The sequence below is a fragment of the Dermacentor variabilis genome, chromosome 11, assembly GCF_050947875.1.
Source record: "Dermacentor variabilis isolate Ectoservices chromosome 11, ASM5094787v1, whole genome shotgun sequence".
NCBI classification, from domain to species: Eukaryota; Metazoa; Arthropoda; class Arachnida; order Ixodida; family Ixodidae; genus Dermacentor; species Dermacentor variabilis.
In genome coordinates this window covers 21236311-21307653 of record NC_134578.1, presented here as the reverse complement: position 1 = coordinate 21307653, position 71343 = coordinate 21236311, and the positions used below count along the sequence as shown (strand labels likewise).

At 45.2% G+C, this 71343-nt stretch overlaps 4 protein-coding genes across 5 annotated transcripts in view; 1 reads left to right on the top strand and 3 right to left on the bottom strand.

The window, feature by feature from the left end:
- The window catches only part of LOC142564381 (short-chain dehydrogenase/reductase family 9C member 7-like), a 20309-nt gene extending 14001 nt beyond the window's left edge, over positions 1–6308 (bottom strand). The window contains exons 1-2 of the mRNA XM_075675369.1: positions 5785–6308; positions 1014–1220 (exon numbers count right to left, since the gene is read on the bottom strand). Of these exons, the coding sequence (XP_075531484.1) occupies positions 1014–1220; positions 5785–5989 (412 nt within the window). The 5' untranslated portion in view covers positions 5990–6308. The remainder of the gene's footprint in view (positions 1–1013; positions 1221–5784) is intronic.
- Positions 6309–16518: 10210 nt separating this feature from the next.
- LOC142564192 (dehydrogenase/reductase SDR family member 9-like) lies at positions 16519–31710 on the top strand. Of its 2 annotated transcripts, XM_075675095.1 has the most exons (5): positions 16519–16888; positions 21412–21618; positions 26171–26353; positions 28917–29049; positions 30339–31710. In XM_075675095.1, the coding sequence occupies exons 1-5, from the start codon at positions 16684–16686 to the stop codon at positions 30667–30669; spliced, it is 1059 nt and encodes a 352-aa protein (XP_075531210.1). In that variant the 5' UTR covers positions 16519–16683; the 3' UTR covers positions 30670–31710. The 2 variants fall into 2 exon arrangements, with proteins under 2 accessions (XP_075531210.1, XP_075531211.1); XM_075675096.1 differs by lacking the exon at positions 21412–21618.
- A 6501-nt stretch (positions 31711–38211) lies between these two features.
- Positions 38212–51165, bottom strand: LOC142564193 (lactosylceramide 4-alpha-galactosyltransferase-like). Its single transcript, XM_075675097.1, has 6 exons — positions 50930–51165; positions 47430–47508; positions 44294–44371; positions 42008–42200; positions 40381–40722; positions 38212–39357 (listed from the first exon to the last, which is right to left on the bottom strand). Exons 1-6 carry the CDS (start codon positions 50930–50932, stop codon positions 38997–38999), a joined length of 1056 nt encoding a protein of 351 aa, XP_075531212.1. The 5' UTR covers positions 50933–51165; the 3' UTR covers positions 38212–38996.
- A 1576-nt stretch (positions 51166–52741) lies between these two features.
- LOC142564485 (uncharacterized) lies at positions 52742–68777 on the bottom strand. The gene is made up of 5 exons (XM_075675502.1): positions 68618–68777; positions 61194–61677; positions 58396–59276; positions 55209–55554; positions 52742–52817 (listed from the first exon to the last, which is right to left on the bottom strand). The coding sequence occupies exons 1-5, from the start codon at positions 68775–68777 to the stop codon at positions 52742–52744; spliced, it is 1947 nt and encodes a 648-aa protein (XP_075531617.1).
- Positions 68778–71343: the final 2566 nt, after the last annotated feature.

Here is a 71343-nt window from a genome sequence, read left to right as displayed (position 1 = left end):
CCGTAACTATGTTTTTGAGCGCGGAAGCAAGAACGGTGGACACAGTGCGGCTGTTTGAGCGGAACTCGTACTGAATTCTTAGGTTGTCATACATTACAGCGTAACCATGTAAAAAAGGAAGAAAAAGAATCGAAGTTTTGTCTTACTTTTCAAAGTGCCCTAACAATGTGTCTAAAGATGTGTGATAATGTCGCACGGACATTTTCAATTGCTACGAAGCTCGCTGATGTCAACGAAAGTGTGTTCCGCATCAGAAATATGACTTTCAATGCTTGCACACAGGGTACGGCGGTTGCGAGAAGAATCGGTGTGCGTTTGGCGTGTATTTAATTCGCTTCAAGTGGGGAAGTGAGAGGTCGTTACCCGGTGTCACAACTTCGACAACGTTTCTGAAATATTAGTGGGTGCTTGTCATTTGAAAATACGGCGGGTGACGGTTTTTTAAAGCATTAGGGCAGGGTATTCATTGAATCATATGGGCACTTTCTCGTTTTACTTCTTTTTCTTTAGGGCTGGTAAGGTACATCTATTTGGAGGTAAATGTCTAAATATTCAGTCTTCTTAGCTCGAGAATCGTTCAAACGAGTGGGTAGGCGAGTGTTAGTTTAAAAGCACAAAGGGGCAACCTGATTTTCAAAACACTCTCTGGATTTGTAGTGTAATAAAAAAACGGCACCTGGCTTTTGTATCCCATAGGTCGCATCGTAGAATAGGAAGAAGCTTAAAGAGAGAACCTTGCTCACTAATGACTGAAGGAAATAGTGCCTCTTCCTTTCCCCAATCGTTCACTCTCTCTAGCTTAAGATGCATTGTTTAATGTTTTCAGTGCCCTTTACGGAAACTGAACGTATAGCGACAAGACCAAGCCAGTGTTCTCAAGATGTGCAATCCTGTACTGGTGGTAATGCAAACGTCTTCATAGGCGAGCCATATTTAGTCGCACGCGGAGCTTCGAAGTACGGCCCAGCATCCGAAAGATCGCGAACACTATGGGATAGCGGTAAAGCACGCACCTCTGGAACCCAGTCCTTGCTGAACTGTTTCGAACGCGGCGTCAACTTGCTCGGCTTTGGTGATGTCCAGCTGAAGCACCGTCACATTTCGCAGTTTGCCGAGGGCCTTGGCACCCTCACTTTTGGAATCGAGGCATCCGGCGAATACCAGGAAGCCGTCTCGGCTCAGTCGAGTAGCGAGGGCGTATCCAAATCCGGTGTCACAACCTGGAAGACAGTTTCGTTTCAAAACAATCGTTTATCTAAACATTAAGTTTCAGCTTACTTTAAATAGGCATTTGAATGCATGTTTAATGCAGAAATTATCTACTGTGGAGACTACTGAACGCCGTTGGAATAAAGTTAATTATAGATACTGTTGGGAGCAGCGACCGCCGCATGCCGATGTGGGCGAAATCCAAGAAATGATCGTAACCAGTTCATGCGTGTATATGTATATATATTCATGAGTCACAGCTTAAATTGAATCAGTTGGAAGTGCCGCCCGTGTTGCCTTTATGTGTCTTCCTTTTGTGTGTGTCCAATTGCGGCAAAAAACATGTCTTTTAGCAAGCACCAACTAGCCCAACAAGCAGTTCTGTTGCAACGATCGTATATTTTGATGCAGGTGCACGTTAATGAACCCCCAAGATGTCAAATTTTATCCGGACTCCTCTGTAACGGCGGGCCACATAACCAAATTTTGGATTTGCGACGTCTGTAAACGCCATCTCAAAGCATATATGCCCGATATGGTAAATGGGGGAGGAGGGTTGAGGTGGTAACTCACCGATGTAAACTCTTTGGTATGCTGTCTGTTATACGACCACAACCCAACCCAAATGTAAATTTTGATACGAGAGCGTTTTACCCCATTTGTCCTGCACACTTCAATGACATCAATGGACATAAAATCTACCGTTCTCAAGCAACATCCCACGGGCGGAATCGCAAGCTAATCTGAAATCGCGCAAAATCGGTTTCCTGCCGTTTTCTGTGTTCTCGTGCTTGACTTCACTGTGCATTTGTCACCAATATGACACCGCCTCAAAAGAGACGTCACGTATCTGATAATTTGTCCAATGCATAGAGCAGCCTGGAATACAATATACTGCTTTTGTTATGTCTTGTCGCCTCGCCGTTGCGGTGGGACGAACGCATGATGAATGAAATTCAATTTATGTGCCTTTATCGCCAATTGACGCGGCCCTATACTTATGTAAGCTAGCACGTGATCTGGCACTGCAGAAGTGGCACTTGCCCAATTTCACTCACCATTGTCTTTTCATTTACTCGACTATTTATGGAACTGTACTTGTCTTCAGGTCATCCCTGATGTGAACCAACAATACATTGTCCATTGCGCATGGGCGCTATGTTATCCAACGCGTACTCATTCTTCATAGGAATGATTGACTGCGTCGGCTGCATTGCCTGTGGTTGCGAAGTAAGACAGTTTAGAACATCTTCCATACTTCTATCCCCTCCCACCCTCCTTTAATCCACCGCTCTTTGAAGATGAAATTAGAGCAGCAGCGTGTTCCCGCATCAATAACTTTTTTGTTGCATTTTCCTCGAATACTCTGAGCTCCTAAAATCCTGCTTCTAAGAATTGTGCGTTTCCTAGTATGGCACCCATAGTGATTGAGCCTCGTGGTGTTTCTAAACATACTGACATTGTTAAACTTTTTGTAAATCCTTAAAGAGTACCGAAGCTCATTCATCAACAGTTTTCTCTACCTAGCCTGGCTTGTACTTTTGGCTAAGCTGAAAAGCTTGCCTCTTCATCGCTCTAAACTAGCTAGACGGAACAGGTTTTTCGCTGATCAATATCTTGGGACTGTTGTTTCACACATACCACAGCTGCAGAAGGCCTCAAAAGCGCTGCTGTGAATGCTGAAGTAAAGCGGGCCGAACGATCATCTGTGTCACACCACTCGCGTTTCGGGTGCGTTGGCGACTGCAGTGCACGCCAACTCAACGTCTCCTTCTCTCCTCCTCTTACCGTCTTTCATAACTTAAGATCTCGATTTTAGCCATTTTGATATGCGTACCTTCCCATCCCTTTAAGTGGTACGAGCGGCATCTTGTATATCCCTGTGCAAACATGTATGACGGAAAAGGACACTGTCCTGAAAACAATTATGGCGTTGCAGACGGCGGAGTCGTTATAATGACGCAGAAAACTGGCCACTGTTTTTACTTCACCGATGCAAATAACTACCTCGTGTAGGTAGACACTCCTCAGATGTGATAGCGGCGCACTAAAAAAAAAAAAGTTCGTCCAGGCAAGCAGGCTGTCAAGCAGGCAGGCGGGGCGGATGCCCTGCTCAGGGTCACCGCGCGTGAAAACACGCGTGCTTTCCGTTTAGCGGCAGCTGAGTGGTACTTTTGCGTTTACTGCGATTGTGCATGCTGTCTAATCACACTACAGACCGACTTTGGCTTGCTGGCGCATTTGCTCGCGTGCGTCCTTAAGCATTCGTCAGTGTGCATACAATACTGCAGTAGTAACTGTAGCATCTTTCCTTCGCTTAATCACAATAATTTCAAGAACCTGCTCGCAGCTTTACCTGGCTTCTACTGCTGCTTTGAAAATTAAAGAAAAGAAGAACAAATAAAATGCCCACAGGAAAGTGTGTCCAGCACTGCATTCAGGGGTCAGGGCCAGAATTAAGAAAAAACATTCTGATGCTAGAAATGTCGCTAGGAATACTTGCCAGCCACTCGTGATATTGGGCGTATTATTCTATAGAAGTTCTCCAGCCAATGGCAAAACAACTTGTACGAACGAAAAGCTTTGTGAATTTGGATCCAAAATAAAATAATGAAATAACGGTTTGAGACGTATTTGACGAATGCCACAGGCAACTCTTGTTTCGCACGAGCACTGTGAAGTTAAAACAGGCACGTTTACGCAAGCATATTGAACAACAGGACATCAAAGCATCGCAGGCCTTGACCAAAAGGAAATAACTTATCTACCGCATAAATCTGTAGGAGCCCCTGAAAGCAAGGTTGCGTTGAGGATAATACAACAGGTACTTCACTTACGGCGTTTGTTAATTTGTTGTTTCGGTCTTTTACTTGGGACAGTGGCCTACTTATTAAAATAAATCTGCACGTGAACTCCTTACGGCTCTTCTTCACGGCGGCGTTAGGCATTTCCACTTTTCGTTCTGGACAGTTGTAATTCCAGACTCTCCACAACTTCATCTTTCTTGTCGTTCCCTTCACAGGCACAATTGCGCCGCTCTCTCTGCCATTTGTTTTATTTTCCAGTTTCATCTGCTAATGACATCAAGGCTGTTAGCTGTCATTATTGAGCAGAAAAGTGTCATCATTGTAAAAAAAGAAATAATTTGATTGATTCGTTCGTTTATTCTTCTTTAAAATGAAAATGAAGGCACTGTCGCATAAGAAAAAGAAGCACACAGTGCTCGGGCTGCGTACGTTTATTTCTTTGTTACCTTGGTTATTTATTTATTTGCGCATACGTTTTTTGAACAGTCATCCTTTATTCTTTGACGCATTGACATTCATCTTACGATGCCTTGGAAAACGGGAGACTCAATTTCAAATAAGTAAATGTATGGACCCTCGCACAGTGGCCTTTTTTTTGGCAAGGCATGAAGGTATGCTACCCGTTAAAATTGTAGAAAAAGGAGGCTTCCCGCGTTAACGAATGCCCGCTTCTAACAAATGGAACCGTTAACAAAAACTCACTATAACGTATGGTACCGGGTGCATGACTGCATCTTCATATACTAAGTTCTTTCAAAATGGCTGGATTTCTGAGTTCCTAGGAAGTTACATTTTGGATGCCTTTCGCATTGCTGTATGGGGGGAGTTTGCAATAGCTATCGCGGCCTGGAGGTGACAGAAGCGCCCGCTGAAAAAAAAAAAAAAAACGACGCAAGCAAATTAGTGCTTCACTTTTGTGCACTTGTCCGATTTTGTTCGGCAGAGCCACTCTTTGGTGTATATTTTCTGTATTTCGATGAAACGAACAGGTCATGTTTAAAAATAAAAGACTATACCACAACCAAAACATCGCTTTGGGGTAGTCTTGTTGTGACACAGCTCAAACGACTTGAAAGATCTCTTGATGTACCAATGACAAAATCTGTGAAAGTTTCGAGTTCCAAATACTTGGCGAGGACTCAGCTCCAGATATTGTGAGTTGTATCGAAGTTGTGTCAGCGCACGTAGTCTATTTCCATTAAATTGTTACCTAAAGAATAGCAAAAGAAGACAGCAAATGTCTTGGATCATGTGTCAGTTTGCGGCGAAACAGCTTAGCCAGTCATTCAGGACAGAGACCGGATTCACGTATAGTTTGTTACCGTACTGTTAACGTATTGTTTGGGGCATAAGGTGATGTTGCGTTCAACTCACAGTCAGTAATCGCGACTAAACGCAAACGAGAAGACATGACATTTAGTACTACTGAATTATCCCGTAGACTTCTGCGAAAGAAAATTGCAGCAGGCAATCTGCCACAACTCATTTTCCTTGTGTAATATTAAGTGATAACATTCAAACAAATTCGTATCGCACCTTTTACTGCAACTAAGGCACACATAACTATCTGTGATCAACAGTGACCTAAAAACTTAAGCCTGCAGCCCGGTGCCAACACTTCCACGGGGCACTTATTGGTACCAGGCTAACTTCAATGCGAGATTGCAACAAATCCCATTGAGGTAATGTACACTCCCGGCCACTTGATACCTCCAAGTCACCATTCTTTCTGTGAAACTGTCTTGATCAATAAACCATCACCACTCACCTGTGATCAGAACAGCTTTACCGTCGCAGGACAGATGCTTGACAAAGAAAGCCTTCCATACGAAGCCGGATAAGCAGTAAGACGCGAACAGGATGATCCCTAGAGATCCTGCAAGGCTCCCAAGTTCGTGAAGCAGCGGCACACGATCCCACAGGTCCCAGAAGAGCAACGTGAACACGGCGAACAGTATCCATGAAGTTCGCATGGCTGCCACGTACCTAACCGCAAGCACCGGGGCACAGGTAGGGAGGGAGGCGGCTTGCACGAGGAAAAAATGTGACTCCGTTTACAAGGGCTTCGTTAAGGAAAGAAGACGCGACCATCGAAGAATAAAAATGAAAGGACAGAAAAAGGTAAACCAAGAATGCTGCCGCCGGAGCCGATCAGAATGCCAACGACTGCTCTGAAAGACCAGCCGTCGATGATTGCGACAAGATCCTATAATTGACTGCGTGAAAATTCTTGCGTAACAGCGGCCGAGTAGATTTTGTACTGCCGTACCCAGCGCACGTTCGGGCCGAATGAGACGAAGTTGAGCAGAAACGCGCCCCGAAGGCACGTGTAAATGCTATTCGCGACATTGAAGAGCTGCCAAGTATTCGCGGATACATTATCGCATTGCGAAGCCCGAACCACCAAAACAATGGCTCCGTTTTCTTTATCCCTGCTTACGCAGATATCGTTTGCTCTCAGTGTGAGATGAAGGGTGAAAACAAACTTGCTGCACTGACGAAAGAAGCCGAACCTTTTACCCGAGCAAGACGCTTTTAGGATCAGGCGCTTAAACTGATTGTGCATGATTAAGGAGTACACGATCATCCTTCAGAAGTTCTTGAATGTGGATCGCGCTGCGCGACATTTGCTGCTTTCTGTCACCTCGCTTTACCCATTTACAGATTCATAATGATGATGATGATGCTGGTCATAATCGTCATCCCTCTCATTAAAAGGCAAATTAGATCGACTGCTGGAGAGGCGTCTTTCTATGTTGTTTATCTTGTTTTGAGCTTCGTTTTCAGCTATGATTTCGGTCGAGCAGTATGATTAGCAACCAAATTTTTTATTTTTCAAAGTTAATGAATTAACACGTAAAGCATCTCGCATACGCTTCTTCAACCTCGACGAAATTCACATTGTTTCTTCAAAATTTGTAACTTAACCAATCCATCGGATTCTCAGCCCTTCATGACCATACATTTTTGCTCCTTTGGTGTTCATTTCGCTCCGGCACATTAGTCCCGCGTTTGTATTTGTGCTCAGGGCAGTCCTAAATATGTAAATGTGACTGTAAAGCAAGCCCAAGAACAAGTCCAAAACACTTAATTACGCTTGTCAAATCATTGAAGTCGGACATCGATAACTGGTGCATTATCTTGAAACGGGAAATATCGAAAGTATTTTCTTGACCTTGCGCATTCGCATACGTGACACGTGACATGCGAATTCAATCGACCTTCTTTTTTTAAGTTTTCGCTGTAGAACTGTTTGTCAGCAATGCTACATCAACCGAAATTTATTTAAGCGATGCCTCCGGATTAGAAAATAGAGACTTTTTTTTCATACTCGCAAAAGAAAGAAAATTTACCTTTATCTGATACAACAAGAACAGGTCCACCAGGGGGGCGGGGGGGCAGGGGGGGGGTCCACGATCCGCGTGTATTAGTTTTCCTTGTTCGCGATATATCCTTGCAGCATGCGAAGAACAACATCAAGTACTGTTAAAATCCAAAGCAAGAAACATGTCCGCGGATAGCAACGTGGAGAACCACGAGATGTTTAGGTAATGAGGAAACTTCAGTTCAGGCCTTTCCTTCTTCATACATATGCGAAGAGCAGGAATGATCCTGCATAAGTTCTATAACTTGCATACGTCGAAATGTTGAAGTTATATTCTGTTGGTCAACCGCTTAAGCTACTGCGTAGACATTTGTGGTAGCTATGAGGGAAAAGCAAATTCCAATTTTCTCCTGCAGTGCTAGACTGATTGAAACCACAACAAACGGAACACAAGGACAACCTACAATTAAAGCCCATTCTTGACTTGATATAAAGGACGCCTGCTGCGAACGCACCCAAGGCGCTCGTTCCGTTTCCTTTGATGCGTTAATGACAGGGGTCATTCAAATCAAGTCAAGCGAGGGCTTCAAGTCAAGATGCATTGATGAATACGGGGACTAGAGTGCTTCCTGCAACTTGTTTCCACCAACTTACTTCCAACAACGATACAGGATGGCCAAGGCAATCATTAAACGTGGATAACGGAAGCAGAAGGCCCACCCGCATATACTATCTAACGCGTCGCATGACGCCCTCACTACGCATGTGTTCTTAGGGGCAACCGGAGCACATGGTCTCCAAGATCACCGACGCAATCTCGGAAGCCCTGCTGCAAAAACAGCCGGGCTAGAAGAGATACGCGCGCGCGCGCCTCCCCTCTACCGAGGCCGAAGCCGCGTACATGACGTCTGAAATGTGCGTGCAACTGCTTCTCGTGTCCTACACGGAGGGCGCTCCATGTCATTGCGTAGCCGTGCATTTATTCGCGCGCACTGAAGTTATTCCTGCACCGTTCTTTTTGCTCGCGTTACCTTAAGTCTACGTCTTTTATGCTTACCGTAATTAAATCTAAGGTTATTGTGCGCACTGTATTACAACACTTTCACCTACATGAAAGAATAATAAAAATATTATTTGGCGACCACAATGCAGGATGAGCATTTTCTTCACGCGACAAGAAAGCAATATAGCGGCTTGATTACGTGCAAATTTTTACCTTAGCTAAATATTATAGTGATCACTACCGTATCTTCAGCAACAACAACAACAGAAAGAAGAAAACACGCAAAGAGGGTAGTGGTGAAAGTGGCTATTACTTCTCTCTTCACTCAATTGTCCCGCGTGCGCTATTCCTTCACAGGCCATTATGTGCCACCTGCTATACCACACTATACATGTCATGGGAAATCACAAGGGAAGCACTGTGAATGCCGATGAAAATTCAAGACGGTGCGCAAAACGAGAACAAGAGAAAAGCAGCAGCCAACGTTTCGACACGCGGACTTGTCTCTTTCAAGGCCTTGGAAAACGCAAGTCCACTTGTCGAAACATTGGCTCCTGCTTTCATCTTGTTCTCGAATAGGTTTTAAACACGACACAAAGCTTTCACTGTTTTTACTATTGATTTTCTAGTATATGGGCTTGGTACAGCAAAGCAATAGACTCAATTTAACTAATTATCTACGCGTAAAGGTTCTGTATTTCTATTTTTCATTCTCCCCTCTAGGCAATAAAAAAATATATTCGACTTTAAATTCAATAATGAGTCCCTGTTTGCCGTTGAAAATTATCGTTTTACATAGAGCAGTTATGTTTGGAATTTTTCCTTCTGGTACGCCCATACCAAACGTGCACTGTGTAAATCATAAGCAAATTCAATGTGATGCATCTTCGAAGCTCACTGTGTTCGCTTGTTGGCTGCGGACGTAATAAGTAGTAGGCAAAGGCATCTACGCTTGCTTACGAGTTCATTTGCTTCTTATCGGTGTCAGTAGAGAAACGAGGATTAATCAGACTCGCTCTGCAAAGATTGAGGGCGATTTGCGAAAGCGCTCTGTCCTACCTTGAAGGTCAAGCACTCCAATAAACTCAGTCAGGGACGGAAGACCTGAACTTCCGCCAGCCTGTTCTATTAACACTGCACCGTAAATGCCAAACGCGTAGCGATAGTCATCGCTACCTTGATTGTTGCGAGGCTCTTTTCAGCCTATATTTGCAGTGGGTGCTTTCTGTAACGGTGGTTGTTCGTTAATCTGCAATTTGCAAAGACCATGTAGAGGCCACTTTCAGCTCTTGATAAAGGATAGGCTACATTTCTACGCGAGACTCGCATAAGTTGAAAGGCCTGCAACAAATTATTTTAGACGTGGTGTGTGTTCAATTCAATTCGCTTCCATAAGAATGGAGGAAAGCCCAAACAAGAAAATGAGAATTTTTACACACGAAAGGGATTTCGCGACCCCTGAACAAGGCACACAGCAATAGAAAATGTTCAGAGTTAAACAGAATATACATTGAAAAAACATTAAATAACATGAATCTGGTATTTGAACATGTATTTTATTTGTACATAGTTTGAAAGCTACCCAACTAAGAAACGCGACAGAATAGGAAAACTTAAAAAACACACGCGTGTATATATATATATATATATATATATATATATATATATATATATATATATATATATATATATATATATATATATATATATATATATATATATATATATATATATATATATATATACATAGCGCAAGCAAACTCACTCAACGCTTTAAATACAAGGAATCGATGCAGATGTCATACTTTACAATGAAACAAACAGAACGCATAAAAATACATTCCGTTATGGTCAAGTTTCCCCTTTAGCAATGTAACATAAAGTCATAGTCGAGCTTTCTACTTCTGCATATGCAAACCAACTACAATATCGTACCTTGTGAGGTTAATAATCTCAATGCCTCCTTGGCGAAATAAATTTAGCAACACTGGAAGCGTGTGTCGAAGGCTCTGCTCAATATATTCGTTTCTGCAAAACGGAACTTCACAGCGCTCAATGTTGCCCATGGCATATACAGGTGTCCCTGTTTTTAATTCTGCCGGAATATGTAACATCTGCTCATTATTCTGTAAGCTTTGTTTGCATTTTATATATGATGTAGCGGTAAAGTACGGTAATTGAAATTAGATTGAACTAAAAATGATAAGTTCCTATGTGTGCACATCATAAAGTACATCACCTAATTGCCGAACGGCCTTTTTTTTAAGTACGGGCTGTTCGTTCAGAATAGATTGTATGATTGTGCCCCAGACTATAGAAAACAGCAGTTTCAGTTGGAGAAAAACAATGCGTTATAAATTTTTATTTTAATATTTGGCTGTAGTAACAAATGCAGCTTTGCCCTGAAACCAACTCATTGCGGAAGCATCTTGATTACATGATCATTATGCATGTCTAAAAACATGCATTTGAGGAAATATGCACGCAATGTTTGTTTACAGAATGTACAACCTCAACAACTGAGTGACCGAGAATGAGATTATGCGTCCTTAACGCACGAGATTATTTTGGGGAGAATAGCACTGCTTTTGCTTTAGCGACATTGATTTGCAATAAATTAGGATTCCTCCATGCACTTAAATTTTCGAGGAATTTATTTAGATCTAGCTAGAGAGTTTCGAGTTACGAATTATAAAACAAAAGAATCATGTCATCTACCTATATGAAGAAAATTTTCTTTCCTGCTAGTATTTAAATTTACAACTTCTTGGGTATGTATCGCCCAGAATAGATAATATTCATAAGGCCTGCACTACAACTATGCAGATCCAACACTTTCTTTCAGTCATTTGTAGCGCAAACTTCCACATAATGGAATCGCCTCCCCGCCTCGACGGTCACCATCGCAGATGGCCAATTATTCAAGAACGTCAAAGCTAACACTGTATAACTAGAAACCTTTTCCTTCACATTGTTCAACCTGTACTCGTGAACACCATAGATAACTTTGTATATCTAGGTGCCATTTGTTATTTGTTTTTGCATTTATATCGTTTTGCTTTATTAATTCTAATTTGTTGAATTTACCCGTTTTGCATGTAACCACTCCCCTCTTTAATGTGGCAATGCCCCTGAGGGTTGCTAAATAAATAAATAAAATAAATAAATATTATTCACGTATAGATAAGCAGCAGTGGCCCATTCTGCTTTCAGGTAGACCTGTGCTTACAGCTTTAAGGGATATGCTATTGCCTACGCGCACAGACCACCCCCTGTCTTCACAGTGCCACTTGGAGAGAGGTGAGTTCTTAAAAGGTCTGTTAATGTTCTTGTGCGTGGGGTGATACGTGAGGGCGTGTTAATGACATTACTGAACCCTTGTGAAGCTAGTAGTTTGAAATGTATGTGATATACAGATAAATTTGAAATGTCAATGTTGCAGTACCTACCAAGAATCAGTGTTAGCTTATTCTGATTTACATGCTGAAGTAATGCATCAAGTTATTCTGTTGATTTTTGGCATATTTCCGTCCGATGGGCAATACACTACGGATAAACATGCTCTTTAGAATTGACAACAAGACTTTCAACGTCGTACGACAGAAGAGATGACCGGTAATTTATTTAGCATTGAATACACTTCCAGATTCATCAATAACCCACTGCGAGGTCGGCCAGATTGATTCATAAAGAATTTTGAATATTTTGAGTTCCTTATAACATCACTGTCAGGTGTGAACCAGGTTTAGGTAAGCAGTGATACATAGGAAGTGAATCGAAAGCTTTGTAAAAGAATACATAACTGGTCTAGTACGTTTCGCTCCAATTGCCTATTCAAATAAAGACATTTTAGTGCTTTTATACTGTCAGAAGCACAAGTGTCATTTACCTCATCGTAGTTTAACGCCATTTTACAATATAGTGCACTTCAATCATCGGGACTCAAAGTTTCATTGATATTTCGCCTGCTTCTGAAAGCCGTGCAAATGAATGATACTTGACGGCTGAACCTTCGACGCGGGTATCTTGCCATGTTTAGTCCACACAAACTTCCACTGTGGAGTACGTTTCTCCTCGATTTTAATTTCTATCAAATGCTTCAGAGCTGATCAGAGTTGCTCGTTATCAAATACAGGTGCGCTGGATGCACAACCCAAATCAGACGTCGAAATGCGAGTCGTCCTAGGCTTAAGCAGAAAGGCGTCACGTTTTACTCGGTTCTTCAATTGAACTACAATGTTTGTGCAGCTCTGATCCATTTCGTTCATTTACTCTGCGCGTAATTTCAATGTCGTCTGGTGTCAGAGGTTCCTTCGCACACGCTTCTATTTGGCACACAACTTGTTTCACACTCACGTACATTTTCATTCTCACCAACTCCCTTTATATCAATATTGGAATTTCGAGAATACTTCTCGATAGCTGCCGTTAACCTAAGCTTCAGTTCCTCAAGCGCGGATTTCATGCTTATGCAGTCGATCATGAAGGTTTCGTTTGACTTGTTGCCAGAATACTTGTGCCCTCCCCTTCATTAATAAACGGCTCTAAAATCAGTTGAACACTCAGCCTTATAGTCAACCTTTAATTCAACCTCAAGCTGTTTGCAGCCCTGATGAAGCTGCAGGACCTCTTAGCCAATAAGAAGGCCGAATGTCTCTCGAGATCCCATAATACGCGCAACGTCATCTTCAAACTGCCATAATAATTTGCGCAAGATCCTAGAACGTGGCATATTGTCGTAAGATCTCATGTACCAAGCAAAAAATAAAGCTGTATTTCTTCCAATAATTAGACAGGTACGCCCGGAACAATATTCCGTAGTGCAAGGATATATTACCTGGGTATGCCTCGCACGTTCGGCACTGCTGCAAGGGACTTTTGAGCTGTCGGAACAGGAGTAGATGCATCAATATCCATGACGCCACGCAGACGTACAGGCGTTCGTGCAATTCAAACAAATAAAGTTTGGCTTTCGGTTCCTCCAACAGCAACCAGTTTTTTATTTCATTCTCTTTCTGTCAAGTGCATGCAAACAGGTTTTCCTAGGTACACTTTACAAGTGATAACTGATTCGGTGCCTCTTCTTGCTGCCTCTTTAATTCACGAGACAGTGGCAGTAGGTGACTATAGAGGACGTTACTGTCGACAAGCGAAGTAATCAATTCTCGGAGCGACTGGCCGACGCACTCTTCCCACTCCGTCAGAGAGGGTCGCGTATACAACAAGGCCGGCGCAAGTACCGCAATTGTGAAACTTAAGGCGCACACGCCCTGCCTCTTAGCTAGGCAGACACTTCGCATAGCGTCTTTCACATGGCCATTTCCGGCACTTAATTCTATTGCCTCTAAGCAAGTTTGCTTTTACACGGGTGCCCTGCTGAAACGTCCTATTGTTTCGCGTTTCTGGGCATGGTCCAAAAACAAGGTGTCGAAAGAACGCCGGCAAGTGGGACGCTGCCTCTTGTGCGTGTGCCTGTGCGTTTATGGGCGTGTTTTTGTTTCTTTGTTTGTTCGGGGGTTTGTGTATGCGTGCGTACTTATGTGTGCTTGCGAGTTGGTACGTATGTGTGTGTGCGTGTTTCTTTTCCATGCCTTTAGAGTAATAGTCCGTTGTTCCACAAGTTAAGAAAGAAGCGAACATTGTTGTGCCGGATCTGTCGCGACGCAAAATACGCCGGACGGAGTCATTCAACCATGGTCGTCTGTGTATACATGTGAGCAAAAAACAGCAGCTAGTGGTAGGAGGACGTTAAATACAAGTTCTACGCGTCTAGATGTGATGGCACCCGAGAGTGTCACGTTCTTTCCTTTCTTTCTTGCTTTTTATGTTTCACATGACAAAAATAATTCAAAGTATACTTCGCCATATTGTTTTGCGTATTAGTTCTTTAACTTAAGGGAAAAACATTAGCGTTTTCCTGGAGGCTCTTGCGACTTTGCGGGTTAGCTACACATTCAAATACAACATTCTTCATGGCGCTACAGATAAATGTGAAATTGGCAATCTTTTTACGCCCTTTGGGTGCTCTATACACTGCAAACTAATCTAACTAATCTGCAAACTAATCAGATAATCTGGCTAATCTAACTAATCTGCAAACTAGTCAACTAACTAATCTGCGAAACATCGGAGTTCATATGGCCGCAGCCGCGGCCATATGAACTCCGATATTTGACCTTCACCGTGGAGACGTGAAAACCAAAAATTACGTATTGCTAGCTAAAGAAAGAAAGAAGGAAAAGAAAATATTACGTGGAGAGAAATAGTTCTCTATTCGAGCGAGATATAGGCAAGGTATATTTTGTAATTGTTGATAGTTGCGCTTCACTGCAAATGTTTGGCACTCTGACGCAGGTTGCGGGGCTGGATGCTGACGAGAAGGATAATGAAGCACGCCGCAGTACCCTGGCCTAAGCAGCATGAACACGGCTGCAAAACTTTAAAAAAAATCAATAAATCAGGGTGGTCCTTCTACTGATAACAGTAATAAAGCAACGATCAGTGAGTGAGTGCGATTTGAACTCACGGGTTCAGACTAATACCCGTGTTAGCACGCGGATTAAGCGTTACTATTGATATCGGTGCTATGTGCATGCATGCAACGCGTTACTAGCGTGCTTTTCAAACTTAAGCTACTTTCGACATACATTCCGTGCAGCTTATGCTCTAGTTTTTCTCGAGACATTGCTTTCAATATCAGCGTCGCAAAGAAATAGCATAAGCATCGCTTTAGTAAGGAAGTACAACAACAGACGTCCCTCTACTTATCGCGTGTCTTGGGAAGAGCTTAGCGACTGCATGGCGTCGCCGAGTACAAGCGTTCCGGTAAACGCCTAGCGTGTGCAGTAGGGGTCGTCACTTATAATCTTTCAACACTGAGAGGGAGCATCGATGCCTTTATTCAAAGTGCGAAGCGCGAAAACGCCATGAGCTTGAAATGCGAGATCATGTGAGTGTTAAAAGCCAGCTGTATATACGTGAAAGAGAGAGAGAGAGAGAAAGGGAGAGAAACCGATGAGAGGAAAGGCGGGGAGGTTAACGATACGCACGGCTGGTTTGCTACCCTGCTCTGGGGGAAGGGGTATAGGGACGAAGAGAGACAGATAGGAAAGGAGGAGGGAGAGAGCCTAGTTTCGCGCACATTTGAAAGCTCGCGCCGAGTCTACGCAGAAAACCACTAACTGTTGCCTTGTACAAAGCCGTTAGACACACTTGTGTTTCTATGCCAACGCAATGTAAACAAGCAAGCACTCTGTGCGCAGTAAGACTAGAACTGATTTGTTTCTGCCTCAGAGCATTACTCCGGCCTCATTTGTTAGCCGAGGCGGCCGTAAGGGTCAGCATTTATTTATTCCGGTGGTCAGCCGGGCGCCGTAAAAAAGAAACGCATGCACAGGCAACCTCACTCACATTTTTTTTTATGACGCAAGAGCTTCGTGGTGAATGACAAGGGAGCGGTACTGGTGATTAAAGCCTGGTAAAATCTGCCCCGTGGAGGCTAGAAGACGGCGCCACCGCGCAGAGTTCACACACGAAACGTGCATCTGAAAGGCGCGGACAGGGGGAAATACGTTATCTCCAGAATAAGAACAAAACGAATTAGCCACACGAAATTACACGTCGCGGGCTGAATTAAATCGGAGGCTTAACTCCCTGACGCGGAACGGTAGATGAAAGATAAGAAGCACAAAGCCCTTTCACAAAAGCCTCGCCAATCACCTCACCCTCCTCCCTCGCTCCATACTGACGCACATAAGTCGCAAGCTGGCATAATGTACGCACACGCACAAATACAGGCAAACGCAAGATATAAAACACGGACTTAGAGACGCACGCATTCACACGCGCCCGAAACACAAGCACACGAAAGGACGCATGCATGTATACGCGTACACACACAGACACACACACACACGCACGCGCGCGCGCAAACACACACACACACATGCACGCGTGTACAAACACAACCACGAGAGAGATGGACAGCGGGAAAGAAAATACCCCCCGTCTGGCGAAATAACTGAGGACCGACCGGCGTCGCCCGTGGCCTCCCCCGAGTGAACCTTCTCTCCAAGGCGAGCCGCGTCCTCCCCCAATCGTCTTGTAAGCGAATTCGCCTCTCGGCTAGATATGGCTAGACGTTGTCTACGCAGATTTTGAGGCTTGTTCGCCGCGCTTGCGAGAGAGTACGCTCCCGGCGGCGAGCAATCAGGACTGCGGCATTTTCCCCCCTTCCGTCGACTTCGTACAGCGATCGGCGGGCGTACTGAGCGGCCGCGAGTCTTGGGTTGCCGGTGGCATCGCGGGTTTACTAGATACGACGCTTGCGTGCTCTCGCCATGAGGACGTCGTGGGTCTTGTTCGCGACGCTGTTATGCGCGCTGCACTACGTGTGGTCCCGTCTGCCGTTCCTGGCCGTGCCGGCCCAATGGCTGGGCACGACGTTGATCCTCCTGTGTGCCGCTCACTGCCTGGCTCGGTTCCTTTGGCGCAGGCTATTCGTTACCCTCGTCAACGGTGATGGGAAGGCCGTTCTTATCACTGGTGAGTGGCACGTGTAATCATGATGGTGATGACGATAACTTGTGGCCCTTGATGTATTAGATCATCAGTTTTTGCTCTGGGTGACTCGGCTGGCAGGAGGGGGAGGGGGGGAAGGAGCAGCTATTCAAGAACGCGGCGCGTTTTTTCCGCCTACGTGCATCAGAAACGGGGAAAAAAGAAAGAAAAAGCACTTCAACATTTACTTTGCTGTGAGGTTCCAATGTCGGATCCACCACCGTTACTCTGTGCTTAGGGCGTTGCGCTGCTGAACCCGATGTGGAGGGTTCGAATCCCGACCCCGACATCCGCATTGCGACGGGGTGCACTGAAGCGCATTTCGTTCCTTCTTGCACACAAAGATTCTGCGCATCTCCGACAGAAGCACGGTTCTACGTAAACAAATTTGTTCCCCTTGTTGTTCGCTGCGTCACTGTACAACACTTCTGCGTCGCCCCTCGGCTTCGTGCGCGCATACTGTCCGGAGAAATTAGGTCCACGCTCGGCGCTTTATGCAAGCCTTCGTCTCTTCGGCGCTAAGTGCACGCATCGGCGCCATTCTGGGTCGTGCCGTGTTACCTCACAAAACTGCTTCCTCTCTCTCTCGCTCCATTCCCTCTGCAACATTCTGCTCACCTCCTCCCTCTACTGTCGTTGCTGCTGCGGGTGAGCGCGGAGACAAGCGCGGCAGCTCCTGCACTGCACTTGGGGAGGGGGGGGGGTGAGGGGCTCACACCTAGCTACGGCGTCTAGAGGGCATAGTGAACATGCGACGCGACGTAAACGTTGACACGAGCTTGACAGCTCATAAACAAATGTCATGAAACAAAACACCCACAACGCAGGCCTTTTCTGTTTTTGTGACATGCGGCCGGCGTTAGCGGCGTACAAGTCCACAGCAGCAGCGGAACATCAAAGAGGCAAAGAAAGCTCCGCTTTAAAGCGTTCTTGTATACCGCGCACTGGGTGCACGTAATTAGGAATGCCAGGCGGCTAGAATTACACCGGAGCCCTCCAATGCACGGCGTCCCCAATAACCTACGTTCTGTGCAGTTCCTAGAGGTTCAACCGCACAATGAAATTCCTTTCTCTGCATTTCTTTTTCCCCGATGGGAGGTCGTTCGTCCGCTATGTGTGTGCGCCTTCTAAAGCAGCAGCTCGCGTATACTTGCTTGAGCGTTGTGCGGCTCAAGGACCTTCTTTTTTTTTTTTGCGCGTTGCGCAGGACCGCTAGAGGAGGTGCACCGCTCACATCATTGGGAAAGCGTGCGATGGGCGAGGACCGAACCAGGTCGAGGTCACGCTTTACCGTTTCTTCGCCAGGAAAATCGTTGCGATCAAACGGCGCCGCGCAGACCGGAAAGATAAATATTGCTAATTCGGCAATTGAACGGGTTCCATGGCCTTGAGCTCTTTCTCGCGGCGATTGAAGACCAGTTTGTCGCCATCGCGCGAACCTTGACTGTAGGGAACGGATTTTGACTTTAGCCTGCGTCTACGAATAAGAATAATACTGATATCTGGTTAACCTCTCTGCCTTTCCGCTTCATCTCTCTCTACGCGCGACAGTTTCTTTAGTGGATCAATTCTTAGATAACAGCTATCAACAATATGTACCGTTATCACTGCACTCTTAATTTAGTTGGAAGTTACACTTATAAAAAACATGAAAATATGCATTTGTTGAAGTATGACCTAACGGGACTACAGAGTCCGACTCTATCAAGCAGTTTTAAAGCTGTTCATGCGCTACGAATGCCTAATGTCGTTTTACTACAGTGGTAACAAAGTATCTGTCATGCAGCAAGATTACATTCCTTTTCATCTTCATTTTATGAAGCGCGATTATCTGTCACAAGAATTATTTTTCGTCAGGTCTTCGCTTAATTATGGCGCTATTATGTCGGGTATCGTGATTTGCCCGCGTCTATGTACATATTTGTATCATAAGTTATCGGTAATTCAGCCAGTCAATTTCTAGGCAATAAATAGTAGCAAAATCATTAAGACCAAATAATTTTCAACTTGAATTTACCCCACGGAAATATGAAATTTTGCATGGTACAAAATTTTGCGTTTCTCACGAGCGGTGTACAGTCTGATGAGTTACTGCATAGGCCTGATGTTTCACCACAGTGCGCAGACAGCCCGTGCCGCACCGCAAGTGTCTATTTCTTCGTAAGAAAAAAAACTGATTTTCTTGGAGGTGTTTCCTCTCGAGTGGCTTTTGCTAACGACGTTCTCCATCACGATTGCCAGCGTCTGGTTTTTGCGATGCGCGCTGCATTTTAAGTGTTACTCTTGTTGCTTTTCTGCGAAACATGAAAAGTTTGTCTGCTCAGGGGGTGGTGATTCCGTAACACTGACCAAGGGGAAACGATGACGTGAGTTACGTCGACGTCTGAGCATAAGAAGGGTTCTTCACCCGAGCTCATTCTTCTTGGCTCACAGAGCACAAGAAGAATGAAAGGCCTTGCAACTTCTCACAACGCAGACGGGTGCGCACACCAAAACAGTCCTGCACTTATCCCTAAGGGAGCTTAAGACCACACACAAAAAAAGAAAAAGCGATAGCGGTGCATCCACCGTGTAAAGGGGACTGGCGACCTTAATGCTATCAGCAATTGGTTTGATGATGTGCATAGCTTTTGCTGATGTATTTTATATAATGATTATATAAAATCATATATATATGTATATATATATATATATATATATATATATATATATATATATATATATATATATATATATATATATATATATATATATATATATATGGCACATAACCAGTGACGCGTACCCAGGGACCCAAGCGGGCATAAACGGGGGACATTGAAGAGTGGAATTTGCCCAGTGTTACATACTCAGTGACTCGAGCTAGTCACGTGGTTGGTTCCGCTAATCCGGTGCCCTCAGCGAAGCAGCCTAGTGGTCTGCCTATTTTGTCATACCCAGTCGCCAAATTTGGCGGGAAAGAGGTTAGGCGGGGACATACATACATAAATAGATAGATTCATGCTCACATACTGTACAGTCGAGGCAGTTTCCAAGGAATGCTACAGAATTAAAAGAAAAGATAATTATAACTTGTACAGCGCTAACCAAAGGGCTTAAGAACATTAGGAACTTAAGACTGGCGTCGATATATTGTTTACAGATAAAATAGGTGTATCGAAAGAGGCTGCTGGCCGCGAAGTACATTTTGCTGTAGTTGATATTGTAGGCGCTCATTGAGACACACCAGCGGTGGTGGTGTAAGCGCTTGTGCGTAGTGCTCCTAAGCCCGAGGACGCGGGATCGAATCCCGGCCGCTGCGGTCACATGTCGATAGGGGCAAGAACGCCCATGTGCCATGCACTGGGCGTGCGTTAAAGAGAATCACGTGGTGAAAATTAACCAGAAGTCCCCCACGTACGCCATGCCTCATACTCATATCTTGGTTTTGGCACGTAGAACCCCTGAATTTATTTTATTATTTAAATGATTTCGATGAGACAGCCCTCCATCAAAGCTGCTGCGGTGAGAACTTGGTACGCGCTCATTTGAACTAGTTTGATCGCGTACTCTCACCCACCGTGGTGGCTTAGCGGCTGCCACTGCGTTGCGAAGCACAAGGTCGTGGCACCAAATCGCGTCCGCCGCGCTCGTCTTTCAATGGGACCGAAATGCGAAAACGCCTGTTTGCCATGCATTGGGAGCGATTGAAATGTCTCCAGGTGGTCAAAATCTCAGAGTGCCCTCACTACTGCTTGTCTCGTAACAAAATTGTTTTTTTCCTAACGTTCTGCACCAGAATTTAATTCATTTTGTTTTTGATCGCACAATTAGTGAGTTAATCCTGCTATGCTCTCGTGTACTTTTCTGGTACTTCATTTTCTTTCCTTAACGATATAATAAAGCCATTGACGCCGCCTTCACAGAAACCACTGATGAGCCCACAGACCAGTAGAAATGATTGTGCCCTCAAACAGCTAGGTCATTCACAATATTATCTAAATTGTAGTTTATTCAACAGGCTTTCGAGCACCTTCACCACATACTGCTTTTTTTTAGTAAGCTCATGAGTAAGCGTATCACCGCACACGCCTACTCATGCCCGGTGCAATATGAATACCCTTACCGGGGACAAACGAGAAGAAAGAGGGTTAACCGAGGAGCCCGAGTTTTATTAGTCATATCATAAGAAGCCAACAAACACTGACACCAAGGACAACGTAGGGGAAATTACTTGTGCTTAATAGATTAAATTACTTAAATAAATAAATTTAATTAATTAAATAAATTACTTATTTATTAAGCACAAGTAATTTCCCCTATGTTGTCCTTGGTGTCAGTGTTTGTTGGCTTCTTATGATTTACCGGTGACAGCCACTTATCCATGCATGCATTAGCTGACTCCATATTGTCGCTGCAGTTTGCATAAATTGATCGCACACCGTAGTACTCTGAAGCCAGAGAAAGCATTTCGCTCCTGTTGAAACTCGGTGAAATGTAGAGTCTCTCACGCGGGTCTCGATTTGCAGGTTGTGACACGGGTTTCGGCAACATGCTGGCCCAGTGTTTGTCTCGAGAGAACTTCATGGTTTACGCGGGGTGCCTCGACTCCAACAGCGAGGGCGCAATGATTCTGAAGAAGAGCCAAAACGTACGAGTGCTGCAGCTTGACGTCACCAAGGACAATCAGGTCGACGAAGCCTTCGAGGCGGTGAAGCGGGACCTCGGATCAAGAGGTAGACGACCGTTGAACGGAAACGATGAAAAGCGTTTTTTTTTTTTTATGTTCTATCGTCAGCACGACGTCGGCTGTTTGACATCACGGCGTGCGAAGCCGCTGCCGTTACCCTTGATGTATACCTCGCTAAACAGGAAGCTTTAACTCGGAGCCAACATTCTTTTAGGCATCATCAAAAACTTTGATTCGTCTTTTGAAGTGCCTTTTGAAGTACACTTAAAACGCGAAAATGGTGCTATCAGGCGACCGCTCGAAGAATGCGAATAAAGTGGGTTGCATTTGAGAGAAAGGCTTAAACTATAGTGACTGTAGGAGGCAGAATTCTTATTTTTGGCATGGAATTTTCTTTTCAAGTTGCAACATATTGACAAGCAAAAAAAAAACTACAAGTATCAAGTTTCCAAATCCTCAACTCTGCACAGAAAACAGATATCGCTGTTCTATAAACTGCATCCGCTGGGGCATCTCAAGTGGACAAATAAGTAAATGCATTTGCAGCTTATGCGAACTTGCTACGATGTCTATAAGCGTTTTGCACAAGTCTGCCTGTTCCCGCTGGTCGGGTTCGTCCTGGAACAACCTTGAACCCTCCTTCTCCCCGGTTCCTTGACCCCCGCCGCTATCCGCGACGCCGTGCGGCAACCGACTCTGTCCTCCCCCTGAACGATCCCCGCTTCGCACACTCGCCCTCTTCTCAACGCCGTCGCTCCCTTCGCCCCAACCTTGCGCTATTCTTCTCAGATCATCAGCTGCATTCCCTTGGCGAAAAGCACTATGACACGGAACTAACGACATTTCTTTGTTTTCTATGGCAACATAACGTAAGAATGCGGCTGCGTTTCCTTGCAAATGCGCATGCTGTGGTGAGCCCCATCGGAAGCGCAACTTAACCGATATCAGCGCGTCAGTGTATCTAGGGCATTAGTCCCGTCAAGAAAGGGATCCGCAAAATTGTTGTCACTTTCTCCAGGCGTAGTCTTCAAACCGTGAAAGTTTTCGAGCTGGAGATACATCAACCTAAAGAATTTTTTCTGCTTTTCTGCAGTCACAGTATGCTTGCCTGCTTCCGTACGCTAGCATTTAAGCGAATTTTATTTATGGCTTCGCAATTGTTCGAATAATTATTTGCTTTTCTTTGTAACACAGGTAGCAGCAGAAAATTTGGAAGTGCTATTTACTGCCGAGAACATAAATACAATAACGTATCGATAGATAAAAAAAAGCAACACGCGGCATAGTAGTACAGAATGATGATTCTTTAAAGGGACACTAAAGGTTACTATTAAGTCAACGTGGACTGTTGAAATACCATCCCAGAAACCTCGAAACGCTTGTTTCGTGCCAAGGAGACACTTATTTTAAGAGAAAATGCGTTCTGAAGCGTCCGCGTACCTCTAGCGCAGTTCAAATCGCCCGCCCTCCGATCGAGGAGAACTGACATCATGGTCTCATAGTGACGTTGCGCCATCGGTGAGTAGAACGGCGTCCGCAGACGGCGCTACGGCTTTTCTGCGCAAAACGCGAACGCGCGGCCAGAAACAGAGCCAAGACAGAGCCGACAGCAGAGCGAAAGCGGGAGTATGGTGGCTAGCGGAAGGAGAAACGAATTACGTCCCACGTTACGTCCCACGGCACACGGAGAGTCCGTTTTCGTTAAACTATAGGCTGCAGCGAGCTCGCAGCGTGGTCGGCGTGGTCTATGAGAAGCGACGAGCCTTTTCGCACTCGCAACAGGGCATAAAAATGTGCGAATCGACGCAAAACTCGGCCTAGAAACGTGCTTCGCCACAGCCAGGGCTCAATACGACCCAAGCTGGCACGACCCAGATGTCGTTTCCCGCACCGCCACCAGGCGCCGCTACTATACCTCACACTCCAGCGCAAGACGCCCATAAGCTGGTACTTCATTCTATGACGCTAACTTCGACGCTCGTCGCAATGGACCCTGACACCAACAGATTGGCTCGCGATGGTGGGCTCAACTTCAGCGATTTGAGCACCGACGAGCGCGACCTGCTTCTGAGGGCTCGCACTGCCGGCGTCGTTGCGTACTACGACGGCGGCCTCGACACCGGCTCTCCGGAGCGGGAAAGCAACGAGGGCTTCCCACGACATCACATGGAGCTGGCATTCTCGCTGCTTGTTCCAAATGAAAGTTTCGCGAGCAGAACCCTCACAGCACGACGCGATAACGAAACTACTGAAACTCCAAAGCGTGCGCGGCGCAGAGTCGAGCGAAAACGAAACCTTTCGAACACCCATATTACTGAAGGGTAACGTCAAAATGTTATTTTTTCCTAGAATCAAATAGACGTAGACAAGTAGCATTTTTTCCGGCTTATAGTCGAATGAAATGATATTTTTAATACGAGTAGTTGAGTATTAGTATCACAAATTATGAGGAGACCTTTCGTCATCGGGCTAGTACCGGAATGTCGCTGGGGGGGTCTCAAATCGTGTCATGCATTTACCTCAATTTCTCGGTTACTAAAGCTCTGTTCGCGATTATATTGACGCCTTAGACGTTCTAGAACATTGCTCTACCACTTTAACTTGAGTTTCTGGTAACCTTTAGTGTCCCTTTAAAAGAACGCTGACGACCGAATTGAAAAATCGCACGGAGTGGTTGTAAGACTTTTTGTAACGCTGTGTTGAACCTCCTACACCTATGGTGTTGGTGACTTTGAAAACTAGCGACACTCTGAAGACAGTGCTGAAGCAATTAACAATTAAATTAACGATTACAATTAACTGTAACAACAAGACACTGTTGTCGCAATTAACATCATCATCATCATCATCAGCCTGGTTATGCCCACTGCAGGGCAAAGGCCTCTCCCATACTTCTCCAACTACCCTGGTCATGTACTAATTGTGGCCATGTTGTTCCTACAAACTTCCTAATCTCATCCGCCCACCTAACTTTCTGCCGCCCTCTGCTACGCTTCCCTTCCCTTGGAATCTATTGGGTAACTCTTAATGACCATCGGTTATCTTCCCTCCTCATTACGTGTACTGCCCATGCCCATTTCTTTTTCTTGATTTCGCAATAAACAACAAGCCGGTAATTGATGTTATAGCAATTAATTTTTCGAAGGCTTTCGATCGGGTGTGTCACACAGAATTTATTGAGAAACTGTATAAACTTGGAGTTAATACACAAATAGTAATAATAATAATATTTGGAGTTTTACGTGCCAAAACCACTTTCTGATTATGAGGCACGCCGTAGTGGAGGACTCCGGAAATTTTGACCACCTGGGGTTCTTTAACGTGCACCTAAATCTAAGCACACGGGTGTTTTCGCATTTCGCCCCCATCGAAATGCGGCCGCCGTGGCCGGGATTCGATCCCGCGACCTCGTGCTCAGCAGCCCAACACCATAGCCACTGAGCAACCACGGCGGGTAATACACAAATAGTGAAATGCATTCATGCGTACCTTACAAACAGAAAGCAATATGTTCAAATAGCAGGCGAACGATCATCCTCCTTGCCTGTTTTATCGGGTGTACTACAAAGTTTGGTTTTAGGACCAATTTTGTTTCTATTATATGTAAATGACATTGCTAATGACTTGCATCCTAACATTGAACTGTGTCTATTCGTGGATGATTGCCTTGTCTACTGTCGCGTTAAGAATGTCCAGGGTCAAATGTTCTTAAACGAATGAATGCAAAGAATATATGACTGCTGTATTGCGTGGGACATGAAAATTTATTTCGATAAATCGGCTTACATGATTGTATCTAACAAGAAAACCCCATTGCTTTTTACTTACAAAATAAATAATAACCAACTTCAACATATTACTAAGCTTAAGTATCTAGGGGTAGCAATTACGCACAATTTGAATTGGAACGAACACACTGTAAACATTTGTGGACCTGATCAACTCAAACTCGGTTTGTTAAGGCGAAAGTTCAAAGATGCTACACCCGAGGTAAACCTCAAGGCGCACAATACAATTGTATTGTCCGTACTGGAATACGGATGTATAGTCTGGGATCCGCACCAAGTGGGCTTGATTTAACTGGAAGCCGATTCAACGACTAGCCGCGCGGTTTATCTTTAATGCTTACCAAAGAACGCAGTCTGTAACTGCGTTATTATCTCGTGCCGATTTGCCCCAACTCGCAACGCGCAGAAAAATAACGAGGTTGAAATTCTTTTACCAACTGCAGAACAATAATATCACTTTGGACTCCAGACTACACTTGCGTCCCGCTGGATGAGTGTTCCCACTTACAGGTCACGCTCATGCTGTAATACCCTATGTGCTACGCGTTGATGTCTTGAAATATTCCTTCCTTGCAAAAACTATAGTCGATTGAACAGCCTTGACGCAGATGTGTTTATTGAAACACGCACAACTGAATCATTTGAGTGTAAACTGACATCATGTGTTTGCTGAATGGATTGTTTGGTTATTGTGGAACTGGCGTTACGCGTTTGTTGAAAATTCCTATTCACTCACCCTTCTAACAGGCCGCAAGGGTTAACAGTATTGCAAATAAATAAAATAAATAAATTTTGAATGCACGTGCGCAGTTCTGTGGGCCGTGGTGGCCAACGCCGGCATCCCGAACAGCGGCCTCATCGAGTGGATGACCATGGAGAGCATCGTCAAAGTGTTCGACGTCAACGTCTTCGGAGTCGTTCGAGTCGCGAAAAAGTTCCTGCCACTGTTGAAGAGAAGCAAAGGTCGCATGGTTATTGTCACTAGCGTCTACGGTGAGTACGGAAGTTTTGGAAGCGCCAGGCCGAGTCGCATCCTAAAAGACTGCCTTCAGGCGAAGTGGCACACTGACATTCTTATGTATATAAAGAAAGCATGGAGGACAGAAATGATCGATAAATCGGTGACAACCTAACAATTACAAGCTTATATGTACACTGTCGAACTAAAACGAAATTTGCATAGGTGCGCCAGCCAATGAGATTTGCTCGTTTGCTTGGCATCACACGGTTTCGCATGCTTGAAACTATTTCCTCCGTACAAATCGGTCCTTGTTTCACTGGTTTCAGCATGCAACCCGGACCTCTAGGCACATTTTATATAGTATCCAGATGTCACTGCTCTGGCAAAAGTAATAGTTAATTTGAAACACCAAGCTTTCATTTTCTAATTAGCCTAGCATTTACAGTAGCCAGCGAAAGTCGTTACGCTGAGGGCGGACTGCAGCTGGTTCGGCCCTTTTTCAGAGGTGAAGAGCAAGTGCACTACGCTTTCTGTGGGCGGATCTTCTCTGCAACTCTTAGGCTGTCACCGACCTTTTCATCGGCCGAGGAACACAGGGCACGCGGATAGCCTTTACCTTCTCTCCGGTTTGTGCGAGCCAGCGCGGCGCTGCTTGAGTGCGTTGTCGTCGCGTGCTGCGGAACGATGTGGAGATGCTTTAGCTCGTTCTCCGTGAAATTTATCTGATGCCAGTTCACGCAAGGTCGTCGGGGAACAGCTGTGTAGCCTTTCGGTGCATCGGCAACTACCATATGCGGAAATTTCTCTTGGCTGCGCAAAGAAGCGACTCGCAACATCACCCGTGGTGTGTACGCATACGTGTTGCGAAATATTTTGACTGTGTCGGTTTTCACTCGACGAAGAGAACCTGAGTCTGTGAATTGCCAGGGTGAATAAAAAAAAATCTTGCTCCTCCGTGATAGCTTCGCGTGTCAACTGAAGCATAGTACTGGACGCTTTGTACGTCCAACCCAATACTACAACGAAACATCTAAATGCCAGTCGTTATAGGATATTTGAGTAAGCCACCGGCACCTTTCTCATGCATTTCAAGTCTAGTAGACTTGAAGTTACTCTGCTATGTATATCATAGCCTCCTCTTGTATGAGGCAGATGGCGTTACTCAACACAGCGATCACTGCGGTTGGTAAACCACCATGGTACGTATGAGCTTTGTCGTTCCGGATTGCCGTCTTGCCCTGTGAAGTAGTACTATCTCAAGGAGGCCGCATAAAAAAGTATCTGGTGCCCATTTGTGAGGACGTAATTTCTATAGTTCTGCTATATGCGTCGTAGAGGACTGGGCGAAAAAAAACGAGAAAAAGAAACTCTGTTCTCATCCTCCTCTTTCGCGAGAAAAAAATGAAGCAACGCATGCTACCACCTCAATAAGAGGTCGTATATTCATGCCGCATAGTTGCACCATGCGCTATGTGCAACAAACTGATCTATAACCAAGCATTTACCATTGTTTCGGATGCTCGTGTAGTCCGCATACAATTGCTCGACCAGTGGACAGGTGTAATTCACACGTTACGATATGTTAATATCACTAATCAAAACTACTTTATTCGTAGACAGAAACTTCGGCCAACAAATGAGGTAGTCGCTCAATGTATCAAAAAATTACAATTTTAACGCCTGTCAATGTAAACAGCAATACTTGTTCAGTAGCAGAACAGTACTAATGCTGTTGGGATCGTCATATCATTTGTAACTACTCATTGCTGCTAAAGTGCAGTTTACAACTACAATGAGAATGCTGCAGTAAGGTCACATTTATTAAAATAACTTTCTGAAGCACAAACCTTACCTCCGAGGCTGATTATAGACTCAAGCATGGGCGCACACATCGCCGATGGGTGCTCCTTCCATCTCAAAACCGCAGAAACTCCGGCCGTGCGGACTTGAATCGCTTCAGTAAGTCTCGCAAGACCGTTTCTCGCGTAGGAGACCACGTAATACTAAATAGTCCACGTGAGCGAGAAAACAACCACGGGAAAGCGCACGGGGCGTATACTTTGCATACAACACGGAGCGCTCGCCCAAGCTAGCATGCCGATTGCCCATAGATGGCGCCACTGCAAACGCAGTAGGGCGGCGCCCATGAAAAAAACGGTCTATAGGAGGGAGCATTGCATCCCGCAGTGAGCCTTCGCAAGCCAAGCCAGCGTAAAGGCTCGGCTATGGCCTCCAAGCTATATTCCCGGACAATTATTTCGGAAGTGAAGTAAATATGGGAACTTCATTGCGCCTAAGTTTAGGAACGCTCCCCATAATCGATGCTTTGGTGATGTCGAAAGGACAACGTGCCTATATTTGCGTCATAGTGTCTTGTGTTACCCTTCTGGTTTCTTTCCTTGCGCCTTTTCGGTCGGACCATTTTGTTTCCCAACCCCTAATCACAATTAATGAAATAATAAACTGGTGATTTTGTACACCAGTATAAACAACACTCTGGATGGTTGAAGTCCCTCAGGAAACATTTGATGTGCTAAATGCCATAGACATTTAGAAGTATATTGAAGGTTAACATACTTGATGTTCTGTTTTCAGCATCATATACTTTCCCACTTGCGACGGCGTACTGCATGAGCAAATACGCAACCTTGTCACTTGTCGACGGTCTCAGAAGAGAGCTGTATGGTAAAGGAGTCGATGTTATTGCTATCGAGCCAACTTTGTACAAGTAAGTGAATTTTTTACTAAGCACCTCTTTACTTTTTGGCATAATTCTCTCCCTAATCAAAAAAAGCATATGCTCGATATTCTTACTTTCAACAGTTTGTTATCACCCTTTATGCAGGATTGTTGAACATATAAAGCAAAACATCTTTTTTGTAGAGTTTCTTTCTATGTGTTTCAAACCAGTGGTAAAAAGCATAAATTAGTGAATTTAATAATTTGGCAGTGGTGGCGACGCATCTTACAAGCACGTTAATGAAATTAAACACATAGGTTTCAAGAAAAATATTTCTTTGGCAAAATCTCCAGACTTCCTTTAGACTTGAAGTGCAACAACAAATTATTAAATGCTGAAACAATAATATAATTACTCTATTTCATGTCCAGCCGTAGACCTCCTTAATTGTCACGGAATATTTAACATAATTGCATGGACGTAATTCCATCTTGTCTACCCCAAGTTCTTGTTAAGTGTTCAAATATCTTTATTTTCATGTCTAAAGCTATTTATTGGTTTTACAACGCCCTTGCAAAGCGCATCACTGCCACTGTCTTTTTGAGCAATTGGCCAATAGACAGCTGACGTCCTTATTATGCACAAAATACGATGGTGTTTTGTGCTTAGGTGGGTGCACAAGAAAAGTAAGCTGAACTTCTTCGCGTACACATACGTTGCACATGCCAACTATATGACATAGATGAGGTCAAGTTAGTTGACGCATACAGCGCACCAAGGTGATGCACGTATGTTAGCGAACCGTTCTTACCAGTTCAAATTCTGCATTAGAGATGCCGTGGTTATCGTTCTCAGGTCAAGCTTGGATAATGGTACGAGATGTATTATGCTTCGTTACATAGAAAAAGCTTGCGGCAAAGGGTTGTTTTAAGAATCTTCTATGTAAAAGTGCGTGTGCAGGAGGCCTCTTAACGTTACTGCCGGATTAAGCTGTCAGGAACAGCAGCACTTGTGGCACCCTCTTCAGACATGGTAGCCAAACGAAAGGGTGCTTAACTTTTATGCCAGAAAAGAAGTAACGGTGTTCCACCTAACGGCGTAGTCTAAACTTCTCGATCTTCGTCCATATTAGGTTTTGCTGCTTTTTTTTAAAGAGATGCACAGCGATAATGTGGTTCTAACTCATCACGACCGAGAACAGGGAAAATAAACACCCCCACATGCGTCACTCTCACGAGCCGATCCTCACAAGTATATCGCAAAGAAAATGAATCTCTCAAACCTATTTTGCCCTTTGTCTCACATGGCGTGGCCGCATTCCTCTGCGTCTCATTCAGGACTGCCATCAACGATGACGTCGGTTCCATGCGGGCCATCGAGCGAGACCTGAACAAGCAAGCGCCCGAAGTCGTCGCCGATTACACGGAGACGGAAATTAAGAACTGGCTCACGTCGGCGTCGACCTACTACTCTTACTCTATGCGCGACAACCCCCAGGAAGTTGTGAATCAAATGATTGCGGCCGTTAGGGAGACGGATCCGAAGACCTGCTACCCAGCCACTGGACCCCTGGAGTACACGTCGCTTTCCATTCTCAGGACTTTGCCCGATGAAGCGGTAGATTATTTAATCCTCGGTATTCGTAAGATGATCAACCTTGTATGTTGAATCTTGTTTTTACAATATGTGCTGCAACCGTAGCGCTGGCCCTGTCACTATGGCATCCGGCCGCAGAGCACGAGGTCGCAGGTTCGGTCCCCACTGGCGCGGCCGCATTCCGGTGGCTGCCAAATGTGATAACGTTTGTGTGTCTAAGCATGGGTGTCCGAAAGTACCATCTAGTACTCTTATTTATATACAGCAATGGTGGATCGCACATACAAAGCGTGAAACGACAAATACTGATTGTTTTTAGGTTCAACGAACATTTTAATTTTAAGCGTGTATTTTATATGGGCATGACCTCAGCAGAATATTTTCCACTATAATGTAATGATGATCGAGCGCTGCGCACATGCCAGATCATTATGGTAGAAACAAGAATACTCATTACTGTTTAGTGTACCGTGCATACTTAAGTGCCAGGTGACTCCCACGTCCTACATAGGAATGTGTACGAAGGTATGACAACGCGCATGCGCTACTCGGAAATGCGCAAGAGTGAACAACGGCTAGAGGCTTACCGCATTTGATTCCTGCGTTTTATGTGCTCGTTGTTCTCATTTTATTCTTGTACGGCATATTTGCAGTAAAACGTTTTGGTTTGTTGACGTCTCTTCACAAAAACACTTTATTCAACTGAACATCCTGATGTTGAGCCTCGATTCAGGATGACACACAGCACTGAAATACGTCATACAAGCTGTCTATGTAGATTGAAATTTGGCGTGGCCTTCGTGATCTAGGACCATTGCTCAGAACTCAAAGTTGGAACTGCGCCTTGCCGGAGACAGTAGCTTTGTGTAGGTTTACTCTAGTTGCTATAGAGAATCATTGGTTGCATATGAAGTAGGAATTAATAACGTGCCACTTTCTAAGTCTTCTTTTGGATCCATGGGCGAAATACTTTGCGTGTCCGGCCACGAAGGCTTCTTTAAAGACGTGCGCGATTGTGATAATTCTTGCAGTTCTTGTTCTTTGTATTGTTTCATATTCTTCGGCGCGCCTTCTTTTCTGTCATTACTATCATCAATAAAGCTCGCTCTTGGCCCGGTTGGTTTTTGCTCAGCGACATAACTGCCGCACAAGGCACACGCAGAAAAGGCAAAATAAACACACATGACAACACAGGCCACCTGTGTCGTCGTGTGCCTGTGCTTTTTTGAGGCACTTATGCCACTCAGCGTTGCTATCATCGTCATCATTGTCACGTTTCCATTCTCCATTGTTCCCTTTCTGCCTTACCCAAACTATAAGTTTTTTGCTAGAACACAGGAGTTCAGGCTCACGTGCCATATTTTGTCTCATAATAAAAAATATCTTTGCTGATTTCTAAGCTGCTTTCACTGAGATAGTATGGGCGCATGTGAGTCCACTAAACTATTTGCCTGTTGCACAAAACTCAGCTATATACCCCGAAGACATAATGAACTCAATGATGCCCTAACTTTGTGATCATGCTTCGCATCTCAGACAAGAAGAGTTCTAAAGGTCTAGAACTATTGAATATTGTGTACACCGGGGCAAGGTAATCTTGATAGGAATGCCGAAGCAAGTGACATTGTGCATTTACCAGCCGATATGTCGTTTTTTAGGACAGGAGGGAGGTAATTTCGTCTCAGCAACTCGGCTCTTATGTCGCAACATAGTTTCGCAACACTCTCATGTGATGAAAATCTTGACGCTTATGCTTGCAACTAGGCTGGATGAAAGTTTGATACCATTTTCACTTGTCGAGCAGTAAAACCTGCCTAAATCACATTACGGCTGGTCCTCCTTAGAGAATATAGGGCAAAAATTGCGCCATCCATCCTTTTCATGTTCAATAATATAGTTTTCGCAAGTTATCATGGAGCTATCCCAACGTAATTAGTCCAGCCTACTGTGACTACTATGTATATGCGGGTCGTCACGAAATGGCGAGGCACTGCTAGGGTAAAGCGAGATATTTGCTCAAGACAACGCTCTTATTTATGCAAAAACGCATGTAAACGTATTAACCGGTGATGCGGAATTTGCAGTAATCGAGTGCACGACACGAAGCCCACTCCTGCGCTATTCGATGCATTCACTTGGGACGCATTGTGAGACACGAACGCAATGCCTCTGATTCTTCTCCTTTGATGTTTTCCCTTGCTCAGCTTCTTTCCCGCTGAAGCCTTTGCGCTTCTTTTCTCCCGCCCTCCCTCCCCCTTCCGACTTCTATCTTGTGGAATGCTCCCTGTCGACCGTGTCTTTATGCCATTTAAAATATTTCACGACCCTTCAATTGTTCAGTAAACTCAAATACGTTTTCAGATCTCGGAAGTCGCGTCAATTTGCACAATATGAGCATGCGTGAAGACATAGCAGTTGGCGCCTACATCTAATAGTGCCATTGGAAGGCTCACACGGGCAGGAATCAAATACGCTATACGTGCAGGAAAAAATACAAATAAATACGCGGTTCCGTTTTACCCGACGCTTGTAATTCGATTAAAAGCCCTCAGAAACGTTATACGATTGTTTTCAAGGTTGTTCAAAAACTTGATCACTCCAGAAGTTTGTATTTTGAAGAAGTGTGCAGAACGAAAGGGGCAATAATCATTAGAATCTTCCGGCTTTTGTATGAATTGGATATTAAATGAAAATTGCTAAGACCTCGTTTCTTGTTCCTTTCGAAGCCTCATTATGAAACGCGTACAGTTTCCCCACTTCCGAAATCAGATCCGCAAGCGGGAACCCAAAGATTGTGCTTTTACCTAAATTTAATGACATGCAGATCGTCTGAAGCCATACCTCAAGCATACTCATGTATCTTTGCAGTTTTTCGTATAGAGAGTAAATGTCACGGTCAGCCGCAAAGAATGCAATGTAATCTGCACACACATAAACTTGCACGTCCTGACAAGTGGGGATAGAACTCATTAATGTATTAAATAATTTCGAAGACTAGACTGCTGATTGAGAAACGCCACGAGTCTGAAGTTTGACGAGGAACAGCCATCTCTGAAGCAGTAAAATGCGCTTGATCGCAACAATTCTGCCAACCAAGCAATAATATAATTTGGGGAATTATGTACTTGCAGAATATTCAGTAAATTTAATGTTATACACTGCCATATGTTTTAGGTATACCTAATGTCACTAAAACAGAATATTGAGATCCCTTTTCCGAACAAGTTGGATGCGGCTCTCTAAAACAGCATGGGCACACCATACTGCGCAATCAACTCTGAAGCCTATTTGATTTACACTTGCTATTAAATTATCCATCATGCAGGCAGCAATCCTGCAATGTCATACTCCCCCTATGAGGTTGACCATATTAGAAGTAAGAGAAATAGGGGTGATATTTTATATTTTATAACGTACTCCTTGTTCTTTAGGTATGGGGATCGCTTTAGCTATTTTTCAATCGTAATGTATCCAGGCTTTGTTTAATGAATAGTTTAGAATATAACGTTCAGAAGGTCACAAGGAGATAGATCGAATAAAATGTTTATAATGTGAACGCCAACTCCATCAGGATCAGGGGCTGACATAGGTAAGTTACGAATTACTTGAGCTAATTCAGCCAATGTAACTTCAGTAGACACTCATAATGGGGCTCGTTGTTGCAAATTGTAGGACATCGATGACGCGAATCTAGTCTCGAAACCTTTAGCAATGAGTTCTAGAAATTTTCTCACGTTATCGGAGGACAGATTTACATATTCAATATTAATTGGTGATAGCAGAATTCTGCGTTATCTCATATATCTAAACGACGCCTTTCTGTTTTTATTTTAGGAAAGCAATCATAGTATTTCCTATCATAATCTTTAGCTCGAGCGAGTGTGCGTTTAAATACAGCAGCGTGAAATATGTAAGACCAATTTGGGGGAATGGTTATAAAGAAGCTGCTTCCAAGCTGCTAGTCGGCGTCGGTGGTCTTGCATGCAGTCTGCATTCCACCAAGGGCTATAAGATGTTTGCTTTGCAGATGTAACACTGAATTAAGCTTTTTTTATGTTCTCTTGAGAACGACACACAGTTACATAGCTTTGGTGTCTGCACGCTCATCAGAACGGGAAACCAAAGGTACCTTAGGATCGGATTTATATTTATTATAATTTACAAATACGCTCACCTGTGAGCATGATGGCATTATCGGGCAAGCAATTTCAAACATTATTGGAAACTAGTCCCTGTTGGTGGCAGAGTCCGAGGCTGTCCAGGATGAGCTAGGGAGAGATGAACATACGAAACTTAAATTCAAGGCTGAGCGGGACTGGTTACAAATAAATGTAGGAATTCTAGGTATTAGACCACACAGATTATCTATTGTCCAATCCCACAAGCGTTTGCCACGATGGCCAGCTCGAAAGTTTCAGCACGAGTGGTGGCAGTTGAAATCTCCAACGAGGACGTTGCCTTTACACCATGAAATCACAGTGCAATCCAAACATTGAGTGTTCTGCACACCCGCAGGAAAGCCTGCATTTACCAACGAGAATGGTGGGCACCCTGGTAGTTTTATCTAAGGCAAACATTTTACTTTTGGTAGGCATTTGTTTATATGAAATCTTTGCCTTTAGACTAACTATATTAGTGAGAAAGAATTCCAAACATCCACCTTTTGAAGGACGATCCAATCAGAAATATCAGTAGTTCCTTTACTGAAAAGATTGTTGCCCTGAAGGCCATGTTTCTTCCAGCGCAATAATATCCGTGGATAATTTCGATTATAAATACAACAAATCTGCTATTGCAGAGTGAATTGATCATCAATTCCAATGAATAATCTTAAGAGATCCTACGGTTGCGAAAGAATTAACTCAGCAACTTTCTTACTTAAAAGGCTTTCCTATAAGTAATTTCCTTTGTAAGGCTATCTTTCAGATATTTTTTTGGTCTTTGAGTGAATTAGCGTAGCTACTTTACTTACAAAGAAAATCTACGTCGTTATAACGATCTAGGATCCATGTCCATTTCATCTGAGCCCTGTGTGTTATCATTGATGCCTTCACATTGACTCTGGTTGAGATCGACAGATTAGCCTGCAATTCGGGCATCTTGGGACGTGAAATTGGGAGTTACTTGTTCATTTACGGGGAGGACACGTGGGCAGTCAGTTGTTTGAGAATGTATACCAATAGCTGTTGTTGCACCGAATATCTGTACTATCTGGTTAGTTTGGATTTGTGTCAAGGACTCGCAAAAATTTCCAACTAGGCGCTCCACGGATTTTTTCATTGCCCTTTCGACAGCATCAGCAATAGAAAGTGAAAGAAACGCGTCCGTTGCTGCCTTCTGAGGGGCTGTGACACCGGCGTATTCCTGTATCCTGGCCTGAATTTCAGCTATGGCTTCTCTACGGGAACAACGTCTTCGTTCAACGATTTCTAGGATTCGCATTTTCCGTGCCTTCGCTGCACAATCAGAATAATCAGCAGAGTGCGCGTCATTGCAGAGGCAGAACCTTTCCTCCTTGCTTTTTCCCTCGTCAGAATTGTGCTCCTCACCACATATTCGGTACCTGGGGGCAGACCTACATGCTTTCAAGGTGTGTCCATAACGCCAGCACCTTACACGTTGGAGGAGACGAGGGAAAAGTGGTTAGACTCTGTAGATTAGGGGCCATGCATGCCTGAAGGTTTTATGCCTCTCAGCTGAGTGATCAAGGCTTCTGTGTGGAAGCCGAATGGTTTAAGGATAATTAGACAATTCCACTTTGGTCGGCGTTCTGTTTTTATTCCTATGATGCCAGATCTTGCAAACTTGAATCGTGGCCCGGAAGGGATGGCACAAAAGTTCCCCTCCGTCGTATTAGACCGCTTTGGGCAGTATGGGCCCGTTAAAGGTCAGGGTAGCATTCTTGGTGCGCCTGTGTACTGTAGGAGTTATACTCCACGCGTGCGCACCCGCGCGCTAGCAAGCAGTGTTTCGGGCGGGACGTGTTGCGGAATTCCGTGAACCACCCTTCTTAGCACGTCTTTTCCGGCGGCGGCTGCAAACGCTTTGACGGCGTTTGCGTGACCGTTGCAGGTTAGGATTCGCATACCTCCAGTGTCCTCTGCCACCTCCTGGTGCGTGGTGAAAAATATAGCTATGTTGGAGCCTAGCTCCATTCGTAGGATGAATTTGTCTCCAGAGAACTGGTGTTGGCGATCTTATGATGATATTAAAGTGATCTTTCGGAAAGGGTGGGAGTTTAGGGAACTTCTTTGCTCTCGGTCGTCTCGTGGTACTGATTTGGGAGCTGTCTTCAGCTGCCGCGTTGTCGCGTTTGCGTTCCGATGCTTGTTGTTGGCAATGATGCAATGTCGTCAATAAAGATGTCTCAGGCCCGAAAGATAGTCTCCACTGAATCCCCGCAACTTCACGGTTCCGTCGGTGTGGGTTGTCGATGGGTCATGATGAGGTTCACGACCGCAGCGTCGAAAGAATCGCGTCGAACAGTTTATACTGGCTCGCGACGCGAGCCAGTCTAAACTGTTCGGTGCCTTTCTTAGTCCCATTCTATATATAATAACACAATCTAACACAACCTGCTACATAAAGAGCTATGTAGCTCACACTTCACAAATTGATTCTTTTTTCCAATACATTTGCATGTCAATGCACGATTAGGTTGAACAATAGAAAAGCATTGCTTTTTGTATCTACACCTTTTTCACCATTAGCCTTCCACGATTGGTGAAAATGTTCTTGAGCCAAGCCAGCTTCACCTGTCTGCCAGGCGACGTCACAAAACCGCGGAAACACACCTCGTCCAAGTGACGCGCACGCACTAAAAGTGCATTTGTATGCCAAACAAAATAGTACTTTTCTACCTTTCTTTTTTTTTGTTTTTGAACAGGCCGAGGATGCCTCGTTTCAAAAGGAATGGGAGATGGCTGCCCGACGATCGTTTAGGCGCTGGGTACTCGGAGTTTCCGGCGTGAAGTAATATCTTAGCGCATAACAAAATTTTGCTCGACAGTATAACGTTGCCGAGCCCTTTTGTCACGTATACGCCATCGCTCTGCCAAACCATCAGAGCATCCGCATTGACGGCATTTTTAACGCCCCCTTGCACGGCGAAGTGATCGTCAAAAAGCCACCGCAAGCCAAGGAAGAGGAAAGAGCTCATTCGGAGACGCGGGCACCACTATCCTCACGTGGTCGTCTACTTTGACTGCGCTAGGTCGGTCCCACCGAATCCCTTTCCTCTTCTGCGCGCTCCTCCTCGCCTATCGCCAGCTAGTGAGATTAGCACAACTTGCCACTCTTGGCAATGCTATTCGCTTAGATACCAAAGAAATTTGACCTCCTGTAAACAAGGAGAGAGTTTAATTCTGCTGTTGTAACAACATCGCGGATAAGAGCCCCGTGCTAGCATCGACGCTTACGTTAGTTTGCATTTCCAAGTGTGATTTTCTTCTGAATGAATTGAGAATGGAATAACTCCATGTTACAGGCGCCCCTAGCCTCCTTCCAATTTTTATAACTTGAACGAGGCATGTACTTGCCTTTTCCCCGGTCTTTCGGGTGGACTATGTGAGGCACATTTTTGATATTTTGATGAAGCCGTACGAACGCTGTGAGTAACGGAACGGAAAATGTCTATTCGGTGTAGTTTGATTACAGCCTTTGCCGAAAATTATTTTTTCAAGCGTTCCAGAATCTCATATACTGCCGTTATCCACAATGTTTCTCTGATTTCTAAAAAAAACTGCACACGACACCAGTTTTCGAAGAAAATGAGAGAAATGTCAAGCATAATGAGTTGTGGAACATTCATGTTCCTGACCCAATCAGAGAAATTGTGAGTAATTACAGATTGCTAGATTCTGTCGCTGTTTTCATGCGTCAAACGAGCTTCGTAGTTCCATTCAGCTAGGTGTCCTCGCTCAACCTTATCTATATTTATAGACAAATAAGGGGCGAATTATGGGTAATTGATTAACAAAGTTCGAACAGTGTATGAAATACGGCCTTTGAAATAGATTATGTATTGAAGCTCGCGCAGTTGTGAGGAAACAGAACCATTTCTACTGTCAGCCGTGCCCACCAGTTAGATTCTGCTACACCTGCCGCCACATGGCTGGTAAAGAATAGGATGACGTTGACACCTCATCCTGTTCACGATATAGCTGATTAGAAGCTCGGCATCCCATCTCGGAGCCAATGGAACACTTGGCCCTTTTTCTTTGACTGCCGCGTGGTGTCGTGCGCGACACAGGGCATTTGTTCCGGGGCTATAGTGCAGACACAACGCAAAAATAATTCGCCACTGCCACCGCATGTATAAGCAAATGACACAAATATCAAGATGTTTTGGCTACAACTATGACGACCAACGCTCGTCGTCGCCTCACGAATGCGCTTCTTCAGCGTCCAAAACCTTTCTTACGGCTGCTGGGGTTCATCGTCAGCCTGTTCGTTATGGGACACAGCTTCTTTCGGAGCATGTCGTAAGCGGAGTGGCGCTCCACTGTTGCGCCTCGACTGTACGAGTTCCACAGGTGCAGGGCGTAGCTATCGGATGTGGCCCGCAACACCGCCGCCGTCGCGTTTCTCTGAAATGGTTTCTGCCACTCCAGGTAGTTGATGGGATAAAAGGCAGTGCCTGGGAGCACCGTCACGCCGGTGCACTCGACGAGTGGGAGTTTCCTGAGAAGGTTCCGCGGACAGAACCAGGGCAGCACGCGTTCCAGGAGCCGGGGTCCGTTGTGGGCCCACTTGCGAGATCTGCAATAACCATTCATAATCGTCGTTATCATCACTACGATCAACATCATTGTCATCATCATTATTGTCATCCTCGTTGTTTGTCGTCATCATCATTTTCATAAACCTAATGTGTCCACTGCCGTCTGAAGACCTTTCCCAGCGTTTTTTTTTTCTATTGTCCCTGTCTTCCACCAGCTCACTTCGTCGTATGTCACGCTTCTCACAGGTTGGTGTATATCAGATAGATTTGAAATTGAAGTTTTCTTTCATGCCGCTATACGCCAAACATAGACGTTCTGTGCGGTTCCAGGAACGCGCACCTACGGCTGAGCTTAGTAAGTTAGCATTTTCATGGTGAACCGCGCACAAAGATTTCAAAATTACAGCTATATGAAAGGGCTTTAAAATAATTACCGTCACCCTCTGGCAGCCCTAACTGCAGTGTACTGGAAGCCTTGCGCCTTACTGGTCCATTCGGTTACCAAACTACCAAGTACAGGATTTACGCCTAATTGAAGTTGATGACGAGAAAACGACAAACGGGCAGTAGTGCTTCTGCGGCGTTTTCGGTGTAGTGATATACCGCGGAAGTGCCTTTTTTTATTCTCGCTGTAGCGCATCTTGTTCCCTTCGCCGTTCTGTTTCAAAAAATTTCACACGCACAATCAACAGTTTCCGCGCTCTCGACCGAGAACTCTAGCTTCTAAAGGTGCGTCTTCTGGGTGTGCTTCCCTCCTGAACATGGAACAGCCGAGTTTTAACTTTAAGATGCAAAACCAGAGATGGTGTAGCGACCATCAAAGAAAAGTATATGAACTGCGAGATATTATATACGAAAAAAACTCTTATATTACAGCAGTGAAGTCGCAGTCATATAAATAGAACAATAGGAACACGATGTTTTAGCAATGACAAATACAATAGCACACTTCGAAAATGTATGTCTTTAGAAAAGGTTGGGAAAAGCACGACGAAATAGTATCGTCCAAATGACGGGTCTGCTGAGTAACGAGCAATTTCAAGGAACGGGTACAAACTTACTTGTACGTTCTGCTGAACTCTTCAAGGCAACGGAGGAGGAAGGGATGCCCTCTGTCGAACACCAGGACGCTGTTGCCGACGTCGGGGAAGAGCTCTCGGGCGACGACGTTTCGCAGTTCGCTGAAGCTCTTTAGGGTGAGCACGTCCATGTCAGCATAGATGCCACCGTACTTCCACAGAACCAGCAGCCTCAAGGCGTCGCTAAGGTGGTTTACACGGAAAGGACTGTGGTTCCAGTCGTCTTTTATATACCAGTGCACGAGGACACTGTCTTTGACCATTGAGTTTAGGTCAATGTTGAGCAGTCGGAAGTTTGGTATCTGTAGCAAGTTCTTGAGAGGCCTGTGTAGAAGGTGCGACGTTCGTATAACTCTTTTTGAGCCTCATTGCACTTGTTGAGGGATAACTGTTAGGCCTCAGCCTTCGGCACTTGTTCAACCTCTGTTACGCTTAATTACAGGCTCGTTTTGCGTTCGTTCAATTTTTATAGTGTCCGCAGTGTTCTAAACTATATCTGGAGTGGCGTAGCTATTCGTGTGACAGTAGCTTAGGTAAGATAATATCTTGTGTAAGATTAATCACTCGTGCCCAGTCCAGGGTTTGTTGGGGCGATACGCCGTATACCATCAGTCAAGAGATATATTACTTTAATTTTACCATTTAACTGTGGTACTGGAAATGGCAAAAATGTGCTGAGGGAAAATCTACAATTAGTATTAGTAGCTATCGCTTTGCAAAACATATATTGGCAAGTTAACCACTTATACATCATTCAGCAGTCCACTCCACAGGAAGTACACGAACATAAATCAAACTGCATCACATAATTCACTCTGGCGCTACAAAAATATGTTGTTTTTCATTAGCTTCAAGGAACAGAGTTCCCATAAACAGCACCCACAAACTTAATATAGGCCAACAACCTCTGCTTGCAACAGACTGTGTTCTATGCATGGGTCATGCAGCCACCTCTAATCTTTTGCAGGGTAAGCTCCCTGTAATGTCCGAAGGCTGCTTCGGTAAAGTGAAGTCGAAAATGCACCGCAGCTGAAACGAAACGCCAAGAAAAAAATTCTACTTAAATCTGGCCTCGTGAAAAAAACGTGACCAGGGCGCTTGTGAGCATGTGTGTGTGCGTGCATGCGCGTGTGTGCGTCTGAGCTGCGGTATAGATGGATCGTTACAAATAGGTCGTGTGTGACTCTGTACCCTCTAAGTACCCCGTTTCTGCAATGACTGGCTTCTCAATGCTACACTGCTGCGAGCATGTGCTAGATCTGCTAAGAAGACGTGCATGACATGCCATGGCATACGTGTATGACATACTATGCATCCTGCCCCGGAATATTGTGGATTTCACGGAGTATAAAATAGAGTAGCATATGCAGAAAAGCCGGTCTGCTTGTTTTGTTTAAGGTTTCAGACGCTGTATATATACAGCAAAGCCATTGACAGCGACGTTGAAGTGCAATATCAGTGTAACATAATGAGTCGAACCTGCATCCCACAATGAAGCATAAGGAGCAGCAAGTTTACACACAAGGTTCCTGGGTATTATCATATATTTACAGCAGTCAGCTTCGCCACGTCTTTAACAGTTCAGCTAACGCCTTTCGCGGCTTATTACCTGCAATCCTGCATGTCCAGTATGGTCAGAAGCCACACAGTGTAGTACGGATGCCGAAGAGCTGCCGACTCGATTGAGCAAGCAGATCGCTCGCTGATGCACGACGCGCCAGCAGTCTCGAGGAAGAAGATGTTCTTCGCCGATTCGTTTAGGTCGACGTGAGGCTCGACGCCATTCCGATTTTCTTGTTGTCCTGAATGTATGGCGACAATGGCATTTTACTTGCTGATAAGGACAGACAAAGCTCAAGGCAGGAGCGACCAACCGGGAAAACAATGAGTAGTGCTACTGCTACGAATAATGCATAATAATGCAATCACCATGCCACTTTACGATCCGTCCAACATGCCACACATGTCAGTATAAGCGTTTGTGTCCATCTCTGGAAGTTAGAAGAGAGGAGGCGAGAAACAAACCCACTATTGCACGACGACGTTCCGACTACCTCTGCAGCGTGCAATGGTAATTAAAACAACTATGAGCATTCTAGGTGCAGGCAGAAAACTAGCCTCTGCCGAGATTGACGCTGGTTCGTGGGAGGCACTGCTTACATTACAAAAGCGCATAATGGTTACGATACAAAAAATATTTCGTCTATATCCCGGGCACTGTGGGAATTGCTGCGAGCAAAGCTTCGGTAAACCGGCGAAACTAAGCGGTTCATGTAGATACGAGACGCCCACTGAACTCGGGTGACGAACAAGCGCGCCGACTGCCAGCCAAGGCGGTGGATAAATGCCAAGCTGCGCTAACTACGACCGGCCTGAGCATGGAAACCTTCATATGCCACAAAGGTCTCGCGCAATAGCCCGTGCGTGCAATAAAAAAACAGCCGGGCGCTTGTTTTCTTGCGGGCTCCCGCCCTCGCTCACACGGTGTACGAGAAGTTGGGCAAATGCCAAGCATGTCAGCGAGCTACAAGACGTTGTCACGAGAGATGTGTGCGTGCTTCTGTGGCTTAGTGCTCTTGTAGCTTAGCATCTGGCTGCAGGGACTGGGAGACCGAGCTGTGATCCCACCACCACACTGGGAATCATTTAATTAATTCGTGTGTGAGCTATTTGATAAGACAGAAGTCGCCACAATCCATGAAGCCTGGCAATATTTGCCATAATAAACGTTCGCTTCAGAAACAATTTTCACGAGAGATCGATGGGGACAGTTTTCCGTAGAGCACACTGATTAGAATAAACGTAACTGCAAGAGTAAGGAATCTTGAATCCACAATAGTGATAAAGTAAAATACTAGTCCATATAAAGAAAGCTAGGAGGACTAAATGGGCATCGCTTTCGTTTCTCACGGCTTTCCGACCAATAAATACTTTTCGGCGGCTTTCGGGTAAATTAAAGGCGGAAGCGTGGTATTTAACCTGTATAATGTTCATGTATTTGTCCTCGTCCTCTGAACAACATGCCTAAACGCGTGCTACCGAATTTAATTCTCCCGTCACGATCGTTCAGGTCTAGAAAAAATTTGTGGGTTGATGTGGACCAAGTGCACTTCGTTGAGCGAAAATCATGTTTCCTGTGTTCTTTTGAATCATGTTGTATTTGTAAACTTAAGCGAAAGGTAACGCAAAATTTAAGATGTGATCGTTCGTTATGTACGTACACAAGTAAGGTAAAGGCCCTCACGACCAGCTTGTAAATTCACTGTTCGTCCGTCACCTCGTCGTACACCTCCTCGGTGGTGAATGACGTCATGTTGGCTTTTATTACTGCGTTTCTGAAGATCTACGTTAATTAAAATTAACTCCGCAAATTAGGCACACTTTTAGTTACTTGGCAGCGAAGCTTAGCGATAAATTAGGGAGATTCTTGGTCTCAATTTAGCGACAAATTTCTAAAAAATATGGCAACACTGAAATGTGTTGCTACTTTTGAGATTCAGAACAAATGCTGCCTATGCGTAACTTGGACGCAATGTTTGTTGGGCTTATATAATTACCTGCCTATATGAGTGGAGCATGGCAATATTCTTACTTGTGTGGCCACATTTCTTAATAAATGTCGGCTTGCAGTTCAACGTTGTTACTATATCGACCTCGCCTTGTGGTGACTCTTATCTTTCTCTTGTGTTTCAGTAAAACTTCCCTCACTGAAACACTTTCTAAAAAGTTGCAGCTATATTGCCGAAAACTTCCGGTGCGTTTATTTATTGTCCCTTCGCGAACTTTTCTTTTTCTTCTGCGCAGAGCTGCACACCTTTTTACGAGAAATCAAACTTAATAGTTTATTCAAACCCCCAAAATAATTACACAGACTAGCTAAAATAACAGGTCTTACCAAAGCATTCCTGGCAGAAAGCACCAGATGCACTGGACAGGAGCGCACGGGGGCCGTAGCCAAGGTGCCTCGCGCTAACTGGGTTATAGATGGGCGAAACAGAAGAAATAGGAGGTTTTGGTGAGGCAAGCGGTACTTCAGGATAACGGGAGAAAATGGAGTAAGAACTGTTCCTATCCCAACGCATTGTTGGAATCTAAACCACTCGAAGCTTCTTTGATTAGCCAACGGTGCAAGACGGATGACAGGCACATGGCGTTGTCCCCACAAGCTATTTCGCGCTCTCTGACCCAAAGACTTAGCAGACGTATGGCACTTGGTGAGGGAAAAAATGGGGATTATAGGTTATAGGTGCATGCACAGAAAAGTAGGACACATGTTTAGGTACATATGTAAGCATGGAACAAAATTTCACTTGGCCTAAATTGTTTATAGATAAGTTATAAAAATCTATACTGTTAATTAAATCGTGGCAAAGCTGCAGGGCCGACGTTTCTCTTGTGTTCCTAGAGCAGTCTTTAAGTAGCACCTAAGCAAATGGCGCCTGCAGCTGGTGGCTAGTGGTTGCAATGTAATGCGAGCACGTCGCATCCTTAATTTTTAAGCACGGCGCGGGTGGCACAACCCTTGAAGGCCATGCCACGGTACACTTCATTGTGGGTTATGCGTAATTTCCAGCGAGCGGTAATGCGGGCACTTTCTGAAGTCTCCGCAACAAAAACGGCTATTTTTGTCAGTTTTTCTTGACGCATTCACCCGTATTTCAACCCTAAGATTTCGCAATGAGGCTCCTCCTCTCTACACTGTCCGGAACTGGGTCGTTTTGGGTGCGGCAAATTTCTGCTGGCTTAGGTTTAAGATATATACACTTCTTACGACGCAGGGGCACGTACCTATTCGGGAGAATTGACCAAGCATGCGCACATTAGACACCCTGCGGCAGATGTGCAGTAAATCAAGAATGGGGCAGACCAAAAATGAGAAATATGAGAAAAATAATGAAATTGTTGAATATCAAGTAGTATTCCAATGAGAGGTTTACGTGCTTTAGAGCTGCCCATGAACCGACAAGTTTTATGTCGGAATGTGTTCTCTGATTATGCAGGACACAGGTGCGCGTTCACTGGCCCTGTTTTATGGGTGTAAATACCGCGTTTTATAAACCAGAGCATCCGGTGGCAAATACCCAGTTGAAAGGAAGCTTCGCCTTATCTAGCAAATTGAGTGGAAATCGACGAAGTGCAGTGCAGTTTATAAAAGGTTTATTACAATATAGAAGGAAGTTGCAAAGAAAACCAACGTGGAGAATGTACTTATCCATCATAAGGCTTTAGATTTGAAGAAAATGTTCGTTTCCCAGTTCTAGAAGAGGAATCCATTATGTTTTACGATAGTCCTCGGCTTGAGCTGGTTGACTAGTACATTCCGGAAAATCAGATGACACTCATCTTGAGAAGGCGTGAGGACTGTGTCGCAACGTGTTGTCTCTCGTCCGTCTTCTCAAAATAAGCGTCTCTGATTTCTCGGTGCGTACTGATGCTTTCGAGCTGCGTCGCTCTTGCGAATTAAATCACAATTATTCCTTCATGAGACCTTCTCCGCCTAGGAAATTTCCTCATAACTCATTTGTTGATTCAGTGCTCATGCACTTCAAGCTATCCACTAATACGGCTAGGAAAAGAGTCAATGAAAAATAGTTGGTCATGGGTTTGATCCTTGGACAGGGAGGAATTTTTCTGCAACGGCAACGCTGTCTTCCTCAGAAACTTGCATAGGATTACTTTGTAGCTTCGTGCTATACCTTCAGGTGAATGGCAACATAATCTTTCGCATTGCGCAAGAAGGTGTCACGCTGCAGAGAATGAGGTCATGGGAATTTTGTAACCAGCGTTCTCCGGATGGTTTGCACAAAAAGCTAACTGATTGGGTGTTGCTCCGCTGCGTATGTGGACGCTATACGCGCAACGACTTGCCCTTCATGTTATTTCGCACAGAGAGGCGAATGTTTCCCTCCAGTTGGTTTCTTTGTGGTGAGCCTAGCCTGGGAAAATAGTCTTTACAACAGTTTGAGAATATGCGCCAACGTTTCTCAGTTTACGGAATACCAGACCGATTGGGGAGGGGGGGGGGCGCCTATCTTACGGCGCGAAGGCCAACCAGAGCTCCCCAAATTACTGAAGCAACGACCGTGGCCCATCTGCTTTTAACAAAGGCGTTGCCAGCAAGAATAACTATAGTATACTGGAGTTTTCCTTCGATCTTTCAGCGAGGGCCACGGCGTACGCTACACAAAAATACCTCGAACATAGTGTGTTTGAAGAAAGTGTCACGATATTGCTCTCCCAGCGTCATTGCTCCAGTCGACGTCTGTGATGCTCGAACGTACCGTAAACGCTAGCAGAGTGCCTTGTAATAAATACTCTTGCCCGAAGCCTCGTCCTTCTGCGCATCACCACACTTCTCAAAACTCGTATTAGCAACCACAGCAATCACATGAAATGCATTTCCCCGCTCTCTTTCTGCAACATGGCGCCGCGCCAGAGCGTTCATTTCATTCTCCTCTTTTGTTCCCTTTTCATTTTGGGGTAACATCGTGGTAAACCCAACCGCGACAGCATCTAAACGAAACCACTGATGATATTACTACTTATGGCGGCTGTGTGAGCATAAGAAAGATCCCTACCGCACAAACTATAAACGTCAAAGAACAGATCGTAAAACGAGAGAACGGCTATTTGTATCACAGATGTGAAGGCGTACATCAAGTCTGGAAACCGTGACGAGCTTCACCGTAACAATAAGCAATGTGACATCGAGTTATCGATCAATACGACCATTTTCAGTAGAGAATGCGAAGGTTCAGAGAGAAAGGTACAAAAATAATCGACAGTAATTGCAAAAAAAAAGGTAAGTTTCAAAATAAACAACTCTAGAAGCAAAAGCTGTCATGTCCCAGTACGCTAAAGAATCACCACAAAGTAAGAGAGCTCGCCAGCACAATCACACTCTGCGTTGTTTTAGAGGGCCAGCAGAACAATCATGTACAACCCTGGTAATGTGCCTAAAGCACCCTAAATGCGATGACAAATGGCATTCAATGGTTAAGGTTAGTAAAATGAAAACTGGTGCAACTTACGAGTGACAGTTAGCAATACAAAGAAAACCACCGTAATCAGTGCTGTCAAGTCGGAGCTTCTGTGGTGCTGACTCGTTCCCTGCTCAATATCATTAAAGAAAGAAAAAAAGAGCACGGTATAATGTCAGGCTAAGGTAAAATAAAAAATATTGCTCCTCCGGGAATATTTGCAGTAATAGGTATAAGTAATAATGTCTTAAAAGGAATCTTTAGCGCTGAGCCAACTCCAACATTGAAATTCAAACCCATGTCATGCTCAGAAATACTTTTATCGGGCAACCGCTAGAGAAAGTTGGAATAAATTTGTTCCATGTTAGAAAAAAAATTACGTTCTAGTGATTCTAGGGAGCGCAATTTTTACTTAGTGCCTGGAACTTGTTGCGAAAGTTCCGGAAAACTGGTAACCTGAAAAATAATTTCAAGCACGAAGTTTACATATTTAACACAGCGCCAAGGACCGATATCGTAGTTATGTAAACAATATCTGTTATAGCACCTCAAGTGTACAAATTGAGTTTAAACGGACGAACTTTCAACGTAAGTTTCCAGCTTACGTGCTGTTTTTACGATGTTTGCAAGTACTTTGCCACAGTCCTAGTGACAAACTAGTAGCATATTTAATAGCGCTGTGCAATATATCAATTTGGCCAACTTTAGATGTCATATTAGGCGTGGTTTGTGAACTTGTGTTATATTGCTGAGTTAGAGTTATAAACTTGGTATAGGACATTTAAATCAGAATCAGAAACAATTATTTTCCTCAAGGAAAAATGGACCCCAGAAAAAGAGCTGCTCATTGAGCAGCTTGACGAGGCCTGGCGCCCTACAGGATGCGGAGACAGCGGCAAAACAGCAGTGTATGGCGTACACCTGTACGAGAAAAAAAAAAGCAAGACCAGAAACAAAAAAAAAAGAAAGAAGCTCCTTGCTCCAAGCTGCGAAGAACGAGAAAAAAATTACATATACATACACCAATACGAAACTATATTTTACACTGGCATGTTATATTCCCACGCACACGCGGAAAAACGTGCGTGTATATATAGTGACTATATTTAAGAATTTCCTCATGAAATTCCCGATCTAAATAAAGTGTCCTTCATAGAGTGACTACATTTTAGCTTTTTTTATGTGCATTAAACCTCATCAAAATTGGTTCCGTGGTTGTCACGAAAAAACAATTTGTCCAAAATTATTTTAAGTGCTATCACGGTCGATGACTGATGTCGTAGCACTAAATGTAGGAAAACAACTACTTGAATAATTCTGCAAGAGCCAGAAGCTAATACCGTACTACCCGTTATTATTCAGATGCTAGAACAGCCGCATTTTGTGTTTGTTCATTTGTTTGGTTTGTTTCCTTCCTTTTGCGTTTATTTCAATCCGGCAAGTAAATATTAAATCCGACTTCAGCTTTACTGTGTCAGTTATCGGACGTTTCATGATTCTGAACAGTCATCTCCATTAATAGGAAATCCTGAAGCTAACATTGCAGCTCGTGGATAACCGTCCGCAATATCTTGTGCTCCGTAACATATTGGTATTTAAGAAAGCGCATTTTCACTGCGTAAAAGAACTAAATATTATGTGTAAGGTCGATCTATCTAGTCGCACTGTATAATGAATGTATGCTACATGAATATCGTAAAACTTGTGGCTGACGACATCGACAACTTGGGACAAACGCAAGGAAATCAAGAACTCCGAACCATGCAGATATACGATCCCGCTTAGCCTTGGAAGTGTTGGGTGCTTCAAGCTGAGTCGTGTAGTATCGTGCCCACAGCGCGAATATATTGCCTAGAACTAATTAATTATGCCACCTTGAAGCACTAATAGAATAAATATACTATGTTGCGCATGTGCACTGCTGTTATACACATTTAATTATAGGAAGTCCCACTACACTGTTTTACTCTAGGACAACTGTCTGCAGGATACCTGCACCATCTTGCCTACGTGGCCTCATAGTTAATAAATGTTCAACTTCGACAGCGCAGAACATCAACAGGTTATGAGGTTTCTTGGCGTTGAAAATACGCTGGCTGTTGACGCGGGAGAGGGAGAGAGACAGAAATAATTGGAAGAAAAGTGGAGAGTTTGGCCTGGGTTAAAAGTCTTCTAGACAACTGCTGTGCTTAAGAGGAATGGGTACAGTGTAAAGGAATTTACACCCCTCAGCGTGCATAAAGGTATAAATTGGTCCATAACTCACATTCTTACACCTTCTTTGAGAGTAAGCGCGTGAGTTATAGACCGATGTACACCCGTATACTAAGGTGTAAGATGACACAAAAAGTTCGCAGATGTATGCCAACCTTGCCAACCTGAGAGACTTCTCTATCAAAGACAGCGAAGCTGCTCATAACCAAGTCCTGGCACCGTTTGGAAGCACTAAGGGATCTTTTTGTACCAAGTGGCATAAAACGATTAAATGTATAAATGTAGCCTGGTTTCGGCGATGTACTGCATGAGTAGTGCACCATGGCTGGTCCCATGGAGGCAAGAATCACAGTCCGGTGGTCTCGTGCGATGAAGGCCGACTGTTTGCAGGTCGCGGAATGAGATCTGGTTTAGGCCAGGGCACGTCTTACAACAGGCGTTTGATTGTAGCAGCGGACGCTGGAGCCATGTATTTTGGCAGGTACCCTGCAAACGCTTTAGTATATCCCATGTCATTCCGTCGCTGTACCCTAGACTTTTCTAACGCTCTGCTACATCGAAGCTCAATACTTGTATAGTCTACATATATTAGTTTCATACAATTATTACTAGAACGCTCTTGCTAGTATCTACGGGAGCTGCAAGCAGGGCGGTTTTAACCCAGCATGGGAGTGGGTGCACTATACATGAATTTGCCTAAATTTGGTCCTTCTGGCTTCAAATGGCTTCGTAACTTTGTAAACTCATGATTTTCAACAAAGCACTATGTAATAAGCAATTCAATAAACATTATTAAAATGCTGCGACGGTAAGATTCGAACACCGGAACACTAGCACAGAACCCTGACATCCGCACCGGTTGCCCCGATGACGCGGCATAATCGCATACCAACAGAAAATTTTTGCAGCCTAGCGCCCGCAGTATCAGTGATTCCACGTACTGCGAGCAGCTTAGAAACATCTCCAGAGTTACGCAGGGTCAGGAAATATGACGACAAATAAATTGTCTTTTTTGGATTACTTCAGGCAACCGCAGTCTTAAGTATCGTTTGCGGCTTTTTAAAGTATTGTTAATTTGTAAGGAGGCCTTTGCGCTATCACATGTTTTAGGTGTCCAGTACCTGTTGCACATGTTAGTTTTAATAATAAATACTGTAAACATGACAGTTCGCAACAATTACACTTCGTCTGAGGCGGTAGGCCGTAGCTGCTTGAGACGGTAGCTGATAAAGCATCTGTTCACAACGAGCTCGTGATCCATCTTTAGTATCTATAATCAGTCTTTTCCCGCCGAAAATGTCACATGATTACGCACTGTAAACTGTGAAGGTACTCACCATGACGTCCAAGCACGAGATGTCATTTCACGCAAGTTTTAGACGTAGGAGCAAAAACAATTTCTCCGCCATTCGCGATTAGTTCTCCATCGAGCTCTCATCACCACCATCAAGCGGCCGTAGTCGCTGCTTGGCGCAGATCTCAAGCTCCATATCACAACGGCGTTAGCCACATCGTTTACCGTGCTATGTGGAGCGGCCCAAAAGTACGTACAGACGCCAAAACGAAGACTACTTTCATGCTCTTTACCTCTCCTCCGGCCCCCTCACCCCACGGTCTTCCCTTTGTTTCCTTACAGGAAAATGCCGGCAACACGTCGTGCATGGAAACTAAAAACACATGGAAAAAAGCACGGAACATTTAGCCGTTAAGCGTCACAAAAAAAAAGTGGTGATGACAAATAAATGAACAAGCAACAAAGACTAGACTATTCAGTGAGAAACGCAGCGGACGCAAAGAAAAAAAAGAGGGCTGGTAACAAAACCGAGTTGTTGCGAAAGCGGCAGGAATCTGACAAAAGGAAACAAAACGAGAGAAACTAGTGACAATTAGACGTGGAGGTGGGACGAACATAACCAGCCGGACACTCCCAGAACGTGCTCGTTGTTTTGGGCGCTGGCGCGTGGTGACAGGCCGGTGTGGGAGTTCCGTCGTCCGCCTTTGTGCAACAGGAATCGGACTCTCCGTCACGCTCGTCTACTGCACAATGGCGGACTGGCGTTCCGTAACCAAGCGCGCGACAAACGCGCTTCCGCTGCTAGCACGCGACGGCTTTGTTTCGCGTTTTCCTCCCTCTATCTGCGAGGCATGCGCGTGCCGAATAGAGCCGCATTTGTAGGCAGGCTTTCTATAGCTTTCGTGTGACTTGTCTAAAAGTCACCGCTAAACTGAAGCATTTCAGGTCTTCTTGTGACTTGCCTAAAAGTCTCAACCAAACGGAGGATCTGATAGTTTCAGTAAACGGTTTCTTTAACAAGAATAACAACTATGTCATTCTTCACTCGTTATCCGAGGTTTCAAGCCCTTATCTATATTTACACTTGCAACCTGTCATTTCCGACCGTGTTCTCGGCATTTCAACTGCAGGTCCACACCTTGCGAGTATTGTAGTATGTAAGATTATTTTTGGACATTCGTACTCACAGGTGCAACTCAAAGCTCGGTCACGATCGCTCCAGCTAAGCGAAAAGAAATGTAAGCCGTTTTACTGTAGTAGCTGAATCCTACAAAAGCGCCTATTTTGAACTTGCCGGGAACAAAACTTCACGGTTCAAGCAAGTACGTGCTGGCCTAGGACAAATCCTTTTATCTTGGTGGTCGCTCTACCATGAAAGATGTATGTGTGTCAGCGTGAAACAGAGAGTGGCGAGATACAAGCGCTATGCTTGCATCTGATATTTAATAAATTGTTGCGAACAACTTTCGCAGAGATGTATGAAAAAATAGAAAGAAATATCTTATTCTGAGATTTCCCTTAAATTTAGGAGCAACACCTCAAACCTAAAATCAAGCGTATAACCAGAGATTGCGTAAACTCACCGTGTGTTATACAACCGAGCAAGTCCAACAAGCATCTAGTAAGTGTGAGTGAGTGAGTGAGTGAGTGAGTGAGTGAGTGAGTGAGTGAGTGAGTGAGTGAGTGAGTGAGTGAGTGAGGGAGTGAGTGAGTGAGTGAAAACTTTATTGAGCTCTAGTAATTGTGTTCTTCTGCGGCTGGGGCGCATTTTTAAGGGGAGTCTTCCTCCTTGCGTCTTCCCCGGAGGTCTTCACCCACTGCTTCGTCCGTCCTCAATCGCAATGGTCGGCTACCCTCAGTCCAGGGCTCCGTTGGGTTCTGCTGTCCCTCGTGCACACCGTACTAGACCTAGCTGGTCTTCCAAACGGTCACTGCACAGCAGTTCCACCCATTGCTTCGCACTTGGGTGTGACATGAGAGGGACTACATCAATTTGTTGACATGCCCATGTTATGTGGTATAACGCAGGTTTCTCATAGCACCATGGACATTTGTCCTTATATAGTGTGGGATGCATTTTGCTTAGCATGTTAAGGTTAGAGTACGACCCTGTTTGTAGTCTCCATGCGACAGCTTCTTCCCTACTACGTAACTTGTGAAAAAGAAATTGAGATAAGCGCAGTGTCACGCAATTGCAAGAAGACATCACTACACGCTAGCAAGTTAGGAAAGTTCTTTCTCAGACAAAAGTACTAAAGTCCCCATGCTAACGGAGCCACCGCGTAAACGCGTGATCGCCGCTGTTGGCAAGAGCAGCGATCAGCAGCGATCAAAGACATCTCGATATCTTGAAGACAGCCGATATCGTGAGTTCCTGCAACGGCTTTTACCAACGAAGGAATTTTCCTATCTGCTAGCGGGAGAGATTGTCTTTTTACTATTCTTTTTGTCAGTTCTTCTTATTCACACTTACTAGTAGGTCTAAAAATTCAAATCTGCGTTCTTGCCTGCCGAAATCACGGTATCATTACGAGGCACGTCGGAGGGGGGGGGAAGATTCGGGACTAATTTTGACCCCCTTGGTTTCCGTAACGTGCACGTAAATCTGAGTATTGCAAAAACTTACTTAGCAAGGCAGTTTGTGCATTTCGCTTTCATCGAAATGAAGTCGCCGCTATTGCGATTGAACCCACAACTTCGAGCTCTGGAGCACAAAACCGTAGCCATTGACTGGGATATCGCGGCGCGTTACTTGTATAGCTTGTTCAATGCTTTCGTTTGAGCGTATCTGCTATCCCGTGTTTCCCGTTTAACTCCTCTGTTTTCATTCATGCTAAGTGAAATTTCAGTGTAAGAATATTACTTTATTTTCACACACCTCCACAGGAATTGTGACACCTGTATAAACATCACTTGGAAGAAGTACTGCGTGTATGTCTTGTCCCTTTCTATTTTGTGCTGACGTACATTAACACTCCAGTGACAATTTGCCCTAACCTTGCCGAACTGTCCGAGATAACCTGGTGGCCAGGAGACCCCCTGGGCTTTCTTAACATGCACATAAAGGTCGGCACATGAACCTTTCTTTCTACTTTCCATTTTCGCCACGTCGGAATCCGGTAACCGTAGTCAGGAATCAAGCACGTGCTAAGCAGCAAGTTGACGTAGACATTGAGCCACCTCGGGCGATGCTGGACAAAGTGAATACTTAGCCGATGCACTCAATAGCTGTCGGCGACGTAAGCTTGTGGAAAAATATTTTAATACATCAGATGGAACCTTCCTAAGACTGCCTTAAAGTAAATATCACCAGCGCCTGCTGCAAAGTGCACAGGCTCATACTGAGTCGTAAAATAGCGTTTGTAAGTCTGTCTTGATTCTTTTTTTTTGTTTTAGCATCAAAGCAGGAATCAATAACGGCGCAGCCTTTGTATGTGGTTTTCCAAAGCGCCCACTCTTAAGCAAACGAGAATATCTTTCAAAAATTATTCATTTAGAAAATGAACGTTCAACTTTTTTTTACGGCTTATGGTTAACCAGTCCCAACTCAGGCATACACTTCGATGCAAGCACAAATGTTAGCATGGCGGACACACTGTTGTTGCTTATTAGAGGCACAAAGAAAGTACAGATCAATTTGCAGCAGCATAAAAAAATGCACAAAGAACAGAAAGTTCCTTGATTGAAAAATACAGAACTGTAACACATCTTCGGTAACTTGAAACATGTTTGTGAGGCCGTAGCGTCACTGACATCGACGGAAATTCAAGTTAAACGCTGCCAACTCGCGTAACGCGTAATTCGACAGTATTTTCGAAACCACAAGGAACATATAATCAGCGCTGATTGGTTCATGTTTCTACGGAAAAGGTGACATCCTCAAACGTAGAGTCAAGCACAATCCTATAGAAGCAATAACATGAAAGACGAACACGAGCAGGTAGGGTAGGAAAACAGGCACTCCAAATCATGTGTACAGAAGATAAATAAACATCGTAGCAATATAAAAGTAAGGAATCTAGCAATTCATTTCGGGCAAGTTCTGGCACCCAAACGCGTCGGCGAAGCGCGGGACTGTCATGGCGACCACGTTGCACGTCGTCTGCAATTCTCCGCTATCGCTAGCGTCGTCTCTGTCCGCCAGAGCACAGCACGTGTGCACCAGTCGAAGAAAAAACAGTCTCAGGAGAACACCGCTGACGTGAAATGGAGCGTGGCGAGTCACTGCCGCTCGCAGCGCCGCCTGGGCTGCCCACCTTCGTTCGATCAGTTGCCGCCATTGCTTCCGGGGTGGCTCGGCGCTTAGGCGGGCGTGTGCGTACCTCGCCATGCACGAGCCGTACTCCGACGCGTTCCAGTTCTTCGGCAGCTCCGCTTGGAGGGTCTGCTCGCCGAGGAAGTAGCCCACGGTGGCGTAGTTCACGGCCACTTCCGTGGCCTCGGGATGATAAAAGTCGGGAACCAAGAGCCGGATGAAGGTCTCCCGGTCGGTCCACTCCATGATGAGCGACTCGCGGGTTATAAACGGCTCGCATCTGCTTCTCCTTCCGTACGACGACTTCTGTGAGAAGAATATCACGTTCGACACGAAGTCGTCGCTGTACTCTGACGGCAAGGCAGCGAGCTCGCCTGATTGCTGCGACGAAGGAATCGTGGAACCAGGGTAACCTGTTGTGTGAGGTGAAAGAACAAAGATTTCGTGTCCGCAGAAATTAATGAAAGAATGGAAAGGTTCGCCCAAACAACGTAAAGTGAAAAGATGGATGTGGCGCATATTACTTCTTGAAAAAGAAGCGAAATGAAAGCAAGATAGGGTCAGAAAGTGCCAATGTTAAAGACGACAAAGCATAAATACATGGTTGTTCAAATGACTCGATAATGAATGCTTGAGGATATACGTTTTTTCTTTGTTTTGCACTGTTCAATCTTCCCTCATTTGATCTTTTACTCGTATCGTATTCTACGCGTAATTCTGTGCAGCTTGTCTTGTTTAGCGTGGACACGTGGTTGACCATTCCTTTTTTTTCAGCTCTTGACAGTCTGGAATAGGCCCCCTCGCCTCGTTTTTATTGTTCCCCTTTCACGGTACTGCGCGGCATAGCCGAGTGTTTGCCGATTCCTCAAAACACACGCCCAAGGCTCGGATAACGCATTCGCGTGACTGGCGGCTGTCCTCTCTATCTGCTTCTCCAACCCAGCTTTCCTCTTTCTCTGGATGATGATGAAGTTTCTAGGCATACCTTTTGAAACGAGAGGGGGGGGGGGACATATAATCACCTAGCCTGTTCAATTTCCTCCGGTTTTAGTACATCTATTGCCATCTCACCTTTTCCGTATCTGATTTCCATCTTGACTTTGTGTTTAAAGGATGTGTCCCTTTCTTGTACCGTCCCCTACACTTGCAATAACTCCATTTCTGTCAGTTTCTTCCCTGCTTTTTTTTCACAGATGCTCTAAACGTCTCCTACTTATCTAGAATGCTGACAAGTTAATCACTCACCTTCTTTGAATCCCAACATTTCTGTAATGTCCACGTTCCCTACGGGGCTCTCTAGATATCTCGGCATCCATTAAAATGTGTCGAGTCGTTCCCGGGCTTTTCTAGCCGCACGTCCACGCCTCATTCCGTGGCGCATATTTGCTCCGGTATGTCTTTGCCCTCAGGTAGCCCGCTCGGGCCTCAAATAGGAAAGCACTTTACTAATTCGTAAACTAATCTTGTAATTCGTAAACTACTGACTTTACTCAATCGTAATCATATCCTTAGTCGCAGACTGCTGCTAGATGTTCTCGGCGTGGTGCGGAATCATTTGTTACCATTTCGATGTTCGTACGACATGTACAAGTCACATAACGGACCGTTTTCTTTGGAAGTGGATTCAAGATAACGAGATCCCAGACACGCCAACCCTGTGTCAAGTCAGTCAAGAAGACATTGCCTTCTAAAATCGGTACGCCACTGTAGCGTGCAAGTTGGAAAACCGCACGCCACGAATATCTTCAGACAGGTCATCGCCAAGAGCCAAGCACTTCATCATCGAGACTCCAACATATTGAAATCGTTTCCTGATATGCGCCACTCGGAGCTATAACGATGCCAATGCTCCAATAGTATATTTTTTTCTTGGAATGCACACTCTAATGTATACTATGAAGTGACACGAACCGAAATAAAATTGGCAGTGGCTTAGCTCGGCTATGCCAGGATATGCGTTGCGAAAGCCAAGGCATAACATGGTTAGCCTTGGTTAATCTTGAATGTAAGTCCAGGTTGATCTGGTTGTCTAGTTATGTAGTTATGTTGCGGCGTTTAGCCAGTCGTTCGGCGCGCTGTTCGTCTGTTTCCTGGGCGATTCGTTTCCTCTTCATCACGTTCCGATGTCGATTCCAAGCCTCCTCCCGCTTATCATAATTGCCGCCGCCCATACTGGCGCCTCAAGTCTGGTTGTTGCGCACGCGAGCTCTCCTTTTCAATCCTTCGATATGATATCAGGCATGCGACGCGGCTGGCAAAGAGAGCTGAGGAGAACGCAACCACGAGGAACGCGGTGTGACGAGGAACGCGGTGTGATATCATGTGACTCCTCGGAGCGCGGCCACGGCGAAATCGCAAGTTCGCGGCCAGTGAAGCTTTCGCTTTAAAAACTATAAAAGGAACTAGCAGGAGCACGCCCCATCCGCGTAATTTTCATAATGTTCAGTTACCGACCAAGTTTAGCGACTACATATTCAAAACAGGCGAAGAGTGCTTTATGACACCAATTTCACATCGCCATTTGGAATGAGCGGAAATTGTTATTTTTCATAACCAGGAAATGAAGTATTAACACGTCGTATATATCTAAGGAAAGAACTGTCCCTGACATCGGAGCGAAGGTTTAAAAAAGAAAATAGCTGAACTGTTGAACTGTGTAATAGCAAGCAATGAAATAACATTGTATGGAGGAAACACGGTCGCAAGACAAAACGTAGTATTCTAACGAACAGGTGGCAATGTTTTACTATACCTTGAATTTTGTTTAAAGAAACTTCAACTGCCAATTTGATGTGGAAAGAATGGGTTACGTACTGATAAGGCGATGTGGAACTAGCCCCCCCCCCCAAAAAAAATATAAAGAAAGAAAGAAATTTTGGATCTTAGCTCCTAGGCAGGCAAGAATAATAAGGCAGGAAGAGAAAGCGGAAAAAGAAGAAATAGCGTCCACACGCTCCTGTCAAAGTACTAGTCCTATAAGTGCTCTTCACACGTTCTCTAGTGCATTCATAATTCGAGCAGCAAACGCATCCGAAAGTGTGGATGGTCCGAAAGTATGCGTGCTTTAAGGCAGTTACACGGCGCGCAAATAATGGTATTGACGGTAAAATTCACAGGGCAGGCGCCTCGATGCCTTGATATCGAGCGGTAAACATGACATCTACGCGCAAAGCACTTAGGATGACACCCGGATGGAAACACCCCGAATGCAATCTCAGAAAGCACGAAGGAAAGGCTGTCACGAGAACACTCACTCGCTCCATATCCAGTAGGCGGCGCTGACATATCATGGTATTCCGTAGGAATGTTCCTCAGAGACTGGATTAGGGTGCGTGTCGCTTGCATAACATCCTCCCGAATGCGGTGCACGTCGGCGGCGGTGCCAGGCCTGTGCACGTGCGTAGAGACCCACAGTCGGTAGCGATACCCGAAAAGCAGCTCCAGCGCGCGCACGCAGGTCTCGTACTTCGCAGCATTTTCGCCAGCGTCGTCGACAACCGCAAGTTTCCCGTGCTGGACGTCGTCCTCAAGCACGAAGAACTGTGACATGGGAACCAGCATCAGGTAAATTTTGAGGTCCGGCAGACTTGACTTCGCCAGCAGATCCAGAATGACACGGACGTCGGGCAGATTGCTGACGCGTGCGCTTGAAGGTGGTTCGTTCCCACCGGTCAGCCTCGCGTATTCGCCGACGATGCGCGACCAGTTCGTTGTGGGAGTGTCCAGTTCCCTCAAGCTCATCTCGGTGACCTCTGTTTGGGAACACGTGGACGAGGACGCAGCCAAGGCGTCGTCGATGCCTTCCAGCGCATCTATCTCGTCAGTCGAGGAGCCGTTCGTGATTATGGGCAAGGCACGGTTGATAAAAGACCTCCGTAAGAAACTTCCCATGTGCTGCACCATTGACATACCGGGAGCTATCTCGAGAGTTCCGTAAGAAGAAACGTTGCTGGGATCACGTGCCCAGCGTATGTCTATAGCGGTCGTCATGTTATAGAACAGCGCGTGCTTTACAGCGACTGCGAAGAGGTCTTCGAAGGTCGTGACGGCGGTCCAGAATGGGAGGCGAATTCCAGACGCACGCAGGGTCTCGCGTAAGTTCACCGGTTCTTCGTCAAAGAAATTCAGGCAGGACCTGCAAGTTTATTTCAATGTGATGCATTAGGCGTTTTCAACGTAACTGCAAAAGTATTTCTGCCCCGGACATCTAACTGCTAGACATTAACTGCTTAGTAAACGCTTGAATTGGGTGTACTTTGGTATTGAACTTTGGGTTTACTTGGAATCAAAGCTAACGAAATGCATCTGTCGATTAATGTACTCGATACTTGATTATCAAATTCCGGAGTTTTACGTTCCAAAGCCACCATTTGATGATGAGGCACGCTATAATTTTGACATGGGGATCACTAACGTGCTCCCAATGAACTAATCACAGAACTTTCTGCATTTGTCCCCCATGGAAATGTGGCCTCCACGGCCTGGATCTGATCCCGCGAGCCCATCGCAGTACCTTAGCAGGGCAACACTCGCGTAAAACAATCACGCGAAAAGCTATTACTGCTGCTTCGTTTGCTAGCGCACTAGCTAGCGTCGCAATTTATTCGGAATCGAACGAATCGTCTTTTCGACGATTCGGCTCGTTTTCTACAGTCATACAATGTACGAGTAGGTTGTGGCTAAAGGTGCCTGCGACGTATGCTTTCAACTTTCTTTTTCATATATATTAGACAGATCGGCAGCCTTATTTCTTTATGTAAGCACACTCCGGTGACGTCGTTGGTTTTGGCATGTTTCACGATACGATATGCCAGGCGAAAGCGCGCGTAAAAACTGAGTACGCACTTCTTTCGCGTCAACGTTTCTGCTGTGTGTGTTGCGTTAAAGCGCGCCTGAGGGGAGGGGGCAGCCGGCGAAAACCGGCGTGTGCATCACTGCTGCAACAATTGCATTAGCAGTGTCGCTTTTGTTGCCACAGCGTTTACGCGCCCTTTCACCGCATGAAAAACGTGTCCTATTCGGTGCCTCTCTATGGGACACTATCCATATTCTTTTCACAAACGGACCAAATACTGAGTCACTGCATCGTCTTCGGTCTAATAGTTTAGAACGTTGGGCTGAGCTGAGGGAACTGGGTTCGAAACCAACCGTCGGGCCAACTTGGGTTGCTGGGTATGTGCCACTGGGTACGTACATCTTATTAACCAATTTGACGTCAACTAGGGACACTGCGTGCATGCAACAGCGCATGCGCCACTCTTCAACGACGATAAAGAAGATTCTTACGAATTTCTAGCGTGTTGGGACGAATTCAAACGGCGTCATATAGTGTGTGACGCGTGTGTGAATGTATATTATTCAGACACATATTTGTCTTAATATTCTTTCGGACACGCGTCAAACACGCGCTTTGTGGCGGCGCCGCCAGGTGGCGCAAAGCCCTTAAATGGAAGGGCTTGTATAGCACGCCTGATTGGCTCAAGCAGGCTAGGTGAGCATTTTTCACTGCTTCGTTTCAAAGGAAAATGCCCGTAACTCATCGTCGTCGTCGAGGCGCGAGAGAGGAGCCCCGTTGCATACATGCCTCGTACATGACGGGTTTCGGCAGCTGCACAGCCGGTTGTGTCGCTGCATCTCTTCATTGCTAATTCCATTAACTTCGTCGTTTATTGTGAGATGGGTTCTGCTGGAGTTTTTTGGCTATAGCCGGTGATGCGTGCTTACAATGTGGTTATTCGACATTACTGCAGGCCATTTGTTTGCGGGATTCCTGCCACTCCTATTTCACACAGTAATTGTAGTTGCACCCTACACTACTGGTATGCCTGTGAAGTTTCGTCCCGACACATATTTCTGTTCTCTCTATTCTCTTCTCTCCAACTATCGGCATAGACACCAGGCGGTCACCACAGCGGGAAGAATGAACAAAGACATGAATGCCGTTTCTCTAAACTCGTAAGCGCAGCTCGCCGGAAACGGATTCGCGAGTGCTGCCTCAGTGATTTTTACCTGTAAAGTGCACGCACCCTGTAGACTGTGTCTGCATACTGACCTGTAGACTCTCACCATGTGCTGCGCCGTGCTGTTGAACAGCATCGACGAACCAGGTCTGCTCATCTTGAGCAAACTGGCGTTCACTGCAGCGACGTAGGCACGACGTTGAATTGCCATGTAGTTGTGGCGCCTAGCGTCGTCCCCAGCGGCATATGACGCGTTTGCCCATCGGCCGCACGCGAAGCCGTAGAAATCCTTGCAAGGGTCAGCAAACACGTCGATGGAGGCGCTCACTTCCCACACGGCGTTCTGACAGTCCACGGTGGCGCAGGCGTTGGCCAGCTGCTCGATCCACAGCGCATGCTTCGCGTGACGACCCTTTGGTTGGGCGCGCATAAGCAGCAGTGCAATGATGCCAATGACCACACACGGAATCAAGAGGGCGGTGAACAGCGTCGTGCGACTTGCCCTGGACAAGCGACTGTCGTCGACGGATGTGGCAGGACTTGCAGTCGCAGGACGTCTCCCTGACTTCTGCCATCCTGTCAGGGGTAACAAATCAGAAGGATAGATGTGACCACTGGACAAAGCGACCGCTGTCAAATACCACTGCCACGCAGGAGTTACCGTTTCTGGCCGCTGCAACGCTCTCTGCGCAGAGTACTAAACTGGTTTAAACCGGCGGGCCAAAAATTGCATGCTTTACGAAAAAAATAAGCGCTAATTTGGAAAGGTTGTGCTCGATCAGCTGTTCTGTGATTTTTATGTATATTGTAGCGAGATACTGCGTCTAATGTAAATTTGTAAACGTTATACATTTTTGTACGAATTTTGCGAAAGACCTTTAGTGCAGACTCATGCACAGTGTTTGTTGCTTCCTTTGCGTCTTTAAAGGTGGTAGACCCAGTGAAGCTGTCATAATGCAGCTTTTCTCACATTATCATTGGAACGAAAGTACAGTACTGCAACCTACCGGTGTGGTACCATAAGCTGGAAACGTGAAATTCAGGTATTGATATACTGAGGTGGCTATTTACTTTATTTAACCTAAACACCTAGGATGCATCATAGGACGAGGATTATTGCGGAGTACATGGTTACCTACAATGACCATCCTAACGCAAGCGGGGTCAAAAATAGATTACGTACTAGCAGTAAAAACATAGGGAATTTAGACACTCATTTTGCGTAATCGGAGAAATATACAACTTCCAATACAAGGTTATGCTATTGCCAATCGACAGACACGCCGGTAGCACTATATTTTGACACAATGATTCAGACAGGTTCGGTTTTTTTTTTCGGTAAGCCATATTCAATCCGTTTGTTCGATGTTACAGGAGGAGAGCTGCTAACCAGGGGCGTAGCCAGAAATCTCGTTCGGGGGGGGGAGGGGGGGGGGCTCACGTTGGAGCTTGGCCTCCTCACAGAATTTGTCGAGGGATGAAATACATGAATAGTAACTGCATTGCAATTGCCAACGATGCTGCAAACAAATTCTTGAACTCCTCGCACTGTCAAGACAAGTAAAATATGTATTTTTTCATGAATGAATATATTCTTATGTCCTAAATATTGTGCCAAAAATAACTGATATCAATGTTTCCATGTTGTTTGTCTATTTATTAAGAAAGAAAATATCACACGAACTTTAGAACTACATCAGTGCGAAACTAGCAAAGCAGTGCATGCTGGTGATATGATATATGTAAAGGCCGTGAAATGAACAAGTTGAGGACAAATATGTTAATGATACTTTGTCATTCGAAAGCCTTGTTTACATTTTTGTACATATGCAACGGCCAGGGGAAAATATCAGTGACACTGCCCTTCATTTCAATGTACTGCGCAGGAGCGGCTGTCACCGGTTGCGTATTGTAATTGGACCGAAATCGTAGTCGCAACAGAGATCAGATATAAAAAGCAGCAGTTCGGCAAAATATACCTTAGAAATTCGAAGGACAATGAAATACACAAATGCCAAGATAAAGATTGTTAAAAAGCAAAAAAGTGTCTGGAAACAAAGTTCACTGCATGTATCCACAAGACCTCGCAACAAGATACATAAATATACGTATAAGTAACCAATAAATCTACGTATCTAAGCAAAAGTCACCTTATAGAGGGTGTTTCAGCTAATTTTAGCCTGATTTTAAAGATATGCCCATAACTCTAAGACAACGTGGCCAAGTGCATGTTGCTCACTTTTGTACGTAGTGTGTCAAGCGACATTTTGTATTTTGCTTAATTATTAGTCAAGATTAATAAACCAACTTCTGAAGTAACGAAGTTAGGAAAAAAATTCCATTTAGAAAATTGCAGAGCGGTTTGCAAAGCGTCTGAATAAACAGTTTCTGTCTTTCTATATATGTATTAGGTATTAGTGTATTTCTGCTTACTGATGACGCCCGCGAACTGCAAAACTAGTGACATGCCCGCTTGCGCGTCGTGATTGCACTGCTCCCCAACGTTCATCGCATATACAGCCATAGGCGCGCTACCACTTAAAGGGCGACAGGGCAACCACGGAGGCGTCGGCTGTGCCGTTTATGCCAGCGATGCGCTCCCCTCGTTAAACTTCGTTATAGCGATAAGCAGACGCAGCGGTTATCGCTTGTGCTGCCGGAAGCAACAGGTCCGTCATTTCGCGATGGCTGTAAGCAAATTCAACATCCCTCAATAAAAAAAACTCAGTTTTCAGAAGGCTGAAAATGGTGTAATAAGAGTATCATTAATGACCAGGCCAGTCTTTAATTGAATTTACGTTTATTTTCATGCGCTTTTACAGCAAGCGCTCTAAGAAGTCACCTTCTGCAGCGATACAACACTGGGACCTTCTGAGAACGCTTGCTGTCGCTGCCTTGAGCACCGTCAGTGAAATGCTGTAGCAGACTTCAATTATCTTCCCCTGTAAAGCTTCTGTAGTCGTCGTTTCCGTCGTGTATACGTGATACTTAATATAGCCCCAGAAGAAAAATTCATGAGGGTTGATGTCGGATGACATTGCCGGCCATAGCACAGGCCCGTTTCTCTCTATACATTGCCCTGGGAAAGTAACATCAAGGTTTGCTCGTGCTTGACGGTCGTGCTTGACTCGCCCCGTCGTGCTGACACCACATTGCGTCAAGCTGGGCTAGTGGCATGTTGCAGCAGAAGTCTTCAACCTGCCCTTTGAGGAACTGACATACCTCTCGCCGGTCAGAGTGCTGTTAAAAACATTGGACCAATGACTGTGCTGTCATATATTCCGCACCAAACGTTAAAAGACCACTGATATTGGTGGCGGGATATTCCTAGCCAGTGGGGATTTCGCTCACTTCTATAGTGTGCGTCGTGGATATTTATTTGGCAATTTCAGGAAAAGTTCATCTCGTCAGTCCGGATACCTTGGTGAGAAAGTCAGAATCCTGCTCCTCCTGAATCAAAATCCAATTCGCAAAGTTGAGCCTCTTTTGAAGATCCCTTGACTCCAGGGATCTTCAAAATGCAACTGCAGGTGATAAGGGTGCAGTCCATCTGTATTCAAAATCATCCAGGCAGTTGAGTTCGACACACCGAGCTGTGCGCTCACGCTGCGCGTGCTAGCGTGTGGATTAGCTGCCATGAAAGACAAAACGTTGGAGGGAACCTCATTATTTCTGACTCAAACTCTCTGCCTCTTTCTTGTGAAGCTGCCGGTTTGCTTCAGCGACTCGTAGGTGTTGAATATTCGAATCGGGCTCAGTCGCGTACCCGGGTGCCAACTTCGAAATATTCTCGCAGCCTGCTGTCTCTGTCTGCTTGCAGCTACTACGGCAAGGATCATGTTTGCTTTTTCCTCGTTGGAAAAAGGTATCACGAAATGGCTCGCGCTTTAGCGGCCGATGCACTATAGTCTGTTTATCGCTGTTTGGAATTACCACCTACCGCTACAACCCTGTCCATCAGTCGCTTTACACAGCACAGGAGATAACGGTTGCTAGCTTAAATCGAACAGCCAACGCTTGCGTCGCTGCTCTGTCGCTTTTTAAGTGGCAGCTAGTCCATCTATAGCTGTTTGTGCGCGGAAAGCTCGGGAGCAGTGCAATCACGACATGCAAGCGGGCATGTCACGTTGTGTTTCTTGTATTTCGCAGGAATCCGCAGTGCGCTGAAAACCACTAATACTTAATAGATAGAAAGACAGAAACTGTTTATTCGGACGCTTTTCAAAGCGCTCTGAAACTTTCTAATTGGAATTTTTTCCTAGCTTCGTTGTTTCGGAGGTTAGTTAATTAATCTTAACTAATTATCTAATTAAGCAAAATACAAGAATAGCACAGAATGCATACAAAAGTGAGCAACATGCATTTGGTCGCGTCGTCTTAGAGTGCACCGGCATATTTTTAAACTCTGGCTAAAGTTAGCTAAAGAACCCTGTATAATGCGTCAAACAAGGCAAATAAACATGTTGCGCAATCGCAGATTCACAGATCACAAAATCCTAAGGCCCGCACCCCCCCTCCCTCCACTCCCCCGATACATGGCGCGCGAGGGAAGGCGGCGTGCTTCCTTCCCGCTTTTCTGCGTTGCTCACACAAGACTGATCTACCATCGTCGGTGTCCCCCTCCACCCCCTCCCCCGCTACGCTTTCACTCGCACATGCAGCATGCGGCGCGCACTGACGAAGTTATCGCCCTTGGACTTCATACGGAACATGACGGCGACGACAGAAATGCGCCTTGAGTGTCCACCTAATTGCTATCACAATAATATAGTAAGAGTATCCGGCAAGTGAAGAGTCCCATGGCCCATTACTTTTCGCAGAAGTAGTAACGAACTCGAACTTACAACAAGCGACAATTCGCTGCGCGGTAACGATGTCTTTTTGTGTGTGTGTGTGTGGGTGAGGGGGGCACTTAAATGAAGAAACGCAAAGGAAAGCATCTTGGCCGCAATCGAATGCCTACTTGGAGCACCTAATGTAGCTACCTAAGGAATATCCAAAAAAAAAACGTGAGACGCTTGGTCCACAGAGAACCAAATGCATGCTGCTCGTTATCCTACACTGGCGAGATAAGACTTTCCGTAGACGTTGCGATAACATCGAAACGATGGCGATGCCATCAAGCGAACGCGTTGCAATCTCTCGAGTCCCCAAAGTGGTGACGGCGAGCGACCATTGCTTCTTTTTCTCGTCTGCTAGCCAGAAAGCGTCCAAAACTCTCTGAGGCCAAAATCCGCCCGGCCAGAAAAAAATGAATGCGCACCGCAGTGCGCCGCGCGATTGTCAGGGCAACACACAAAAAATGCATGACCTCTAGCTGGCTCTGTTAGCCCGCGGGTAGCGAGAACAAAAAATTGGAGAGGCTCAATGTGTCCTCGCGAATAAGATTCAAAGTAGAAAAAATAAATAAGAATGCAGTTACCTTTGCTGGCTTTAGTGTCTTGACATGCATGGATGCTTGGGCGCAGGTGAAAAAGATGTTGATATTCTTTTCTGTGACATGATGGCAAATATGAACCATCACAACGCTTCGTCTCATCGGACCTCGCTGCGTGCTTTGCTAACTTGTCTGATAGTGTATTGATTTGGCTTGTTTCGTTGTATGGTCCGATGTACGACTTTAGAAAAGTAAATGCAGCTTTCGCATCAAATGTTAATAAGAATAATAAACCATCAAAAATCCGGAAATGAAAATCTAAAGCACGACTTTGGAAATATCAATGCACCTTTCGCCTCAAAACATTATGTGATCTTTATACCTCTAAAGTTTCTTAACTGAAATCCATGCACTCCGTAGATTCTGCGGCCTCTGCGAGATGCCGCGGCGGGCACGCTCGCCATCAAAGCGACCTTGAAACTTTGTGCTCGGATGGGGATCTTTGCGTTATGCGACTACAGGTGCATGGGCGTCGCCACGAAATCCAGCCCGAGTTCACAATGTTCGCGCCAAAATGTTTTTTCGGGCGCAAAAAATACGTTCTAGGGAAAAATCAGAATGATTTCCGGCGCCGTGGGTTGTTTTGGCTGGCGGTGCGTCACAGCACGAAAAAATTCGGGGGGGGGGGGGGCTGAAGCCCCATAAGCAACACCCCCACCCCAGGCTACGCCCTTGCTGCTAAATAAATATTGAAATGCTGGAAATTATGTCAAAACACGATCTGCTACTACTGGAGGAGTGACAAAACGACATATTAGAAACTGGGGTTCATCTAGGCGTACGAAGGATATTATTGTGGCGGTAAGAACGAACTTTTGCAGAGGCGAATGCTGAACACGAAACATCGGCTGCAGATCCTACCAGGCATGTTTGTCACATGAGCGATTAGGATTGGCGAAAAGTTAAGTTGGCCGGACACCTTTCCATCGCACACTTCATCACTATCACCACGAACACCATATTCTGCTCAGTAGGGTGAAGGCCACATCAAGAGAGTCTATATTTACCTCTTTGCCCTAACTCAGCCAAAGCTACCGTGCCACATTCTCCAATCTTATCTCTCCATCGAATCGTCTACCTCCCTCGAATCTGTTGTCTTCGTGAGCACAGCGATATCGCACAGTAATGTTACGAGGGAATAATGAGCGAACGCTCCCATTGCCACCATGCGACCATGCAGTTGTTACTGCTTTAGGTTGCACTAACTTCGAGATCGACTCAGGAGAACGGTCAGAAAGTCACACGAAAGTCGCGGTTAGTTCTCAAGAAAACCTAATTGCTTTCACATGTCCCTGAAAACGCGAACTTTGTTCCGCTCAACAAAATGGGCAGAAAACCTCCACACGCTCCTACGCCTGCACCACGTAAGCATCGTTGACGGACACAAAGCGAAAGGCGTGGTCGGTAAAGCTGTCGACGGCAGGAACGACAACTTTTCTTCATGTCTTAACTAATTTCGTATTTCATCACAGGAATATGGGCGAAAAATTTTGCCAGTTTTACCCGAAGGGCGAAGCATTCACCGCAGAAAGTCAAGGCATATTTACGTGGATGAATGCGAAATCATTGACCGAATTTCGATGGGGGCGAAATGCGAAAACACCCGTGTACTTAGATATAGGTGCACGTTAAAGAACCCCAGGTGGTCGAAATTTCCGGAGTCCTCCACTACGGCGAGCCTCATAATCAGAAAGTGGTTTTGGCACGTAAAACCCCATAATTTAATTTTTTTTGCGATATCATTGAGGCGTCTTTCCAATGACGACTCGTTTTAAGAAACGTAATTGTATTTTTTTTCACGGCACCTTGTATCATTTCCGGCATCACGTGCTTCGGCCTCGTTCTCGTACTTGCGTGGACGCTCAAAGAAGCTGGCTACTGGCTCAGAAGTCGAAGTTAGAGTCTCGTCTATCGTGGTGCGCAACAAAACTCGCCGAAATCACCGCACCAGCTGGCAGCGCCGCAACGCGCGACACTATATATGGACTGGCCGGCCGGGAATTCTATCTCTCTGAGCACGTGAAATTTTGTACCACCTCCGTCAAAACTTCGTCTACTGTAGTGCACGCCGTAACTCACCGAAATCGCCGCACCGACTGGCAGTGGGCCAGTGCCGGCAGCAGCCTTGCAGAAAGCTGGCATGACGAGTGGCATTGCAGCCAGCCGTGTACGGAGAAGACGACGAACGCGCGAGCGGTGGCACGAGCTTGTCCCGGTGACCACGTGACCTTATGCACATTCTCCGGCCACGCCGCTGGATTTTCATGAGCCAAACGACGCTGTCGCATTAAAATAGGTAGATTTATCTTTGAGCTTCAATTACTCGGATGGCGTTCTAACTATACGTGGGTGCAGCATGTTGGCGTAAGGCAGCACGCCAGGCAACTCCTTTTGAGCGAAAGGAAAAGCGCCCTGGCAAGTTGCCAGGCGACTTACAACGCTGGCGTGCTGAGGAGTAGCGCCAGCTGGCGTGACAGACATCGCACCTTGGTGGTGAACGAGATGAGGACGATGGAAAACTTTCGTCATTAGTCAGCGCGCAGAGAAATATTAGATAACGTTAGCTAGACGTTTATTGTCTGTTGCGCTCAAACCGTTGCATACACACAGCCGTTCACCAGAAACGCTAGTGGACCCATTTTCTGCGTGCGCGAAACGCTCACGCCAGCAGCGCAATGCAGAACTCTGTCCAGTGCCCGCCACCGAGGTGATTGAGCAGAGGGGTGGCAGTGCGTCCTCTTGCGCATCGGTTTTTTTTTTTTTTTGCAGCCAGACGCACTCCGCGTCTGTAGAGAACCTTTAATCCTACGCGTGTGGCAGGTGCATGCGCCGTCAATAGTAGGACAGCATGACGACTGAAGCTCCAATGGTAAGGACACAACTCCATTTCACTCATCCGTGTAAATGTTATCACAATAAAATTGGCCGTCATGTTTAATTTCAGTGAACCAACGCTCTAGAAGAACCTCTGGAGGCACAAGCACATGGTGATGCAGGCGACCTGCTAAGCGTGTACGTGCCTGCGTGCACCTCACAATGGCATCCTAAACCCTGTCTTTCCTGACTGCAGCCCTGACTTGTCACACGTGATGCATTGAGTTTGTGTGTAGTCCTTTAGTTATGTAGGTCTAACAGATTAGAGACATTACTCACGTGGAGAATCGGCGGTGTAACCTTCGGAGCTTCCCAGCCTCCAGAAGAACAGGAATGACTTTGACTTCGAGATCTCTTCCGGGCTGCCAATGTCCATGAAGACGCTTCGTCTTCGTGAAGCACTACGAGTCCTTGTCAAAGGTAGGGGCCTTTCAGGAGGGTTTGCTCTGCTTGCCTCCACACGATTAGACACGATGTCACCGCTAATCAACTCGGTGAGAGAACTTTCCGGTTTAGAAAATTGTCGGCCGCATCCCGAATCCCACAATACACTGGGAGACGTTGAATCAGGAACATGACGGTTATGAGCAAACGCCGCCCTGGAACAGCCTGGGATCCGGTGGACATCCTTGAGATCAAGAGGTTCGCATTCTCTGCATGGAGAGAGTGTCTCGGAGCCAGGTGTCTGTTTTGTGGGGCTCACCGATGATTCTGCATAATCATCCGCTCGAAAAGTTTTGTTATTGATCGAGGTTATATGGCTACTATTTAAATAACGAGGCTGGAATCCTTTACGCAGTAAGATTAGATCAGTAACTGGCGATTTGTCCACGTGGCTTACCGATGAATTCGTCCGGGGTTCCACGTTAGTTGCCGTGGGATAGTCAGGGAGTACGAGGCTAATACTTGGACTGCGACTGGGCCCTGGTTGGGATGGCGAATCGGTCTTAAAGCTCTGCTCTTTGGTTTCCGACGTCACTTGAGGAATGGTGCTGGAAGTCTGTTGCGTCGCTTCCGGTTCGATGGTTCCTGCATGATCGACGTCCACTCCAGGAGCTCTGCGGCGGGCTCGTTTCCTCCTTGAAGCCCTGTGTGAATCTCTACGCTTTGCAGCCGCCTTCTTAACTGCACTCCTGCCCGTGTAATGCTCCGCTTCCTTAGGACTGTCAAGAGGAGATTTCTTTGGGAGTGCTTCCGCTTGTTTTCCGTCAACTTTTTCGGAACTTGACATGTTATTACTGGTGGCCTTGCGTAACACAGTTTGCAGAAACGAGGATTCTTTCTTCTTCTTCTTCTTCTAATTGAAAGCTGGCGCGCTTCAATGAAAATCATTATGAATGTTGCAACAATTCATTTTAAGGAAATGAACAATTCACCATGTCCTTTCGTGGTTCTCGTTCTATCGCTTGCGGTCGTTTTCAATATTATCCTGAGGCTGACCTTTCCCATTAACAGAACATTCAACATTTCCTTTCCGAAGGCGTTCTTGAAAAGGCGCTTTAAAACGTCCACCTGTGCCCCCTCAGGCATCGTACAGCTTTCAATGTATGCGAGTATTAGAGCTTCATTAATTTATTCAAGTTTGCATTTTTTTACTTCGTGCTCTGGACATCTCGAACTGATGATAATGAAGTTATAAACCCTCTCCCAAGAGTACAAAGGCTGTAGAACTGTGTGCGGGAGATTTCGCTGCTTCTGCTTCATTTTGTTGCTGTTGTTGCGACCAGTTTGGGATCCACACACAAAAAGAAACATTTCAATATTGGAAAAAAATACAGAGAAAATTGGTTAGGCTTGTGTATAAAAAAAGATGCAGTCCGCAGGCATCACCTACAGCTCTCTTAGGAAACGCTAAGCTTGAAAAAGTATAAGTTAGGCGAAAGCGCTGGAGAATTAATTTTTTTATCTATTTTACCCCGGACAATTAGGTA

What these genes read in the sequence shown, in the direction of transcription:
- LOC142564192 (XM_075675095.1), top strand. Translation starts at nt 16,684, where the DNA reads ATGAGGACGTCGTGGGTCTTGTTCGCGACGCTGTTATGCGCGCTGCAC. An exon ending in GCGGGACCTCGGATCAAGAG is followed by an intron (nt 21,619 to 26,170) that starts GTAGACGACCGT and finishes GCACGTGCGCAG; the next exon opens with TTCTGTGGGCCGTGGTGGCC. An exon ending in ATCGAGCCAACTTTGTACAA is followed by an intron (nt 29,050 to 30,338) that starts GTAAGTGAATTT and finishes CGTCTCATTCAG; the next exon opens with GACTGCCATCAACGATGACG.
- LOC142564193 (XM_075675097.1), bottom strand. An exon ending in TGTATTGCTAACTGTCACTC is followed by an intron (nt 44,372 to 47,429) that starts GTAAGTTGCACC and finishes TCTATAACCCAG; the next exon opens with TTAGCGCGAGGCACCTTGGC. An exon ending in GAGTTCAGCAGAACGTACAA is followed by an intron (nt 39,358 to 40,380) that starts GTAAGTTTGTAC and finishes TGGTTATTGCAG; the next exon opens with ATCTCGCAAGTGGGCCCACA.
- LOC142564485 (XM_075675502.1), bottom strand. Translation starts at nt 68,777, where the DNA reads ATGTGCATAAGGTCACGTGGTCACCGGGACAAGCTCGTGCCACCGCTC. An exon ending in CAGTCGGTGCGGCGATTTCG is followed by an intron (nt 61,678 to 68,617) that starts GTGAGTTACGGC and finishes TACCCCTGACAG; the next exon opens with GATGGCAGAAGTCAGGGAGA. An exon ending in CACATGGTGAGAGTCTACAG is followed by an intron (nt 59,277 to 61,193) that starts GTCAGTATGCAG and finishes ATAAACTTGCAG; the next exon opens with GTCCTGCCTGAATTTCTTTG.